Source organism: Equus quagga, chromosome 13 (genome assembly GCF_021613505.1).
Source record: "Equus quagga isolate Etosha38 chromosome 13, UCLA_HA_Equagga_1.0, whole genome shotgun sequence".
Classification (NCBI taxonomy): Eukaryota; Metazoa; Chordata; class Mammalia; order Perissodactyla; family Equidae; genus Equus; species Equus quagga.
Window position 1 is genome coordinate 28,155,357 of NC_060279.1, and position 72,089 is coordinate 28,227,445.

Here is a 72,089-nt window from a genome sequence, read left to right on the forward strand (position 1 = left end):
TGAACATATTCCCCTATGTGTGTTATTTATTTTTTTTGTCTTTCACATATAGGTCTATAATCCACTTTGGATTTCTTTTGGGTAGATGTAAATTAAGGGTCAAGATATAATTTTTCCATGTAGCTCTATGATTGACCTGGGGCATATATATATCGCAAAAAATATCCTTTCTTTACATTGAAGAGTCAAATTTGTCACAATTAAGATAAATATATTAAGCTAAATATAAATTATATATATTCTGGATTCTATATTCAGCTGCATAGTCAGCTTCATACTAATTATACCAATACCACACTGTCTTAATTAATATAGATTTGTAATCAGTCTTGAAACCTAGGAGGATTAGTCCTCCAGCTTTGTTCTGTTTCAAGATTATCTTGGCTATTCCTAGCCTTTCTCATGGCCCTGGGATCTCCATTAAATGCAGAAAAGGAACAGATCACTTGTTTTTGGTTTGTGGCATCATAGAAGGAATTACATTCAGCAGAGAGTTTTAAAAATTGATCTTTCGTACAAAGTTTTAGCTCATGGAACATCAAATTCCTTTTATGAATGATTATTGAACACATTGTGAACCAAGCCCACAAATGAAATGGTAAGCGTAGTATACAGCAAAGGTTAGTTCTTCCTTCAGTGGGTAGTGGTCAAAGATACTGAATAGAATCAAAGTACTATAAATGATGTAATATAAAAATAATAGTATGTAGATAGAGGTTGACAGCTGGAAAGGGCAGTGAAGTAGAACATAAACTTAGAAGCACTCATTTATTCATTTTACATAGTCCATATAAGTAGTAGAAACTCAAGATAAATACTAAGGTTGATAGATCAATAGGGAGGGGATTCCAGAAATCTTCTCAGGAGGCATCGAGCACCCTCAGAGAAAAGACTTGGAGATATATGTCCCATTTAAAAATAAAACAAACATAAAAACAGTTAACTGTGTTGATCCCCATCATTCCACAAAGAAGTTCACCATTAGAGAAACCTTGCTCATACGTATAGATATGTCAATCAATATTTTAGGGTCCCATTCCTTCATATGAGCAGAGACCAAGGAATGTTTCCCAAACCCCACCCTATAATTAATATTTTCAGAGACAGAAAAAATGATATTGCATCAATGAAGAAAGAACAGGATACTACTTAAAAGGAACATATAGAGAACAAGAACAAGCTATTGGAAATTAAAATATGATGAATGCATTTTAAACTTCGATAAAAATCTTAAAATACAAAGTCAAGAAAATCTCCTAAAAAGCAAAACACAAAGAACAAGATATGGTAAGTAGGACAGAAAAGAGAGGTTAAAACAATATCTTACTAAAGAGAGTTCCTAGGGAAAACAAAACAAATATGACAAAACAAAACAAAAACAGAAAGTAACAAAAAAAAAATTCTAAAAATTTTCCCTGATCTGAAACACATGCATTTCCAGATAAAAAGTCCCAGCAAGTACCCAGGTCAATGCATGAAAAACATCCTACAGCAAGGCGGCAAGGATAAAGACAAGATACTAAAATCTCCCAGAGAGAAAGAGAGAAAAAAACAGATCAATAATTTTGTATCGATGATTGGAATATTGTGCATTATTCCATAGCAGCACTGGAAAGCACATGGCAATGAAGGAATGGCTTCAAAATTTTGAGAGTCCAGACTTCTACATATGAGCAGTCTATCAATTAACTGTAAGGGTAGCCAAAAAATATATTTTGAGACATGTAAAGGCTCAAAAATTTACTTCCCAGGCACCCTGTCTTAGGCACCTTCTGAAGGATCTGCTCCAGCAGAAATGAGGAAATAAACCAAAACTCATGAAGATTTGGAATCAAAGTAATAAAAAGAACAGCGAAGGGAAGACCTAAGATTTAAAAGTAAACAGTTCATTTCAGAACCAGTGAACAGAGGGCCTGGGAAAGAAGTCTGTTGGAGTGGTGGTGGGGAAGTGTGTGGAGTTGAAACAGGATGTGACGTGTCTGAGCATTAGGAAATATATTGCTAGTTTATGATAGATCTTTGGAGCATGTAGCAAGAATCAGCAAGAGGAACATAGAAAACTAAACCAAAAAACAAGAGAAGTTATTAATGCCATAAAAGTTAAAGAGTTGTCTTATAAGGAAACGTGTTCATAGATACTGCTTGGCTTACCTTGGCTTAGCAAAGATCAAGATTTGCATATCATAATAATGTGAATGTTGAATACTAATTTAACAAGGAGCAGGATATAACAACACTGTGAGGAAACATGATGCTGCAAAGGACCTAAACTCTTATTCTCTCTTAAAGCAGGTCAGTATATAATTAAAAATAGTAAATAAACATAAATGGCATGAAAATATTATTTGGAAATATATAGATAAAACTGATAAGAAAGAGCTAAAGGAGTTGAAAGTGGTTATTTTGGGGGAATAAGACCAAAGGGTGGGATTGAGTGGGTCAGAATACCAGAATTTTCACTATAAATCTTTTGGGATTGTATGACTTTTTAATTATCTACTTGTATTACTTTAATAAAATAGTAAGTTATTAAAAATAAAGTTGTGTAAGTAAAAGAAGTTAAGTACATTATTTAAAGCCATAAAGATAGGTAATTAATAAAAGAATATAAAACTGACTGAGGGAGAGTGGAGGGGGAAAGTAGGAGTTAGACTGATTATTTGTAGCAAGAAATCAAAACATATGGTTTAGAAATAAAATGTCAAATGATATATTGTGTGCATCCTCTTTAGAGTGATTAAGGTCATTAGCAGAAAAACTCAAGTTAGAGTAGGACTGAGGCAGAGACGATAATTTTATTTTTAGTTTTTATAAATCCCTTTGTAAGGTTTGAATTCTTGTTTTCATATGCATACATTACTTCCATAATTATAATTATGTGTAATTAATTTAGAATTAACAAATAAAAAGATCATGACATGATTCACTTAAGTGCGAAAATGTCTGCACACTGTGCCCCATAGAGACCACAGGGAAGGAAATACGGAAAGACTCATATTTCAGAGATTCTCCTGAATCTTCTCTATAGCTTGGTGCCCACACCTGGAATGGATGGCCCTTTATTTATCTAAGTACATTCATGAATTTTTGGACATAAAAGCCCCGAGACTAGAGAAAGACAGGGAGCTAAAGTGCTTTCCCTAATAAAGTGAAGGGAAATGGTTGAGGGGCAGTAGGGGCAAGAATGGGTGAAGTGTGACAAGGGGAGATTTGAGAAGGGAAAGTGTCAGACCAGAAAAGCCTAGAGGCTGGTAGTGTCTTGCAGAGAAAGTCAGCTAGAAGATGTTCCTGGTGGCAGGGAAAGGCAATGGTCTTTTAAGATCACAGTTACATAACATTCAATGTGAAAGTCCAGTCTTGCGTCAGATAAGCCCTGAGGAGCTCTGGCCAGCCCCCTCAGATCCTTTTGCCGTTTCTGTGCAGCCCTCTGCAGGCTTATGTGTGCTTTGTTTTCTCATGGTCATATCTTCTAATCTCTTGGGAGGACTCCCCTCCAGCTTCTAGACAGCTTTGCCCTCACACACAGATAACTGGATGCCCTGAGGGCTCGTGTGCCCCCAGAGTGGCCCCTCACCAATAATTGTTGGTACAGCAGAAGGAAAGACCGGTTCCTTTACCTGGAATTGGGGCGAAATTTAAACAAATTCATAATCCAGACTTCCCTCTTAGGACAAAGCTATGCCACCCTCCGTAGGACTTTGCTTGATGGCCCCGCTAGGTTCCTTCCCTGTCCTGTCATGCTCACCCTACTCCTTTTCCCATTTCTCCTTGGAACACTTCCTTAATAAATACTTGCATGTGGATCTTTTTCTCAGGGTCTGCTTCTGAGGAATCTGATCTAAGAGAGACACTAAAGCCGTTTCAATTGAAATATTAAAGAAAAGAGTGATCAGATTGAATTGGAAGACTTTGCATGTTCGGGAGGAATACCCGGGTTATACACAGATCAGGCTTTCAAAGACTTTCAGGCTGGTTATTATTGGGTGGAAGAGATGTCAAGCAAAGTCAAATGTACCTTAAAGAGAAAGAGGAAGTGAGAAGTTGTTCTAGAGAAACACTGGTGATCAAATAGAGAGAGAAAGGAGAAGACTTGGAGGAAGATGTGATGTTTGACCCGGGCACTGAAGGAGGTGAAAATAAAGGGCAAAGACACTGCAGACAAGGCACAACTATGCATTTTCCAGGACCACATATACCTTCCGATACAGTAAAACAGAAAGTTAATCAGAGAAACATTAGGAAGTGATTTATATAGGGCTCTAAGTTTTCATTACACAGGAATCAAAGTGGAAACAAAGACACTGGATTTTTGACTGGTGGTTATTTATATTTGTCATTCCACCAAACCCTGGAAAGCAGAAGCTTAAGCTGAGCTAAGATGTAACTCATCAATAATTCCACATTATCAGTAGCACTATGAATATCAACAGATTCACCTAAAACATAATTTTTTTCAGTAAATAATAGTATTTAAGGAACAGTAAAGTTGCTAATAAGAGAAATGTACCTAATTCGCTATTTTGGGGGAAAAGAAGGAAGAGAAAAATAGATGTATTGATTTCTAACTGGGGTTCCTCTTCAAGTCTCTTGCTCCATCTGTTGAATCTCCAGAGATAGCTTATAGAACTCCAGGGCCATTTTCACATCCTCTGGCCTTGAGAGGCACTGCATGAGTTTACTGCCTGTTAGCACTTGCTGACAGCCCCGAGGGACTTCCTAAAAGAGATAAAAAGATGGATTTTGAGAGGCTTCTCTCCAAACTGTGAAGGCATGAGATTCCTTCAGGATGCCTCCCTGACAGCAAAATTGGAGTATCAAGACCCTCCTCAGGACCGATGGAAGAAATCAAAACATATTTCGTGTTTCAGCAAGGTGTTCACCCTGGGGCCCAGACCCATGCTGCTCTCAGGCAGCAATGAATAACTGTCAAAGCAGGGAGAGAACAGTGCTGCAGAGACCCCAGGGGGCCTCTTCAGAGACAATTGGAGGGATCATTCTGATGGCTATGCAAAAGCATAGCATTAATTGTAGAAAATACAGAGCTGGGGGCCAGGTCACCTGGATCTATGGAACTCTCCTACCCAGTGGCTTGGTCCTTCTTGCTATAAAGTGAGAGAATAAGAACTTGCCTTAACAAGCTCACAAAGTGCTGTGAGGGGAAAGTTGCTGATTCCAAAAGTGATTGAAACAACTCAGAAATGAGTCCTGACAAAAGTCAGGTCTCGTCAATGTTGGCTGACAGTGCTCTAGAGCAGGCTACCACTTTTAGAATGTGATAGAACACCCTGAAATGCATGCCACTTACCCACTCACACTTGGGCACCTCTGGGTACCAGGTGCCCTTCGCTGAGCAGGTGATACTTTGAGAACCAACCACAACATAACCAGAGTCACACTGGACAGCGACATTTTCAGGCTCCACATACTGATCCTTGTCCACAGACAGATTTCCATTTTCTATCTCTGGTTTCCGGCACCGAGCTGTAATGGAAACACAATTTTGATCATCCTGTGATTCTCAGAATAAGATCTTACAATAGTGAAGAATACTGAAGGGGTAAGAAACACTGATAATAAACTATACCTGCATGCTGAGTGTTGTTCTTTATGTCCATTGATTGTATGATTATACCAATAAAATTAATAATAATAATGTTATTGTATATACTACAATAAAACACTATTATGCTGTCCATTTTTCTAGAGAGAAAAATTAGGTATGGATAATTTGTATGACTTTTCTAAGGTTGCATAGCCTTCAGGTGGCATGATTATGATATGAACCTAGGTATTCAGGTCCTAGAATCTGAGTTTTCGAAACTACTATATCTCAAAACCTCATTATTTTCACGATCCTAAGTATGTAATTTTTACTCTCATACCCTTACTACCTTCCTGTGTTAAATGGACTTAATGGTGGGAAATTAGCCCCTTGAGTTGCTATTATCAGTGTGATAAAAAGGCACACCTAATCTTGGTGGTCAACTAGAAATCTACCAGGTCAACTTCATTATAAGAAGGTGGTGGCATGTCTGAGGCTCCAACAGAGGTATCAGTTGCTTCAAGGAGTTTGGAATCTATCCATAAGAGTCTTCATTCAAACTTAAGCAGATATTCACTAAAATTTTCTAAATCCTCACTGATTCTCTCAAATTAAAAATTTTTATCTGTAAGTGCAGAAACAGAACCATACGTACACGAACACTTGAATTATGATGAGGGTAGCACTGCACAGCAGTGTGGAAACTATGGTCCGTTTAATAAGTGGTACATGGTTCATTGAATATCCGTTGGGGAAAAACAAAGTTTGACCCCTACTATCCACCATAAACATATAAGAATTCCAAGTAGATTGGAGATATCAATGTGAAAGGGAAAATAATAAAGCTCTTAGAGATAACATAGGAGAATATTTTTGTGAAATGTAGGCAAATATTTCTTCAATAGGACACAAAAGCCTCCAAAATGAAGGAAAAGGTTGATAAATTGAACTAAATTGAAATTTAGAACTTCTGTTTATCAAGACTAGAACATTCATACATTACTGGTGCAAATCTAAATTGTTACCATCACTTTTGAACAAAAGTTGGCATCATCTACTAAAGATGAGCATGTGTATGCTCTATGGAACAGCAACTCTACTCCTAAGCTTATTCCTTACAGAAATGTTTACATATTTGTACCAAGAGACATGCAAAAGAATGTTCATAAGAACGTTATTCATAGTAGCCTAAAACATGAAAAGCTCAAACTTCTATAAGATATGTAAACTATGGTATATTCATCCAAAGGAATATTATAAAGCAATGAAAATAAATAAGCTATCTCTACATAAAAGAAGACAAATGATTTTCCAAAACATAATGTTGAGGAAAGAAGCCAGGTGCAAAAGAGTACATGCATGATTTCCTTTACACAAAGTTAAAAAGTTGGCAAAACTAAATCCATGGAGTTAGACTAGTGACCTCCTTCGAGGAGGAGAGTCAGGAGTGACTGGCAGAGGATACGTGGAACACTTGTGGAGTTCTGGCAGTGGTAATACTTCTTGACCTGAGTGATAATTTCATGGATGGTTTCACTTTGTGATCGTTGTTGACTTGTACACCTAAGATTTGTACACAGTTCTGTAGTATATTATATTTAAATTAAAACAAAGCAAAAAATGGCCCTCTAGATTACCTCCCAAAACACACACATTTGTAAAAGTGGTTACTTCAAGAGTGCTAAACTGGGTGATGGTTCAGACTTTTAAAATATTGTACCATATGTATGTATTAACTACATGAAATGAATAAATAAACAAAGCACACATTTCTAAGTGCTGCCTTTGGCTGGGAGGGAGGAGACCCAGCTGTCAGCACTTTCATGGAGGTTCTACTTTCTTAGCAAGGGGCATCAGTAAAACTGCAGTTACCTTTACACTGAGGGGCTGGAGACGACCAGCGTGAATTTTTGCAGGTGATTTTAGCTTCTCCAACCAGAACATATCCTTCATCACATTCATACTGCACCACAGTAGTAGAGGAAAAAAATAGACTCACATCTTTACGGGATCCATGGGCTATGATGGGAGGCATTCTGCAATCTTGAATGGTGAAAGAGAAGGATGGAAGAGAATGAGTTGGCTTTTAATGTAATGCACAATTCAGAGTGTGGGACTGTTTCCATTTTAGAGAAATAAGTCGTTTAATTATTCTGCTGAGGTATATTTCATTTCCTTACAAAATAACTAGGAATGATTTATTGAGTTCTTGACCATTTGCTAGACACTGTGTTAATCATTTTATATATGTTACGCCATTTAATCCTCACACTAACTCTCTGGCAGTATGAACATCATACTCATTCTAGAGAGAAGAAAACACAAACTTAGAGGGGTCAAATATTCTACATAAGGTCACAGCTAGCAAGTGCCAGTAACATGAATCAAAGGGATTAAACTCAGGTTTGTATCAGTTCAAAGTTTGCTGCTACTTTCTGGAATATTGCTATTTTCTGCTTTCTGTAACAATCATTGAATACTTACTTTATGTGGCACCAGTGGATATTTAAAGGCCATAAAATCGAAGATTTGGCTGAAGAACAATACTCTTCTTGTTACTTGCAAAGTCCAGTAACACCCCATAACTGATGAAGTATGTAGCTCAGAACCAATTAGAAAACTCTTAACACTCTCATCCAAATCAAAGACATTAAAAGGTCAGGAACTAAAACATTTTTAAGAATAATATTTGGAGAAGTATTTTTTTTAAAGATTGGCCCTGAGGTAACATCTGTTGCCAATCTTCTTTTCTTTCTTACTTCTTCTCCCCAAAGCCCCCAGGTACATAGTTGTATATTCTAGCTGTAGGTCCTTCTGGTTGTGCTATGTGGGTCACTGCCTCAGCATGGCCTGATGAGCAGTGCTAGGTCTGTGCCCAGGATCTGAACTGGAGAAACCCTTGGCCACCAAAGTGGAGCATGCAAACTTAACCACTCAGCCACAGGTGGCACCCTAGAGAAGTAGATTTTTATAGAGCTTTTGATATCCTGTGGACACTATCCTCACTCCTAGATGAGGCACATGTGTTGGTGTCTTTCTCCTTCACACTGAGAGTAGGGCTCTAAGGAGACCACTGAGAAAGCTTAATATGTTTCCCTTCAGTTTGGAGGGACATTAGACACAGTGGACTAGTGTCGAACTCCTGCCTGAGAAATCTAAAATGCAAAAGATGGGCTGTCTAGTGTCTCTGATGGTGAGAGTGGACAGATTTGTGCTGCCTTGAGATTGGCCTGTACTACACACATCACTCAGAACACAGGGTGAGCAAGTACTTCCAGGGGATTAGAAATGGGTTGCAGAAGAAAGACAGCCTTGGTAGAATTGTCTTGGGCCAGTCCAAAAGGACCACCTGAGGAGAGAGGAAGGCCTCAGTAAAAAAAAAAAAAATCCTCTAGGAGTCACTAGGTATCTAGAAGATAGGAAAGAGTAAGTGATCAACCAGAATTGGAGATGGATCCCGGGATCAACCGGATTCCAGGAACTGCAGTTAGCAGATCCCTCAGTGATGATGAAAGACTCATCAGAAGAAACCCAAACAAACAAACAAACAAACAAACAACAACTCACAAAAGGGAGAGCAAGATCTGAACACCCGTGAGGCCAAGAATGAGCTCAGGTGGAGCACTGTTTCCCTTACCTCTGCTCCTCCCAAAGTTTCAACTTTGGGGAGCCGGCAGTGGGGGGGGGGGGGGGGGCGGGGGGAAGTTCAGAAAGCAGAGTAACAGTAATTCCAAAGTAAATTGTTTTAGTAGTGAGGAAAAGAAATTCAACTGTGTATAAGTCATCTCATTTAAGGCTTCCATATAGCCTTTCTTAAACTTTAGATTAAGCACCTCCATAGAAATGTAAAAAATAGCTCTTAATTTTTATGAATAAACATATTGATGGAGTTCTGTAGTAGGCTTTTTTGGTAATATTAAGGGGGCATGATTGCAATGTACTTAAAAAGATAAGACGTAGCCATATAAATAGTTATACCACACCAGTCACTCCAGTGCCAGCAGATTAGGACAGGAAATGAGTTCTATAGGAGAAGGTGTTGACAGAACTGAGGACTGGAGTATTGAGGGAAGGTGTCCAGGAATAAGTAGGAGATACACCTTGAAGGATGAGTAGAAGTTGAGTAGTTGATAAGATAGGAGAAGCAGATCAATACTGAGGCGATGAGCAAAGTCTCTGGCATCACAAGGTTGTTTCTGTCAGAGAAAGGGGAGGCAGAATCAGAAAGGGAGATTTAGGTCAGAGTTGACAGACATTAAGTGCCATTTCAGGGGGTTGGGGCCATCGGTAATGGGAAGATTTGAAGGAAAAGAAGAGAAGGGGAGAGGGAAACAGAAACATAATAAATAATAGAAAGACTTGTTGACAAATCTGATAAGATCTTTCTCTACTACCTCAGACTCTAAGAGAGGGGAACTCAGAGATGAACCTGGAAGACCGAAAATTCTCTGAGCTTAAAGTTCTTTATCCTGTACTGACGCCATAGGCTAAATTAATACTCTCCCCCAATAATTTTCTTGCATCTGATGTAAAAAATCATCTTCAAAATACAGATGCTTCCTTAATAAATCCACGCTTTCCCCCGGCCACTCTCAGTGATGAAGAAAGTATGGCTTCCACACTTTTAAATCAATCTGCTAGCTCACATAAGAATATTCAGCTATTATTTTAGGGTCAGGATTTTCCCTCTAAGCTATCCCAAATCCTCCATTTGTATGCCTTGACAGCTGTTTCAGGGAATATGTTTATAAATATCTTTATTTTATTATGAAAATTAATTCTTTCAGATAAAAAATGTTAGCTAATAAAAGAGAAAAATATCAATTTGTTTAAAGGATGTTTCCATTTAAATAATATAACAACAAATTTATTTCCATACAAAGAGATCTCCAACTAGATCTGGTAAGTTCTCTCCAGCACTTTCATTTCTCATTCATTTGTGAAAATGTCCCTATACTTCAACAATAATGCTTTGCATTTATATAACAGCTTAAGTTTTCAAAGTGCCCTATATTTTACTCTGAAAATTTACTTAGTATTTGTCATAAAAGACAATATTTTTGTTTTATTGTTGGAAATTTTTTTCTAATCAATCAGTAACTAAGATCCTAGACAGCATAATTAGCTCATATGGAAAGTAAATGTGTTTTAAGTGTTTTGGAGTGTTTAAATATAAGAAATTAATTTGAAAATTAAAGATTATTCCTTGCTAAAGGAGGCTCACAAAGATTTTTGCACATCAACACTTTGTTATTCTAGACATAATAATAACCCCTATCTAGAACAATTTCTTTTCTATTTTAAAATTCTTCATTTTTATTAATAACATAGTTCAGTGTACTCTCTCAAAAAGGTTATGAATTTCTCCTATTTGACTTTATTTGATTAATTTTTAATTGGGTATTTTTCTCCATATCTTAGAGAAACTTCTCCCTTTTCTCCATAACTACTGTATTCACCACACAGGCCAGAAGGGCACAGTGGTAGGGTCAAGACCCCAAAGAAGTACAATGCTTGGAAAATGCTCTGCAATGTGGGGGGCATGGTGCAGAGTCTCAGAGGTGCTGCCCTGGGGTTCAGCATTCTCAGACACCTTGAATCAAGAGGAAGAACAGTTCTCTAAGTAACAGTTAAAATGGTCCCTAAGCCAAGGAACTGTGCCTTGGCAAAGTCCCAGTTATGTGTCACTAAAGCGGAGGGGTAGGGGCAGTGGCTAGAAGACTAGGTGCTGAGCATAGCTCTGATAGGGGCAAGCTGATAAGGCCCCCTTCTTGAGGAGAGTCTGGGGCTTCATGTGAGAGCTCTCTGGGATATTATGTATTTGCCATTGTAACCCCAAGACTTCCTTGCTGTTCAGATAGCGCATATAATGAGTTCCTTTCTGGATGCATACACGCTTCCTCTGTGAGTAAACAAGAGCAAAAGGCAGAAGGGACTGCAGCTCATGAAGCACAGTGTATGTGGTACACTCTGCAGGAATTAGAAGTCATAGCACGAAAAAAATAAAATGTCTGAGAAGCAGTGTCTGTCCAGGGAAGTGGTTTCTTTAATCAGGGGTATAAATTGCCCATAGAAGAGTGGGTTTGTAAAAATATAGAAAATTAAACTTCTTTCTAGGTAGCTTATGGTCTAGCCAGAACAGAGAAATACAAGTCTCTAAGTGTGAAAATACTCAAGAATCCAGTCCAAACGATAATTATTCTTATGATGCTTCAGTGGGAACTTTTCCCTAATTCCTGGGTTTTCTGATGTACATAAAACACTAAATGATTCACTCTGTGAAACTAGTCTAGTGTGGAACTATTTCACGCTGTGTTTTGAGACCAAAAAAAGCAGGCACTGAAAGTTAAATGATTGAGGATGATGAATTAAGAAGAAAGGAAGATTTATTATGACTTTCAGAATATCTGAACGATGCTGGATCTGAGTGAAAACCAGCATTTTGTCCTTAAGCACTAAAAGACAAGTGGATGGAAGGCACATTTGTTATTCTTCATAGATTGTTAACCCCAAGATTAAGTTTTCTTTAACCATCTGGGACTGCCTGGATATTCACCCAGATCATTTCCTAAATTTAGTCTCCTTAAGTGGGACACAAGAAATTACCAACCAGGATTCTATATTTTGCCCACCAACTGTGGATATCTGTTCCTGGAAGAGACAAAGATAGCTGTCCAAACAAAAGAGTAAGCTCTGGAAACTGTCTAATGCCATCTTCACTACTCAGCAGAGCTGGAATGACAGCTATAGACCAACAATAGCCAAAATGCTTATCTGTCAAATATAAATGAGAAGAATTACCAAATATAACTGAGGAAAGTTCTTTGGAATGTTGAGGAAAGCATAATTAAATAACTTCCTAGAGAGAAAGGAAAACAAATAAATCCACTGAACTGCTGCTTCCTTTAGAAAGAGGAACCACAATAGAGTTGTTTAAATGATTAACTAGAAAGTTTTGTTAACCTTCTAATCTTTAAGCATGTAGTGTACCAGAACTTTACATAGATTATCATAAGTAACCCTCTAAAAAACCTTGTGACATGGCTTTTACCTTCCTCATTGCGTCAATGAGGAAACAGGTTCAGATAGATTAAGTAAACTGCCCGCAAAGTTCTCAGATAATTAGTAGCTAAGCCAAATTCTGAACCGAAGACTGATTCTAAAATCCAAGATTTTCCTTTATACTGAAATAATTTTCACTTTTTGACCAATAATGGTTTCCTGTCAGGACCTGAACCAGCCATTTTGGAGTAAAATCAACACTGTTGACCTTTACCCAATGGTGTGCCCGTCTTATAGATGCTGCTCGTGCTGCAGTTAATGGCTTAGACCTGCAACCTTCTCCACAGAATGTGCTGAGATGACAAGAGCCACCTCATCCTGATGTACCTAGGAAATTATACCCTGCCTCCCAGGAGCAACCAATGCCCAATTGATACTCGGATGCAAAAGCCCTGATTCCTTCTCTCAAGTCTGGACAACTCTGTGGTGCAATTTACACTTTAAAACCCGCCATCAATCAGGTGAAAGCTACACTTAACCTGAGAACACATTCTTGCTCAACTCCTTTCCCTCCCTATCCTGCTGCTTCATTCCCTTATGGATTTTTTCTTTTTTTTTTTTTCCTGGATAGCACCCTCAAAAATTCACATGCATCTGAATCCCTTCTGGACAAACTAACCGAAGACAGTTTGTACCACTAGTGGGCCCAGAAAGCAAACTCTAAGAATAGAATTATTGAATTGGATCATCCACCAGCCAACTGGCCATTGAGACTCCGCCACTGGAGAGAGGTGGAGTATTGATAGTCCTGGCTTGCTGTAGCATTGCATCTATGAACATTTTCACTTGATAAATTGTCATGGGACATAGATGAAAGGAAATGTATTGGCTTGTACAATATCTCTGACTCTTGAGAGGCACAGTGGAAATAGCAATAACAAGCATTGTGAAATTAGGTGGCTGAGTACTGTTGATGCAGGCTCAGCACCCCTTACTGGAAATAAAAGCTTAAGGCAGTCAATCACAATTCAAATCCAAGTGTCAAAGCCAGAAGACCTCCTTCTTAGTTTTTAAAGAAACTCTTATCTCAGGTAGGTGGGAAGCTAATCATGCTAAGGATCAGGCTCAAGATATAGTCATAAACGAATAGTAGAACTTCAGTAAAGTATGAATTCTTAGCCCCGGCAAGTCTCCTACTAAGTAAGGGCCCTTATGGAAGAAGTAGTACCTTTAGACTTGGTGTGAGGATATCTGGGTAGATGTACTACAGAACCTTGAACCCCAGATTTCCCTAAACCCAAAAAGCCTTTATAATTGGCTCGCTTCGCCTTGTTATAAGACAGTGCTCCTATTGCTTGAAGGCCATGCAAAGGAATCAAATGCAGCAGGTATCCTATAAGACCATAATCTCCCCTCTCAAGATCTGCCCCTACCTCCACTTCAGACATCAGACCAACAGCCAGAGTCAAATCTCAGCATGAACTGACTAAGGACATGCTGGGCCTGCTAAGAGAAGAGAGAGGAGAGGAATCATGTGCAGGATCTGTGACCTGGCTGGCATGTGTTAGGACTTGGGAGAGTATGCCCAGAAGGGGATCCTAAAGCTGATGAGGGAGAGTTTGTCAAGATGGGGACACTCTCCTAAGGGTTTAATCCTGGCAAGTGCCCTGGGTGTCAGTTCTTATATGCTTCTGGAAGCTTAAGAAAAATGATGGTCAATATTAAAGGGTATAGAGATGCTAGAACTGCCCTTTGCTGACTAAATAAGAAGTAATCAAAGGCTCAGAGAAATACGCGTGTTAGAATGATCTATTTTATAAAACCAGAAAACTCACCAGCTATTTTCTTTATTAGAGGCCTGAAGATATACCATGTATCAGGGCAAGAAGAAATAAGGACAGGGACCAATATTACAGAGAAACTCAATCGTGGCTGACCCTCTGTAGGCTGCATCTGATGATAAGAGATGCTCTTGTCAAACATGGCTGCCTCGTAGCAGTGGTGATTATAGAATACCAGGATAGCAAAGCTAAGTGGCAGCATTTAACCTTTAGAAGCAAGCTGGGTAAAAAATATTGGAGGGCCAGGACTAGGGTGATGCAAGAGATGAGCCTAGAATGCAAAATTAAAGAAGGCACTTATTTTTAGGGTTGTGGAAATGCTGACCCTATGAGTGAGTGCTTCCTTAAGAGTGAGGCATGTAGGGCAGCAAGGTTGGGATGCAGCCAGGGGAGAGGACATCCTGACCTGCAGGAATCTATGAAGAGAGTTAATCGTTCCTTAGCGTAAGGGTCAGCCGACATAGGTATTGCTCGATATGTAATCAAAGAGATTAAGGATGAATGATCCAAAGACTGAGGTAAGCCACTTTAATAGAAAGTCATGGTCTCTTGCCCAGTGACCTTTTTTTTCCCCTTTGGCAATTTTCTCGTCAATTCTCAGACAGTGAGGACAGATCCCTTTGAGGAAGGACCATACAACGTCACAGCAAGTATCTATAGTAGTACTTCTGTGGTCCTTCCCCAAAGGAGCCTTCAGTAATTTATTTATGTAATTGTGCACTAGAATCTTTAGAGACCTGTTGGATCTGAGCCATCTCTGATACCTGGAAACAGAAAATCTCACCGTGACCCCTTTTAAAATAGGAGCTACAGGGGCCAGGCAATAAAAGGATTCCTAGTTCATGTTTATCTCACAGTGATACACTGGGTTTATAGATCCACCTGGTGGTCATTCCTATGGTTTTCAAGTATATAGCAGTTTGTATAATCCTCACATTAGTTATCTGACTTTTGGAATGAGAGCTATCAAAGTAAGGAAACCAATGTAAAAACTCCTAGAAATAATATCATTTAATGTGGCAATACTGAATGCTTTTCCCTTAAGATTAGAAATCAAAGCAGGGATATCTATTTTCATCATTCCTGTTTAGCAATATATTGAAGGTACAAGTGCAATAAGGCAAGAAGAGCAAATAAAAGGCATATGGTTTGGAAAAGTAGAAATAAAACTATGTTTACTTGCAGAAAACATGATTGTTTACTTAGTAAATTCCAAAGAATTTATAGAAAACTTGCTAGTACTAATGAGAAAATTTAATAAGATCACAATATACGTGGTCAATATATAAAAATCAATTGTATTTCTATATACTAACATTGAAAAATTGTAAATTTAAATGTAAAAAGTACCTACATCTCAAGGGCAATATACTGAGTGACAAAAGCCATTTTAAAAAGATTACACACTGTATGATTCCATTTGTAAAACATTATCAAAGTGACAAAGTGATAGAGATGGAGAACAGATTAGTAGTTACCAGTGTTAGAGATGGTGAGCTAGGGAAGAGAGCTGAGTGTGACTCTAAAAGGAATAGTTCAGGGGGAGTCTTTGTGGTGATGAAATAACTGTATCTTGATTGCTGGGACAGTTTCGGAAGTCCACACTGTGATAAAATAGCATATAACTATGCACGCACACTGAACCAATGTCAATTCCCTGATATTATTGATAGTATTACAGTTCTCTAAGATATCACCATTGGGAGAAACTGGGTGATGGCTACATGGGACCTCTCTGTAATATGTTTGCAACTTTCTGGAAATCTATAATTATTTCAAAATAAAAAGTTTTTAAAAAGACGCAAGCTCTATATGGTGCCTGGCAACAGAAAACTCCAAAACATTTATCAAAAGAAACAAAAAACCCTAATTAAATGGAGTGATATACGATGATCATGGATTGGAAGACTCAACATTACTAAGACATCAGTTCTCCTCAAATTGTTCTAAAGATTCAAAACATTCTAATCCGAATCCAAGCAGAGGTTTTGTAGAAATTGAAGAGCTATTTCTAGAATGCACGTGGATAAGTGAAGGACCTAAAATAGCCAAAACAATTAAAAGAATGAAAAGTTGAAAGACTCATACTTCTTGATTTCGAGACTTACTATAAAGCTACAATGACCAACGTATTGTGGTATTAGTATAAGAATGGACTTGTAGATCAATAGAAAAAAATAGAGTCAAGAAATACACTAACATATATATGGTTAATTTATTGTGGACACAGATGCCAAGGTAATTCAATGGAGAATGGGTAGTCTTTTCAACAAATGGTCCCAGAACAATTGGACATCCATATGCAAAAAAAAAAAAAAAAGAATCTTGACTCTTTCACCAGATGAAAAACTTGACTCAAAATGGATTACAGACAAATGTAAAATTAGCTAATTTTGGAACTACTAGTTTAAAAGACACTATTCATTCATTCCTCTATGTATTCCAGGGTCTAATCATCGTTATAAGCTTAGATTTCTAGCACCTATGTGCCTGGACCTCAGTAGCTTAACTCCTTGCTAAAGTGTCAATGCTGACTCATGTTTTCCTGTATCATTTCAATTTCATAAAGAGATGATATATTTGGCTTTTTGAAAAACTCATGAACTGAGATTGAAGGCCTTATCTATTATGTTATTCACTGTTCCTTGTGAAGTAACTCCTGCAATAAATTTATTTTCTATTTTCATAACAGACAAAAAAAGCTTATCCTTTAGAAATAATGTTTCTTTTTACTAGACAATGTAAACCTTTGATCCATTATATTTCCCATTTTAGTTTGACTGAAAATAAACTCAATCAAAATTACTATATAAATTGAATTTTAGTAAATTTACTTCTACTTCTTATGTGATTTTGATTTTTCATATTTATTTTAGTAAGTTTAGATTATGCATATTTACTATAAATATGCTAAAAATTTCTTTGAAATTATTAGGTTTGTACTGGGTACTGAGATAGAAAAGAAAGAAAAACTTAAGAAAATTCTTTAGCAAGAAAAATTTTCAGTTATATAAATACGCATCACTTGTTATGTATAATATTCATAATGAATGATAATTCATCTTATCTTTAAATGTAAAAATATGTATCAGAAAGTTGGTGATTTGCTAAAAATAATGGGAACACAGGATTAGGAGCTATTCACTGGCCTGTTTGTAGAGAAGAAGAATTTTTGGAAAACCATGTTCCTTTTCTGACTCTGCTTCCCACATTACAAAACGGCACCTCAATCCATACTGTCCACTCACAGATAATTTTTCTTCTGAAAGTCTCTGATTCACCAACTTCCTTCTCCCCAGGCTCTCTCATTCAACCAGGAGAGAGAATAAAGTACATGCTTAAAGTTTGTTTCCTTGTAGTCAGAGAACGATATTTAGCAGCAGAAAATTTTAATTGATCTTTTGTTGGGTTATATTAGTACCAAATTAGCATCTCATGTAGCTTTACATACTCTTTATTTGTGATATAATTATTCAGCACATACTATGGGCAAATCTCTGAGGAAAATACAAAGATGAACTTATAGAGGAAGGAAAAATATTCCACATAAAACAAGGAGATGAATGCAACTGTTCTACTTTCTGGGGATGGGAGCAATCATTTCAAGAAAGAAAGTAAATGCTATCAATGCCGACAGTGAAAAAATAACGTTTCAGTGAAAATAGCCTGAGGTCTTAGGAAGAAGGAGAGAAGCAGTAATTTCTTCATCTTGAATAGTAGAAATTCAAGTTAATAAGGAAGCAGGCAGGAGACTGGAGGATCCTTCTTGGAAGAAACTGGACAGCAACAGAGAAGACACCAATAAACACTGATATTTGGGGATTCCTCTGAATTTGTTAGGGTATAAATTAAGCTACTGAAACTGAGGTAGAAGTTTGTATCTCTCTCATGCAACAGTCCAGAGGCAGAAGTTTTGTACATTGGGTCCCTTCCTCTTTGTTTCTCCACCATCCCCTAGGGTGTTGTCCTCAACAGCATGGTGGAAGCTGGCTCACCAGCACCCTGTCAGCATTTCAGCCCTCTTAGGGCAAAAGAGGAAGTCGGAGGTAAGCAGCTTCCTTTTTAAGAAAGCAACTGGACAGTTGCACCCGTCCGGAGGTCGCTCCAAGGGAGATTCTAGCTGAGGAGCCATGTGCCCTGCTGATATTTAAAGGGGTAAGAGTAGTTTTCTCTTACTTAAAAGAGGTAGGAGAAAATGGATACTGGGAAACGATTAGCAGCCTCTGCTATAGCTGCCAATAAGAAAAAAATAGCTCACTGTCTGCTCTCTCCACATACATACAACTTAAATCAGCTCATGTGGGTCTCACCCTGAAAAATGAACGTATAATATAGAATCATCATCAATAGAAGTTTGCAGAGACTAGAACTTCCAAATAAACGATTAGTAACATCCTCTGAGATACAGAAGTAGTCATTATATCCACAAAGAACAGGACAACTTTTTTAATAAAGGGAACATTTTATAAAATTAATAAAACAGAATACAAAGTCAATGAAATATCCCCAAAGAATGTGGGGGAGAGGTGAGACAAAGATGATAGCATAGGAAACAGAAGGAAAAATATAAGAAAATTATAGGATTGACAAACAGGTCCAACATCTGACCAGTAAGATATCCATTAAGAAGAAAGAAAAAATAAAGGAGAGAAAATTACTGAAGATACTATGACAAGAAAATTTCCCAGAATAAGGGAATATGAGTTTCCTTCTAGAAGAACAGTGATAAAGAAAAAGTTCTATGTCATCAGTAATAAAAATGGCTGCTGACTTCTCAATTGCAGTAGCAGAAACCATCAAACAAAGACGATATTCTTTAAAAGTTCTGAAAGAAAATTATTTGTAACCCAGTTTTTTACACTCAGCCGAATTATCAATCAAGTAAGTATTCAGATAAAGACGGTTTCAAACAGACAAGAGCTCAATATTTTACTTTCTGTGTATCATTTTGTAGGCAGCTCCTTGAGAATGTATTCCAGTAAAATGAGGAAATAAATCAAGAAAGGGGAGAACATAAGCCCAAGAAGCAAAGACAGAGCAGGAAAGTGAGTATAAAGATATGAGAACATCCGCTCATGTTGAAGTATATGGCAGACACTGTCAAATTCCTGTCAATATCACCAGGGCTCTATCACTTTGGCACACTCTGCACAACTTCCAAAACCCAGCATCTGCTTATTTTGCTAAAGCTTTTTCCAGAGCTATTGAAGGCTACTCTGATGACTTGCACAGCAAGTCAAAAATACCAAGTAATTAACACCTCCCAGAAGCAGATCTTAAGATCCATAAGTGATGGAAGTTGTTTTATCAATACTGCAGCTCTCTTGCCCTTTGAGTGGGACAACTCTCAGGTATGTGTTTGACACCCCTTCATAGTTTCCTCATGAGTTTAGTTTCCAGTCACACACGCAGACATGTGGCTTGACAATGCGCTTCTTCAATTCAATAATGTCGGTGTATAGGTCTTCCACCTTTTTGGTTAAATTTATTTCTAGATACTTTATTCTTTTTGTTGCAGTTGTAAATAGGATTGTATTCTTGACTTCTCTTTCTGCCAGTTCGTTATTAGTGTTTAGAAATGCAAGTGATTTTTGTAAGTTAATTTTGTACCCTGAAACTTTGCTGTAGTTGATTATTTCTAATAGTTTTCTGATGAATTCTTTAGGATTTTCTATATATAGAATCACATCATCTGCAAACAGTGAGAGTTTCATTTCTTCCCTTCCTATCTGGATTCCTTTTATTTCTTTTTCTTGCCTAATTGCTCTATGTTGAATAGGAGTGGTGAGAGTGGGCACCCTGGTCTTATTCCTGTTTTCAGAGGGATGGCTTTCAATTTTTTACCATTAAGTATGATGTTGGCTATGGGTTTGTCATATATAGACTTTATTATGTTGAGATATTTTCCTTCTATACCTATTTTATTGGGAGTTTTTATCATAAGTGGATGTTGGATCTTGTCAGATGCTTTCTCTGCATCTATTGAGATGATCATGTGATTTTTATTCCTCCTTCTGTTAATGTGGTGTATCACATTGATTGATTTGTGGGTGTTGAACCATCTCTGTGTCCCTGGTATAAATCCCACTTGATCATGCTGTATGATCCTTTTCATGTATTGCTGTATTTGGTTTGCCAGTATTTTGTCGAAGATTTTTGCATCTATGTTCATTAGTGATATTGGTCTGTAATTTCCTTTCTTTGTCTCATCCTTGTCTGGTTTTGATACCAGGGTAATGTTGGCCTCATAGAATGAGTTAGGAGCATTCTATCTTCTTCAGTTTTCTGGAATGGTTTGAGAAGGCTACATGTTATATCTTCTTTGAATGTTTGGTGGAATTCTCCAGAGAAGCCCCTGGTCCAGGACTTTTGTTTTTTGGGAGGTTTTTGATTACTGTTTCAATCTCTTTACTAGTGATTGGTCTATTCAGATTGTCTATTTCTTCTTGATTCAGTTTTGGGAGGTTGTGTGAGTTTAAGAATTTATCCATTTCTTCTAGGCTATCCAATTTGTGGGCATATAGTTTTTCATAGTATTCTCTCACAATCCTTTGCATTTGTGCAGTAAGCATTGTAATTTATCCTCTTTCATTTCTAATTTTATTTATCTCAGCCTTTTATCTTTTTTTCTTGGTGAATCTGACTAAGGGTTTGTCAACTTTGTTTATCTTCTCAAAGAACCAATTCTTAGTTTCACTGATCCTTTCTACTGTTTCTCTAGTCTCTATTTCATTTATTTCTACTCTAATTTTTATTATTTCCCTCTTTCTGCTGACTTTGGGCTTTGTTTGTTCTTCTTTTTCTAATTCAGTTAGGTGTAGTTTAAAATTACTTTTTTGAAATTTTTCTTGTTTGGTGAGGTGGGCCTGTATTGCTATGAATGTCCCTCTTAGAACTGCTTTTGCTGCATCCCATAAGAGTTGGTATGTTGTATTTTCATTTTCATTTGTCTCCAGGTATTTTTTAATTTCTCCTTTGATTTCTTCTTTGATCTAGTGTTTGTTCAGTTGCATGTTGTTTATTCTCCACATATTTGTCACTTTCCAGCTTTTTTCTTGTAGTTGATTTCTAATTTCATAGCATTGTGATGGGAAAGATGTTTAATATGATTTCCATCTCCTTAAATTTATTAAAGATTGCCTTGTTTCCCAACATATGGTCACTCTTTGAGCATGTTCCATGTACACTTGAGAAGAATGTATATTCTGCTGTTTTGGGATGGAATGCTCTCTATATATCTATTGAGTCCATCCAATAAACTGTATCATTTAAATCCACTATGTCCTTGTTGACTTTCTGTCTGGATGATCCATCTGTTGATGCAAGTGGGGTGTTGCGGTCCCCTAATATTATTGTAATAGCACCTATATTGGTGCTGTTAATTTCTCCCTTTAGGTCTGTTAAGAGTTGTTTTATGTATTTTGGTGCTCCTGTTTTAGGTGCATATATATTCATAAGTGTTATGTCCTCTTGGTGGAAAGTTCCTTTTAGCATTATATACTGCCACTATTTCTCTCTCATTGTCTTTTTTGTCTTGAAGTCTGCTGTGTCTGATGTAAGTAAAGCAACACCTGCTTTGTTTTCTTTGCCATCAGCTTGGAATATCATCTTCCATCCCTTCACTCTGAGCCTATGTTTGTCTTTAGAGCTGAGATGTGTTTCCTGGAAGCAGCATATTGTTGGGTCTTGTTTCTTTTTTTTTCAAGTTTTTTTGCTGAGAGATTTGAGTAGAGAGAGACTGATAGACCAGAATAAATGTCAACAGAGAGTCCAAGAAAAGGCAACTGTAGAAGAAGCCATCTGTGCTCTGCCCGTTATCTCTACCCCTGCAAGCAGCCCCATAGTGCCACCCGCTACCAGTGTCCTTGTCCTCAGAAGTCTTCTCAGCTGACCAGAAGTGACTGTCAGATGTCCTGGGAGTCAATGCTGCTGGAGCAAGCCTCCACCAGTGAGGAAAGAGAGTTGGTGAATAAGTACCCCAGGTCCTCATCCTCAGGAAGACAAATCAGAATTGTATTACATATGCTTTCAGAAGGCAGCCAGCATAATTGAGCTCCTGTTAGCAACAACAATAATCCCCTCAATAATGCTCCCTCTTTAAGCTGTCCTTCCTTCGTCTTCTTACCACCCTCTCACTAACCATGCTTTCTGGTGCTGCCAACCAAGGAAACTAGTTACCCACAAATCTTTGTCCCAGGGAAACCCAAATAAATATCAACCAAAATCAATTCCTAGTAGCAGGAGCAGGTAATGGCTTTTAAGACCATGGATAGATACCTTCCATGTTAAATAGGTTTCTCTAACAGTTCAAGCCCCTCTGTTATGTCTTAAGTTTAGTGAAAGCCTGCAACATGCTATTGCCTCTTCTGAGTATGTTTGGGGAAATTAAATGAAAGAGGGTCATTGTTAGCATAGGGTTCTGGGTTCTAGGGAAAGATGAGAAAGCCAGCGGAGCTGAAACATGAGTGAGAAAGAGATTTCAGAGTAAGCAGAGATGGAGGAAGTGGAGAGTGGAAGGAATAAAAGCCTCCAGAATACTCCAAGGTATAAAAGTGATTGATATGGGGTTTCTTCTAATGTGTGGGATAGTTTCTCAAGCCACTTTACTTTTCTATTAAGGGAAATAAGGACCAAATCATATGGAGGGCTTGGGAATACACAGGTGGCTGCCATGTGGCTTTCACATTTATGAGTCTTTCAGAGTTTGTTTTCTAAGGGTGGAATAAAGAGGTCAGGCATGAACATAAATCCCCTTTGTGTAAGGCAGAAGTCAAGAAGTAGCATTAGTGAGGCAAAGGTCACGTGCATGGGGATTTAGAAAAGGGCATGACTCCTTTCAAATGGGGAAGAATGGACAAAGCTTTTTGGGTATGTTGACATTTAATCTGAGTTTTTAAGGACATGACTGATTTGGACATGTAGAGCTCTGGAATAAAGTTTTCAAGGGGAATATATTGGTGTATATGCAAATATGTATTTTCAAGGTCTTCACAGTAAAATAAAAGTATTAACTTAATGTAATGAGCTTGTTTAGGATCTTCATTTGGTGAGATCCTAAATGATCATGGAGACAAATAGTTTTGATATGTGAATATTTATTACAATGAATTTTGGTGCCAAAGGGACGGCAAGGTTGATAAACTGAAGTGATCAATACAGAATTGAAGGCAGCAAGTTACCTTTTTCTCCCTTTTTTGGGGAAAAATTACACTGATGTCTCCAGAGTGGATTTCCTTGCTTTGTCTGTTTCTAGTTCTGGCAGTTAAGTCTCCAGAGATTGGGTCATTTTCACATCCTCCAGGGTTGAGAGATAATGCATGAGTTTTCTGCCTGCTAACACTTGCTCACAGACTTCAGGGACCTCCTAAAAGTGATATGGGTGGTGAATGGGATTGAAAGCTCTCTCTCCAAATCACAAAGAGGGGTGCATACTGACAATGGCAGGACTACAGGATCATGTCCAAGACCAACTCCAACTGGTGGGTGAGCAGGAAAACTATAAAACACTTTGGGTCCCACCATAGTCTTCCCTAGATGGATATAGATTTGTTCTGAGACAGCTTCCCAGAAAGCCTCCATGGAGACATAGGCTATTTCTTCCCCCAAAATGGAACAACAGTATATTATATAGTCTAGAAAATTTAAAATTAGAAAGCAGTACTCTCAGGTCTATGAGACCCTCTTCTCCTTATGGGGCTCAGTTTTTTCTGCTGTCAAGTGAGAGCAGAGAAAATTGCTGCTCTTAACATATCAGAGTTCTTCAAGGAAAAAAAAGGAGAATTCCTTTGAATGATAAATGAATCCTGACAAGTCAGATCTCAACGTTGCTGGTTAAGACAGTGCTTTGGGGAAGGCACCATTTTTAGGGTTTCATAGCATAGGGACTCCTGTGGATTATGACATTCATCTACTCACACTTGGGCACCTTGGGGTACCAGGATCTGTTCTCTGAGCAAGTGATACTTTGGGGACCAACCATACCACAGCCAGAGTCACACTAGATGATGACATTTTCAGGTTCAATATATTGATCCTTATCCACAGAGAGCTTTCTATTTTCCATCTGTGATTTTAGACATAGCTACAATGGAAACACAATTTTAAGCAATCTGTAAATCTAAGAAAAAAAATGAGTCTAGGTTAATAAAAATGAACTATATTTAAGTGCTGCAGTTTTTTCTTTCATTTTGATAAAAATATTCATTAACATATTTATTGAGCACTGAGTATGTATTAGACTTTGGGCTAGAATTTTACGTGATTGCCTCATTTAAGTCTCACTCAGCTCTTTGAAATGAGCACTGTTACTATTTCCATTCTACCTAGGAGAAATCTAGGAGAAAATGAGATGAAGAGAGGTCAAGAAACTTGTCAAGGTTATAAAATTTTTAATAATATGACAAGAAATAAAAAAGGCATGTGACCCCAGATTCTCAGCTATCAAAGCAACTATCCTTCATATCTTGATTCTAGTATGAAATTTTCCCTCTTGCCTATTATCCTTCTGTGTGTAATGGAGACAATGCTGGCAGGTAATCCATGGAGTTGTTGATGGCAAAGTGATATTAAATTTGTGTGCATGTAAAAATCAGACCTCATCTTGAGTCCTTCTGTCCTCATAACAGATTGGCAAACTAAGAGTCCCCCACCACACGCCTATATCATATCATGGGCAGGTGGTGCCCTGCACAGGGATTTGATGGAAATACCTGTCACTTCATGATGTTTGGAATTAGCCCCTGAGAGCCTACATTCATGCTAGAGCAAGTTTCCATGAAAATTTTCCTATAGGCCACAGCTACCATCACATAAATTGTACCACTTATAGAATATTTCTGGAAATATATACAAGAAAGTGGGAATAGGGGACACCTTAAGAAAGCTTAATTTTGTGCCGGAGAGAAAGAAGTAGGAGAGAGATGACTGCTTCTGTATGCCATTTGTATTATTTGCATTGGGTACCATCTGACTATAGTAATTACTCTAAATAAATCTAGTCAAATCAAATGTTTTCATGTTGCCACTGGTAGCAAAGAAACTTTACACTCAGTCCCCTCATGGCAGTTCCACACACTAAGCCATGAAATGAAAAGGGAGCTGGGGTTACTTTTACATTGAGGGAGTTCAGGTGCTTAGCACAAAGAACTGTAGGAGAGTCTGGTCTGTCTAACCAGAGCGTATCCTTTCTCACATTCATATATTGCCTCCTTTCTGAATAAAGCATATGACTGTGTTTGTGTAGGATGTCCATGGGCAACAATAGGAGGGAAACAGCAACCTTGACAGTGAGACATAAAAGTGAGAGTGTGTGAGCTTGCAGAATATAAAAAATAACACATCCCAGGATCTGCGTGGTTTGTAGGAGGCTTAATTCTGTCCTTTCATCTTCTCTGCCCATAGGATCACTTAGCCAAAGCCAAGATCTGTGCTGCCCTCCTGTAAGCCTCAGGCTAAGGAACTGTAGATAGTGCAAGTGGAATTACAAGAACTCAGATTTTGCTTCATTTCATTGACAAGTTCACTAACCTTTACACTGTTTAGGGACCATTTGGCATGAAGGCTAGATCAAACCCAAAGTCACATTGTACTAATGGTACACTCCATCGATTTAAGGCTAAACGCAGAGAAGTGCATCTGTGAGAAACTGTAAAGACGCTAAATAAATCCACAATCTCTGAGTCATAGCTTCCAGTCAAAACTGTCCATCCATCTTCACCAAGAATATACTTACTTTATCATAAAATATTTTAGAAAAGAGCTAATAGAAAGAATAAATATGATGACTTCCATGTTGAAATAATAGACATGATATGGTGCAGAGCACCTCTCTGAAAGGGAACGCTGTCAAGTTCCACAAACATGGCATGAGAAATTTAAATAAAACAGATCATCAAGAATGTCAGGTAAAATACTATACTGATGGACTACAGCAGTTATAAGTACTATCCTAAGATGCCTCCTACAGGCATGGAAAACATGCTGGCTTACTGTGGTAAGCAAGACTGAAATGTTGGAATTGCCATGGGAGATGGTAAAAGGAAGGATTAAATGACTCAGGAAAGTGAGCATACTGGAGTGGATATTCTATATATGCTGGAAAATCATATAACATAATCATAAATTATAATAACTTATAATCATAATTTGTGATTATGTTATATGAGAGGGCCTGAAGGATACACTTACCAAGGGCATAAGGGATTTTCAACAAGAGGAGTACCAATATCAAAGGCCAAAGCTGATGATAGGAAGACCATAAAAGAACAAGTTCTACTCTTAGTAATAGAGGTGCTCCATATGCTTTAGAAGCTAAGTAAGTGTAATCATCATGAGTGGCAAGGTAGACAACCAGAAGTGTCTAACAGTTATGAAGATGGTTAATAGAACATGGCGTTCATAGGGATGAAAATAGATGAGAAGCAGACAAAGATATTGCTCAAGTTATACCATAAAATAAAAACTCACAATCTCTTACTCAGTTTCTGAACCTGTGCCAGTTGTCAGATCTGGAGATCATTGAAGAAAAAGGCAGTTCCCAGGAGAAAGACACTACAACACCTTGGAAAGTATGTGCAGTAATGAGTCTTCCAGTCTTCCAAGAGAACCTATGTTATTTACATAGTTAACTGTGCATTGGTGAAAGGTGCAAACTAATCCAAGGATTAATGGACGTAGAGCCTGAGTTGACACTGATGGCTCCCCCATTAGACCACTTGGTGGTTACTTCCATTATCTTTGAAAGTATAATCAGAATAGACAAAACTGGTAGTTGGCACAACCCCCATATTGGGTCTTTGGCCTATGGGAAGGGAACTATCATATCCAAGAAGGCAAGTAGAAACCATTGATACTTCCGCTTTCCCCTTGAGGCAAAGAAGGTAAATTAAAAAAAGATATCAGGTGCTGAAGGGTAGGAGAAAAGGAGAAATTAGTGTTACTCTTAAAGAACTAAAGATGCATCCCCAGCATAACCCTATCTACTTCACCACTCTGTCTACTACAAAAATTAGGATTCTGGAGAATTATGGTAGACTATAGAAAACTCAACATTTTAGCCCCTATTGCAGCCACTGTACCGGATGTGGTATTGTTGCTAGAAAAGATTAATGTGTCTTTGGGTAAATGAGGCAACTGATTTATCAGAGGCCTTCTTTTCCGTCCCTATCAGAAAAGAAGGTCAGAAACAGTTTGCACACACATGAAAGGGTCAGAATCATACATTTGCCATTTTAGCCCTGGGTGATGGTAACTCACCTGCGCCTATATACTAGAGTCTGAAGATATCATGACCATTGGGACAGCCACAGAATATCACATTGACCCTGGATATCAATGGCATCATATTAATTCTACCGAATAAGCAAAAAGTAGCTAGCATGATGATGCTCCAGAGTACAGGAAGTAGAGAAGGAAGATAGGAAGTAAGTTCAGAAATGCAGATTCAAATAGATTTGGGTGTGTCTGTACTGCAGACTAAGGCATATGAACAAAAGGAAGGGAGAAAGAATAAATACCAAGAAACACAGGGTAATAACTCAAAAGTCTAGTTGATCTATTAGACGTGGCCTATTTTCACTGATTCAGAAAATGAAAGGAAACCAGGAATGTCAAGAGAATGAGAACAAACAATGGGGAAAAAAGAGAAGGTTGGAACTGAGGCAGTGCTTTTTAACAAGTTTGTCCACTCCAAGAATCATGCAAGGTATACAGATTCTTTTACCTAATTTGAAACCTTCCCTTAATACTCTCCATCACTTTGATATGAAAAAAATTCTAAAATAACGTAATTCCATAAGCTCTTACTCTGATCAGATGTTGGGGTTTTGGGGACTCCACATGCCATTTCCTTAGGGCAGCTGGCTTCAAACTTACATTTCTCATAACATGTATATGAAGCCATGTCTCTGTAGGAAGAGACACAGCTATTGCCAGAACCACTTTTTCTCTCTTGAGTGATTTTGCCATTCTTCGGCTCTGCTATTGAGTAACATATCTCTGAAAAATAAAAAGTGAGGCTAATGGCTAGCAGAATCACCCTGAGGAGGCTCCTATGGCTGACAATCTCATTTCCATCTTTGGAAGATGTGACCACCAAAGAGAAACTGGGAAAACAGTGTCCCAAGACACTTGGAGTCTGCTCTCCCTGTCCCTGATTTGCTAAAGTACTCCAACCAGGTCATCTTCCTCCAACTAAAGAATTTCATAGGAGCCTCCAAAATGAGAGGTAGAATTAAACCTATACGAAAAGGTAAATTTTCAAAATTATTTAAAAGCAGTGACAAATAGCATCCATCTTCTTTCGGCTTCATTAAGACTGAAACCAAGTAATGAAGTTTCAGAATTGTATACTTTTTAGAAATAAAAGTTTAAAAACATTTATAACCCATAGATATTTAGAAGACTTTTTCCTGGCCTTTCTTATGGATATTTCAACCTTGACTATCACTATTTTCTTATATGAACCCTCTTCTGTAAGATAATTAATCCATCTAGCCAAATATGCCACTCACATCTCTATGTCTGCACCTGTACCAGTATCCTTTCTCCTACCTAGAATGTTACCCTTTTTCTCTATTTGCTACTAAAGACCCACTTGGTCTGTGAAGGCTTCTCTTACTGCCCAGCAAATAGTTATCATTTATTTCTCTGAGCTTCTACAGCAGTTATTATGAAGAGATTATATATCCTATCCAACTATTTATTGAGATCTTACTATAATCTAGACATTGTGTATACATTATTTATGTATACTATGACACAATGTACACCATACATAGTATATGTATACTATGTATCCTGTAGATAGTATGTATACACAATCTAGACTTTTCATATATCATCTCAACACCAATCATCACAACACCCCTGAAAGACACACATTATCATCTTCCTCACTTTTTCTATCAGGAGATAGACCCTTGGAGAGGTTAAGTATCTTGTTCCAAGTCAGGCAGCTACTGAGTGGCACAGACAACTGAGATCTCTCTTGCTCAAAAGTCCATATTCTCTGTAGCTTCAATCTACATTCTCTAGCAATTATTTAACAGCTAATTTATACTATTTATATTTATGTTTTTTTCCCTTTCGAGAGCAGGGAACATGTCTCAAGTATCTTTGTGTCTTCACTGTTGACATTACAGGTCCAAAATAAATGTCCCCTGTCTAGGGTTGGAAAATGAAATTTTCTAAGCTCCAGATCAAAACACATCATTAGAAAATGCCCTTTTATGAATTAACGTAACAAACATTTATGTAAATTGATACCTGTAAGGCTATTCAGCATTATTTAGAATATGAGGCTATTCAGGCTATTCAGAATATGAGGAATATTCTTTCAATACTGTAAGGAAAATGTCACAACCACATGAACAGCAAAACCACAATATCAATCAGTTTATAATTAAGTATTCAAAGACAAGGAATGCCAACAAGACAGGTATAAAAAAGAAGGAAAGAGAAAACCAAGACAGAAAGGATAAGATACATCCTAGAGGGGACTGGAAGCATATTTTAAGGTTTGGATAAACATTTCTTTGACGGGTGAGATACTGGCAGGCATTTTGTCTTGGAGTGATGATTTGAACAAAGGCTTAGAGGCAGCAGAAAATTGTTACTGAAGGATGAAAAAAAGGCAAGCTCAGAAACCGGAGTGAGACATATTTGGGCATATCTTATGCTGAACAAGGACCACAGGTAAGGTGGGAATGGAAGAAGAAGGGATAAATACAAAGAAGCCTGAAGGAACCATGACAAGTTTCTGTGACTGGTTGGATATAATCTACCTTCACTGCCTCATAAAGGAAGAGGAGATCTGGAAGGCCACAGAAGGCAATGAGAGTGTTGGGAGGGCGTAGAGCTTTGGAAGAATAACAGATTTAGCCATTTCAATTCTTAAGAGAGGAGATTGACCCAGGATATATGAATTCTCTCACCTAATCTTAAAATTTCCCCTAAAATATCCATCATTATGATGCAAAAACTTCCAAAGTAAAATATTTTTGTACCTCTCTTAGTAAAACAAAACTGAAGTCACTCTGTGATTTTAAGAAAATTCATAAAGCCTGAATAGCATGAAGTCATTCTGGGGACTTAGAAATTAATCTTGACACAGGAGGACAGGGTAGCATTTTGGGACTCCACATTCCGTCTGCTTGGCATGTAATCCTTATATTGTCAGAATTGGGAAAATACCCGATATCACATGAATAAGAAACAGTCTCCATTAGGGGCTGGCCCCGTGGCCGAGTGGTTAAGTTCGCGCGCTCCGCTGCTGGTGGCCCAGTGTTTCGTTAGTTCGAATCCTGGGCGCGGACATGGCACTGCTCATCAGACCACGCTGAGGCAGCGTCCCACATGCCACAACTAGAAGAACCCACAACGAAGAATACACAACTATGTACCGGGGGGCTTTGGGGAGAAAAAGGAAAAAATAAAACAAATCTTTAAAAAAAAAAAAAAAAGAAAAAAGAAACAGTCTCCATTGAAATAGACATAGCTGTTGGTGAAATCTCTTCTCTGTTGCATGATTTTGTCATTCTGTGCAAAATTCTCTATGTTAAATGCTCTGACAGTGGTATAAGGGATATGTACGTATACATTTAAAAAATAGTCTTAGAAATTCCTTCCTTTAAGGAAGAAATCATACCAGCAAATCAATAAGAAATGTCACTTTTATTGCCATATTTCCATTTATCAACTAAAACAATTACTCTTATCTGCATTTATAAACAGCTCTACTCTAGAGTGGGCTGCAAGTTCTTGCAAACCCTCTCAGTGCTCATTGGTTAGCGACAAGTATAACCTAATTTGAAATACAATACCTTACACTTATATAATATTTTCAGTTTATACAGAGCTTTGTAATTTTACTCTAACAAATTCACTCATTATTTGTAATAACATAAAATTTTACTTTCTGGATGGCAAAGTTTTCTACTCAATCATTAATGCAATAGGAAAGTAAGTAAACCTATAGAAGAATTAATTCTTTAAGAATTTAGGAGTATCCATTTAAATATAATACATTAATATAAAAATTAGAAGGATTTTTTTTGTGGCTAGATCAGCTCCTCATATTTTGGTTTCCAAGTAATTATAATCTACATCAGAAGGAGTAAAACTATTCAAATATCTTTCTTGATAAAATACTTCATTGCACTTCCCCAAAGTTGTACTGAATTATTGCCATTTGTTTATATATCAGGAATTCTTCTGCATACCTTGGCTTAAACTCTCCCCTCTTTTCTATCACCTCTGTACTCACCACACAGGACAGGTGGGCATTGCAGTAGAGACAAGACCCCAAGGAGGCACAATGCAGGGTAAGTTCTCTGCATCTTGAGGGACATGGTGAATAGTCTCAGAGATGTAGCACTGTGGCTCAGCGCTTAGCTCTCAAAAATAAAGAGGAACACTTCCCAGAAAGTAGTGGCTGGATTCCTCTGTAATACTGATGACAACACAATTAAATTTCAACTTTCCTGAAGAGGAAGGAAAGCAAATAAACACACCATGTGGTTGCTTAATTTTATAAAGAGGAACTAAAATAAAATCTGAGTAGGTCAGATAAAAGAGATAATTTAAGTGATTTAACAGAACATTATTTTTTTTAAAAATTTCTGCTTATTAACGATATTCCAAACTTTTATATAAATCATTGCATTTAATTTCTTAAAGCAAACCCAAACATAGGTATTACAGCCACACTTTACAGATGAAGAAAGTGATTCAGAAAGACTGAGTATATGTCCCAAAACGTTTCTCAGCAGTAGCCACATCAGATTCTGAACCCAAGTCTGATCCAAATCTCAAGCTCTTTCCACTATAACAAACTAATTTCCATTTAATGAACTCAGACTACAAAGGTTTCTTGTGCAGGATCCTGAACCTATCATTTAGGAGACCATGCCTGAGAACATTCTGCTTTTTACTATTATTGAAAAGACCCCAGATGACCTGCTCTATAGGGAGACCAAATCTCTATATGATCTACTGAGAATTAGCCCCGTGGCTTAGCCACAGTTCTCAATAACTCAGGCCTCAGTCTCCACATATGTTTAAATAAGGGTTTGAGACTAGAATGAGTTCTGATATTTTCAGTTCAGAAATTCTAAGTTTGTGCAATAATTGCGAAAAAGTGAAAAAATAGGTATTTATTGTCTTAAATATACAGGAAGGGCAGGAATAAGGTTAAAATCTTAAGTGATGAAACTCTATTCCTATGGCCCAATTCACCATGAAAAGATCACATCAACATCTATTGAATGAACCAAATACCTGAGTGAATAAGAACTCGCTATTTGCCTTAGCCTGCCAAGAAGCAGTCCTTAAGATAAAGATTTGAGTGCAAGAAATCTATCTGAGAGATACTCCTAGAATGCGTCATTAAAGGAATAGGGACATTAAGATTGAAGGGAAGAAAATGAATACAGCTTGCATTAGTGAGCAGGTTACCTCTGTGGGCAACTGAGGCTGGATCTCTTAGGGAACCTGAGGTGGTGAGTGTAGAACACGCCTCAGACATATCCTACCTGGAACAAGAAAGCTGGCATTTTTATCTACCAATGTGCATATGTCAGGGAGGCCAGCAGAACATTTGACTTCCCATAATGGAGGACACAGTGATTTGCCTATCAGCAGTAGATTCTTGGCTGGATTCAGAGTTATCATCCTGCGGCCAGGCTTCTACCAGCCAAATCACCTGTGGACTTATTGACTGCCTTATTTTCTGTCACGGTAGGACATGCAACACTGCTTCTGATCAAGAAATGTATTTGATAGTGAAAAGTAAGTCAATGGACTGATGCTCCTGAAATTCACTGGTCCTACCTTGTATCCCATCCCACAGAAACAGCTGACCTTATAAAAAAGTAGAGTGTTCTATTGAATGCTCCATCAGAGGAGAAAGAATACCTTATGAATTTGGGATATTGATCTATAGAATATAGTATGTCTTCTAAAGTAGTGGCTGATAATTGGAGCTACCCTCAGTGGCCAGACTAGTGAGACCAAGGACAGACATCATGCAAAGACAGACACACCAGAGGAGCCCCAGCCATTCTAACCTCCAGCTGATTGACTCTTCCCAGGTCAGGTACTAGACATGTGAGTAAGCAAACCTTCAGATGACTCCATCTCACAGTCTTTGAGTCACCCTAGCTGATACTGAGTAGAGCAAAGTTGTCCTCAGAGAGTCTTTCCCAGATTGCAGCTTTATGAACAAATCAATTCTGTCATTTTAAGCCACTAAATTTTGGGGTGGTTTTTTATGCAGTTACAAATAACAGTAGAGCATTCTCTACATTAATGGGAAAAAATGTTTTTCGTAGCCTCAGTAGATGCAGAAAAAGCACTTGGTAGAATTCCACTTCCATTTGCCATTGAACTGCAGGTCCTATCCACGGAAATAAGGTATCAATAATTTGATAACTAGATACATAGACAGATAAATAGATAGATAAGTGGGAGGCATGGAAAGGAAGGCAAACTGTTACTATTCACAGGTGGCATAATTAAGAAATTAGAATTAGCAAGTTGCCAAATACAAGGTCAATAATAAAATCCAATTTTGATATAAACAGTCAACAAAGTTATTTAAAAAGACATTTTTGTAGAGATATAATTTAAAATTCTAGGTGCCTAGGAATAAATCTAATGAAAGATGCATAAGAGCTCTTCACTGAAAGCTAAGGAGATAAATAGATCTAAATAAATATAGAGAAATACCATATTTATAGATTGGAAGGCACAGTGTCATATAGATGTCAGTCCCTCTCAAACTGACCTATGGATAAGATGCATCCTAATAAAAATTTCAGTAAAACTTTGATGGAAATTGACAAGTTGATTCTAAAATTCATATGGAATATGAAGGATCCAAAGATCTAAAAACAATCTCTAAGAAGATGAAGGAAGAGATGGAGGAGGAATAAGGAGGAGAGGAACAAAATTGGAGAAACTACACTGCCAGATAACAAGATTTATTTATAAAGCTATAGTAAATAAGAGATTGTGGTATTGGTGTAACATAGTCAAATAGATGAAAGGTTAACAATTGAGAGTCAAGCAACAAACCCCAAATATGCATGGTTAATTGATTTATGACAAAGTGATGCTACAGAGCAATGAGGGAAAGGGAGGTCTTTTCAGTAAAAGCTGCCAGGTCCATTGGATATCTATATGGTAAAAAAATGAATCTTAGTTCTTTACTTCACACCATAAAAGTTTCTAGTGAATCATAGATCTAATGTGAAAGTAAAGTTACAAATCTCCTAAAAGAAAACATAGTCCAAAAAAATTGAAAACAACCCAAATTCCATTATCAGAGAACACGATAAGTAAATTGTGGTATATTGATACAATGACGGACTACTTAACAGAAATGAAAATGAATGAACCTCAACTACACACAACATGCATAAATATCACAAATATAATGTTTAGGGAAACAAAGACATGAAAGAAAGAACGCGTAAACCATGATTCCATTTCTATAAATTTAGACAACTTAAAACCAATCTGTGCTATTAAAAGTGGGGATAGTGGAATTCTTTCCAGGGTTAGAGTGTTGAGTCAGCAACTAAGTGAAGGGGACACCACAGGGCTTCTGAACTTTAGGTAGTGTTCTTTTTTCTCACTCTAGTTTCTAGTTACAGAAGTGTGCTTACTTTGAGAATCCAAGGAGTTTTGTGCCCTTTTCTGTAGATAAACAGTGGGTAGGTTTTGGATATGCTGAGCTGTAGACTAAAAGCATTCAGGCAAAGACAGCAGTGTAAACATATTTTGAATCTCCTGGCTTATATTCTTTCTGAGATACAAAAAGAGGGGGAATTTAACTGCAGACCTGTAGATTTGTGTCTTAGATATGTCACATTCTGCGTGACATATTGACCAAGATGACAAGAGACAATCTAATATTTGATAGATGATTATTTAATTAACCAGCACCTTGAGTCCAGGGAAGCAAACTCTTGAACCACAAAACTCTAGATGGTTTGGGTACAAACCACTCATTTTCTGTAGCAATAACCATAATCCAGCTCTTCTACCCAGACGTTCATTACATTGAGTGATGCTGCTTAAGGAACAATAGGATCTCTGTAAACAGTCTTTTGGGTGACCTACTCAGGAAGAACTGCAGTGGCAAAGAGGGATCAGTGTAGTGGCTACTGCACACCATGACCCCCTCGAAGACGTGGACTTCCTGCCTCCCCTCTGTCTCGACCACAACATCTCATTGGTCAGTGGAAGATGAGTCCTAATGCTTTTTCCCACTGCACACCTTTGAGGGAAACAAAAAAATTCTTAATCTTAATGAAGCGACCATTTTTAAACTTCCACCATTTTCCACAACTTAAAGAACAGATGACTCATACCTCCTACCTGGGGTAGGACCTAGCACCTAATTCTCTATTGGAAATCTTCAGAAATTTTCTCATGGGCCTTTTATAGTTGCCTATTTGAGAATATTGAGAATAAGGCTGTGGATGCATAGGACAACAAATGCACCTAATTTATTAAATTACTACACATGCCCCCAAATGTGACTAAAGAAGTAGAATTGGAACACATGTCCATGGTGTTCTAGGTGTGTGACTCTGCCTTTTCTCCTAAGAGTCACACGGAAGAGCTAAAACGATGTCAGCCTCATATGGAAATTGTGTTGATCACCCAAATGAGAACAGACACTGCTTTGATAGTCACGGACTCCATAGTGAATAGTGTGGTTATGATAGACCCAATCTATTGGGTTATGAATCCCCTCAGTCCTCAGTGGTGGTGAGCTCTGTCCTGGGACTGCTGGCTCTCCCAGGTCAATCACATCACACTGTGAACAGCCTCATATGTTCATGATAGTTGATGTATGCCATGAACTAAAAATGTTTGGGAAGCACTAGTATACGACATTTGTGTACACTCAAACCAGATTTAGCATATATTGTCATTTTGCTATGTTTGTTTTGGAATTCCTTTTTGAAGGAATAAAACATCACAGCGACAGCTAAAGCTACACCTCCCCCATCCCACCCCTTTCCCACCCTCCCCAAAGGTAACCACTATCCTGGAAGTGGTGTGTATGCTTCCTATGCATGCAGAAGCAGAACGCTATAGTTACACATGTATGTCCACTCAGCAATCCACACTATCATGTGCATGTAATTTTTACCTAAGTAATCTCACACTGTAAGTGTTCTTTCACAGTTTTTTTTTTAATTAGGCATATTCTTGAGGTTTTTATGGTTGGATTCACTCACATTTATTAGGGTTACTGATATATTATGATCTATTGCTACTCTAGTAGACTGTGTTTCCTATTAACCTTGTCTTTTCTTAGTTCTCTCTTCCTCCTTTACCTTTCCAATAGACTTAATGCATTTTTTTTTACTGTCTTCTTTCCTTCAACTGATTTGTTGTTAGTGCTGTGGAGTCAATTCTGACTCCCAGTGACCCAGTGTACAGCAGAGCAGAACCCTGCCCAGTCTTTTTGCGACACCCTCTCATCTTCCAGTGCTATATCAGACTATGCCTCGCTGCTATTCATATCGTTTTCATGACCAATTTTTTGGAAGTGGGTGGCCAGGTCCTTCTTTCTAGTCTATCTTAGTCTGGAAGCTCTGCTGAAACCTGTCCACCATGAGTGACAATGTTGGTATTTGAAATACCACTGGCATAGTTTTCAGCATCACAGTAACACACAGCAGCTACAGTATGACAACCAACAGACAGGTGGCGTGGTTCCCTGATGGGGAAAGGAACCCAAGCCTCAGCAGCTGCATCTTAACCACTAGACCACCATTCAACTGATTAGGAAGTTGTATATTTTATGTCTATTCTGTTACTGATCCCTCTTAAATTTTAACTTGCGTACCTGATTAACCATGATGGTTAATGAATAACATAAGAACCTCAGAATACTTTAATTCCAATCACTACTCATCCTCTTACATTTCACTTATTCTCAGTTACTGTTGTCTGGTATTTCATTCCTATCATCTTAAACTATCCCCAACTAATCATAATTGTTATTATTAATTTTTGTACGGTTGATGATTCTTTAAAATTACCCATTTTTTAAATCAATGTTGTGTGCCCTGTTGCTTCTTATACTGTTGCTTCCAGTTCAGTTTCCTTAAATAGTTTGTTAACACTTTAACAGTGTCTACAGAAAGGATCAGTGAGTGGTAACCTCTGTGACTGGTAAGTTCTCAATCTTTGTAAAAAAAAAAACAAAACGAAAAACCAAATAGGCTTTATTTTGTCCTCTTGAGTTATAGTCCAGTTGGATACAGAATTTTTAAGCTTAGAGTTGTTTTCCCTTAGCCCTCTGAAGATTATTTTTCTGGTTTCTTTTGTTGCTGATAAGAAATCTGTCCGGATAATTATTTATTTGAAAATTAATTAATTAATTTTTATTTATTATGAAAAAGTGTTTCCAACCCCCTGAGTGTTTTAAAATATTTTCTGTTTCTCTTTGATGTTATGCAGTTTCATGGTAATATATGTAAGTGGAATTTATTTAAAAACTTACTTTGCTCAGAACTCTTCAATAAGAACTCTTATCAGCCTTCAAATCTGTAAAATTCTCAGCCATTCTCTCTTTGAACATTGCCTCTCTGCCATTTTTTTTATTCCTCCTTTCTGTAACTTCTATTAGACATATGTTGGATTTCATTGTACTAATCCTTTGTGTCCTAACTTCTTTTTAAAAGTATTTTCCAGCACCTCATCTCTCTATATTGCATTCTGAATAATCTCCTCTGATGTATATTTCAGTCCCCTAATACCCTTTTGCAAGCTTTATTTAGTCTAATTTCTGTGACTATATTTATCGTATCTAGAAATTCTTTTCATTTGTTCTTTTCATGGTCTTTTTCTTATGATTATAGTCCTTCTTTTATCTCTTTAATTATTTAAAACTTACTTTATATTACTTTGATATTGTTCTTTTTATTAAAGTATTTTTCTTGCATTAGAAATGGTTGTTATCTCAAATGTGTGGGGAGCTAGTCATCCTATTTTTTGTGTCTGTTGACATTGTCTCATCTTGCATCATTTCCATGTGTATGGTTTATAATTTTTTATTGTGGTCTCATCTTCAGTGGTGATTTTTTTCTTCCGTGGGAGTCTCATGCAACCTGAAGTGTAGAAGAGAAGCTTTACATCTGCTTCTTCCAGGTACTCTAGCAATTTTATGGTCTTTAAATCTCTTGCTTTGGGAATTTACACAACGTGCATGTAGTGTAAATTTGAACTCCACACCCATGTGTATCAAATGCCTAGTGTTCCTATTTCTCATGGAAGCCTATTTTTTATCACTCAAAATCCCAGGAAAAGATAAGCCTCCTCTGATGTTTGCCTACGGCATAGGTCAAAATTATTTAGTTACTGCTTTACTGAGAGGATAGCTCTTTTAAGGTCCTGGCTCTATGCAGGGGTCTTACTTTGAGATCCCCATGCCTTGTGGTCCTTGCACTCAGTTTGGTTTTAAAATTCCAGCCCATGGCCTGTAAGATCTGTTCAACCTAATGTCTCCTCTGGCCATCTTGACATCAGATTGTGACCTTACTACTCGGGCTTTAAGTTCCCTCTTCATTTCTGAATCCAGGAACTTCCCAACTTTATTTGAATTTACTTTATATTGTTATTGTTATATATTTTTGAAGGGGGTGAATGGTTGTGCATATTAACTCAGTCTACTAAATTGTTGGAAATAGAAATCTCTCAAGCCTAGTAATTTTTAGAACCCAGAGACTTTTGATAATCTCTACAGATCCTCTTTTATTTATGTATTAGTAATTAAGGTATCCTTAATCATACATGTATATATACACACAATATAAATATATATATACATATGTATATAAATATATGTGTGTGCATATATATATAACTGGATGACTCTACGTGTGTGTTTATGTCTGTGTGTACAGAATGACATTGGTTTCCCTCCATAAATAAGAAAGGAAAAATCAAGGAGGAGGAATATGATGCTTGGAGGATCCTTTCATGAGGCTCTCTATGAAGACATAGAAGGGCACACTAATGAGGACAGCTCCTGAACTAATCCAAGACAACTCCACCTGCACCAGCCAGCTGGATCCCAGAAACATGTAGTAGCCATGACCTTGAGACCATGAAAGCCAGGACCCCTGGGAGCCCTTGAGGTATGAAAAGATGTCCATCAGATAGATGATATTCAGAGAACTCAATGGCTGGGAGGCAGATAGACACACAGCAAGGTCTAATGTCTGCTGGCTGCTCTAACACCTTACCATGGGCACTTACCTTACGCTAGCAAGGACTCATTTGGAGAGTTTGGTTTTAAAGCTCTCTTTTCTTTGTCCTCTTCCTTTGATAGTAATTCCTCGTAGTGTGCCAAGTGTTTACATATTTCATTATCCCATAAAATTCCATACTCAAGGGGCCAGTCCCGTGGCCGAGTGGTTAAATTTACGTGCTCTGCTCCAGTGGCCCAGGGTTTTGCCAGTTTGGATCCTGGACATGGACATGGCACTGCTCATCAGGCCATGCTGAGGCAGCTTCCCACATAGCACAACCAGAGGCACTCACAGCTAGAATATACAACTATGTATATCGTTGCTTTGTATGTATATAGGGGCTTTGAGGAGAAGAAGGAAAAAAAAAAAAGAAGATTGGCAACAGATGTTAGCTCAGGTGCCAACCTTAAAAATAATTCCATGCTCAAGAAAGGATCTGATACCTCTTTATGCTAATATGTATCTATCACTTTGATTTCTCTATTACCTCTTGCAGAGATCTTTGTTTTCAAACATAGGGGTTATAGAGAAAGGAAAGTAATATTTATTGAGCTTCCAAATAGGCCAGACATGATGCTAAGTGCTAGGCTTTTCCTTCATTTCTGAAAATATAACAAAGGTAGCTATTTTTCATAATGGTTTTGGATCTCTTAGGTCTAAATATGTGAAGGAGTTATAGCTATGATTTGCTTATAACTATGACTATGATTAGTAGTCTAGTCTAGTTATAGATTAGGATTTGGATAAATCCTAATATGTCCTAATGACCAACAAGAAAAACTATTATTAAATGTAAAATTTAAATTTAATTCAACTCAATAATGGATGGTGTAATTATATGCCAGGAGATAATAAATTTGCTTCTTGCTCTAAGAAAGCTTCCTTAAAGAGAGAGAGAAACATTGTTTTATGATATTCCCTTGGAATTTGGCATTTACTAGCCGTAAGAATCCCTAGAAATTCTCAGAAGGGACAAGAAAGGCAGGAGAAGGGTGTCAGGAGAAGTCAATGCTGTGACATAAGAACCTGAAGTACCCTAGCACTGTCTCCAAAACGAACTACAATGTTTGGTGGATAAAAAGTTGGGGCAAACCTGGGGATGATTCAGGTCTCCATTCATATTCTAAGGGTTCTTTCCAAAGAGTAGGACATGGCAGCTAGTGGTTGTAGGACGTCAAGACTCAAATTCAGATGAGCATGTGAGAAAATAGCTCTGCGTTCATACAACCATCTGTTGGGACCAGGCATTGATCTAATTTGGAGACCTGAGGAATAGACATCAGCTTCTGGGGATATGCTCCAGGCAGAATGTCAGAGGTTCAGTTAATGGAATTTAGGCAAGTCTCTACTTCTTGTGGGTTATTCAAATGCTGAGAAAGAAATCGAAGCATATTCCTTCTGTATAGTTCAGTAGTCACTTTTTGAGCCCCACCATGTGATAGACATTGGAGGCAGGCATTGAGGTAGAAATACGAATAAGATGCAGTCCTTAGCCACAAGGAGTTTGCTTTTAGTGGCAAAGAAAGACATACAAATAAATATTATACCATGATAAAAGTCTAGCAAGGTGCTCTTCTGGGAGGGAGGGATAATGGAGGGTGGCAGTTTTGGCGACTGGGGAAGTACATTTTATATGTTTTTAGTCACTATTATTGTTGGAAGTAGCAAGCATCTCTGAGTTTCAGAACTTAGTACAACCAACTGGCTCAGAGCTTTTTCAGAACAATTCCTTGACTGATATCTTTTCCATCTTAACTTTTGGTTATTGGTCTAGTCACATTTTTTACTCTTTCTTGTTAAAATTTTGGAAATTTATATTTTCTAGGAAAATCACCACCCTTAATTAAGATTTTAAGTATATTAATGATAAGAATAGTCATATAACTTTTTTATTTTCTCAGTATCTGTTTTTATGTCCTTTTCCTCTCAATTTTGTGTTTCTCTCATTTTGTACAGAAGAACTTTATTTTTAGAATATCCAATACTTTATTTAACGTCTCTTCCAGAGTCTACATTGTTTTTCATCCATAGGGATGCTTGTGTTTGGCATCTTTTACTGAAAAGATTCCTGTATTTTGTTTATCTTTCTCCCTCCAGCTTGTGAATTTGTGGAAGCTGGGGCCACTCTGCCTTGCTCCCTGTGGTACCCGGGTGCCTAGGACAGCACTCAGCATAGAACTCCCAGCACAGGACAAGGACTCATCTCATAGGCCCCTCTTTACACACATGCTTTGATCTTGAAAATTTAAAATAAGAGACCAAAACAGTACAAATAAACCAATTAAAGCAAGAAAAATTTTAAAATAGACATTACAGAAGCAAAGGCAAAATAAAGTTTAAACTAGAGTTAATTGGTGAGTTGTTGCTCACCAACAAAGCCTTAAGTTTAAAAAGAAGCAACGTAGTAATCAAGAAAATAGTGAATCAGGAGATAGAAAAACAGTAGAATTAATTTATAATGCTAAAATATTATTCTTTAAAAACAATGACAACTACAACAACAAAAAGCAAATCTCTTCAAGAGTGATGGATGTAATAGTGCTAACTAGTCTTTCCTGATTGTGTTTTCTTCCTGACCTGCCCACACTCACAGGCCCTTGGAATAAGGCTTGGGCTGCTCAGGGATGTGGTAGGAGGGCCCTAGAATTCAGAAAAGATTGTTCAGTGCTCTGCTGTATGAAGGGATTTCTTATGACTTTGTCAGTTATAGGTAAAAATTTGAGCCAGACTTGAAATGCTGTCTTGCTAGCGGATCTCACGTGGCTATGCAAGGACATTTCCTAAATGTCTATAGACTAGAGCAGATTTTTGCCCTTTAAAAATGCTATTTCAGGACTGCAAAGGCCATGACTCCTATAAAGGATCACCTTTATATAATCTTTATCACAGCATTCAGTGAGCGAATCGAGAGCATAATAAATGCTCATTAAATTAAAATATAATAACGATAGATACTGTGATCACACCCTCTTTCTCATTCAGTATCTGAATTCTTTTGGCTAAAACCCAAGATAGGCTTTCTTACACTTAATTCTTGAACAAATAAACACTTGCAGTTAAAGATATTTGCATTTTATGTGGTTCCTCCTAACTACGTGTCTTTATTTTATACTTGGATTAAAGTTTTTGAGCGTGTTTTTTACCACCCTATTAGATCAGAAAAAGCCAAGAGCTGTGGTCTTAGATGTTGTCTATTTTTAAATATCCTTGCAGAGAATTAGAGCAGTAAACTTACCTGTATGCATAGCATTCATTTAACAAATATATCATTATTGGTTGATTCTAAAATTAAAGTTTGCTATGACCCAAACCTCAGAAAAAGCTGCTGAGGACTTTAAAAATACTCCTTTATCTGTGTCCTATATTGGAGCCTGTTGAATATGGACAACCACATCTTAGCTCCCAATACATTTGTGAAGTAGAGGTGTTTTCAGAGGAGAGTTTTTCTGAGGTAACCAGGCTTAAATTCTCTGACCACATACAATATACACCACAGGTTATTTTTTAATTTTATTTTTTATTCTGCAATCACATAAACCTTCTCATTATTATTTGTTTCCTCAAATGCAGCCCTGCTTATCTTTGCTTTAGAGGGATGGATGGAATATGAAATGTCATTGGCATTTGAATTGAAGCTACTCTTAGACTTCTGATTCTGATATCTGGATACTGATGGCTATGCTTTTTAGGCTTTCATTTGATTTTCTTATGCCTGGTATCTTTACACAAGTATACATTATGTTTGGTAAGCAAGTGGAGGTTTCAGGTCCTATTGAGTAACTGAGAGACCTAGGAAAATGACCTTCTAACTCTTTGATAATCTTATTCCTGAAACAGAAACGTCTCATCTTAAAAGTCTTTGGGAACGCTATGAATCATCTTTGGTAAGAGTGGCATGACACAATGACTTGATAATCAAATTAAGTAGAGCTGTACAATGCTTGAATAATAACTTAGGCCATGCATTTAATTGTGGCTGACCTTGTTTTTATACTATGTTCTTGTCAGTCAAAATGCACACTGCACAGCAAAAAATTGATGTGTAAGTTTCACTCAATGTCAAAGATGAGCTAGAATCCTGAACAGCTTCCCTCAACTTTGAAATGTGTTTATTTCCATATTTTATAAGTGGAAATGTCTTTTCTATCTATAACCCATAAGCTCATTGAAAAACTAAAGCAATACAGAAATATATAAAGTAGAAAATCAAGATAAAATTTTTGGTTAAACTCATATATGCAGTTATGTGCCACATGACAACGTTCTTTGGTCAATGACCGACTGCATATGCAATGGTGGCCTCAAGATTAGTACCAGATACCAGTAGGTAGTAGGCTATACCATTCAGGTTTGTGTAAGTACACTCTATGCTGTTTGCACAACAGTGAAATCACCTAACGATGCGTTTCTCAGAACATATCCCTATTGTTAAGTGACACATGAATGTATATGATTTATAAAAATGGGGTTATTTATAATATTGTTTCCCATTTAACAATATATTATGGATCCTTTTTTTATCCCATTATTTTTTTGACTAGGTAATGGATATTCATGGTAGAAAATTCAGAAGGTACAGAAGGATATAACTTCAAAAGTAAGCCACCTGGTTCTCCTCTCTAGTACCAGGCAACCTCTGGTACTAGTTGCTTCAGTAATGAGAAATCATATATAACTTTATTTACATATTCTTTTTGTTTTTTCACAAGTTTTAGCATACTCTACACACTGCACATTACTTTTTTTTGAACCTATTTGTATCTTTCGGTGATGACAGAAGTGAGGGAGTGGTACTCCCCTAGGACTAATGTGGCAGACTTCAAAAAGAAGCTCAACTTGGAGCACTTAAAATTGGATGACTGATGAAAGCATCAATATTGAATTGGTCTGGAAGTTTGTAACATCTGATGAATTAATCTACTTGTTAATGGCTAAGAGTGACCAGAAAAGCTTTGAGATTTGTCTGAGATTTCATACAAGTTTTAGTTGACACGATGGATTTAAAGGGTCACCTACTCAAGGAGGCCACTTTTATCAGACTCCTTTGGTGTCTGATGAAATTCATATCCTCTCTGCTTCATCTCTAGCTCTAGCTACAGCTGTAGTGGACAGTATGTATGGGCTTCATCTAATCTCAGGCTGATAGTATGTGCCTGAAGCTCATCCATCAAGTCATTCACCTTGTGTCTAGGGATTTCTTCAATGCTTAGCACTCTGGTGTGACCTCACTTAGCCTACATACATGCAGCTTGGAAGTGCTGAGGAGTAACACTCCCGTGGACAACCCTTAGTCAATGATGGATGGGAGCCAATGGATAAATTCTCTTGCTTCCTGTCCTTCATGCAGAAAATGCTGAGTGGAATCAAACCCCTGTTGCCCTTGGCAACAATGATACACACTTTCATTGGCTTCTTTCTCCTTCCTTGTCTTCTTTCTCTGTTCCATCCCTCCTGTTCTCTGGAATCACCTCCTAGATAAGCCACCTGGACACAAACTTTCATCTCAGGCTCTGTTTTTTCAGTGAACTCAGTAAGACATCTTCCCTAACCACCTCATCTAAAACTACATCCTGTTCTGCCTGTCCTTACATTACTTTGTTTATATCCTTATCATGTATTACTATCTGACATCATACCATATATTTACATGTTTATATATTTAAAGACTCTCTCAATTGCACATTTTGTTTTATTTTTTCATTGTAGGACCTCAGTGCCTAGAAAATCATGGACATACATCCTTTTGATGGAATGTTTAGACACATGTTTTGTAATTTTTGATTGTCAGATTATCTTATGTGAAACTTATTTATAGCTTTTTTTTAAGAGTCCTGTGTGTCCTGGATTGCTGGTGCTTTCATCCACACTGGTTTTATATTTGGCTTTGTCAGACTTTCTAGGGATATTATTAATTATAGACCATGACATAGTGAAAGGCAGCCACTGGTAATGGGTGTTAGTTAGGTTTCTCTTGATTTCTAACTTATTTTACCTTATATATTGACATGAAATTTTTGAGCATAAAGGTTCATAGCTATTACTAACCCATGTGAATTGTACTGTTTGATCAACAGAAATTGTTTAATTTTTTTCCTTAAGTTCTTTTTGATATGATTTTAATACAGTAAACTCTGCTTTTTTCACATTTGCTTGATATATCATGGATAATTATTTTAATCTTAATCTTTCAGGTAATTTTGTTTTAGATGTTTCTTTTAAACAACCTGGAGTTGGATTTTGCATTTTAACCCAATATGAGAGGTTTTTTGTGAATGTGGAAGTTTAATTTACTTACCTTAATTTATATAATTTGTGTTTCTTGTGTCATCTTGTTAAGTTTTCTTTCTCTTGTGCTTTAAAATTTTTTCTTATTTTGCATTATATGCTATGATTTTTTTTTTTGAAAGAAGTCATAAGTCTTCCATTAGCGGCCACATTGAAATGTTTCAGAAGTATTTTTTAAACTACATTTTTCTAAGTTTCTTCGAAGCAAGTGAAATTGCACTTTAAAGTCTTTCTCTCACTTTGTAACCCTTAAACTGTCACTTACTTCACTATCAGTTACCTCTCGTAGAGAAAGTCAGGACTTGGGAAGAAGGAAGAGGCCAGAGCAAAAATGGAAATACTGATTGTGCAGCGTCATCTTGGTTTGCCTATAGCTGTCAAAGCAGCAGAGCTGCTGGGTCTCCTGGTGTATTGAGAGGAACGCTTGAAATATGTAGCGTTCACTACATCAAAGTTCTAACACTAGCACGACTGTGGCTTTGTGCTGCTATCAAAACTCCCTTTTCATCTTGTCTTTTTTTGGAGAGTATTTTTGCTTTGAGAGTAAGGACAAAACAGCAGTGGCCTGGAAATCAACTCTAATCCATTAAAATTATCTGGAGACTTTCACTGGGCAGTGGGAACATTGCAGTTAGCAAAGAAAGTATGAACTAGGCATTTTACGTAGACACGGATACCTAAATACGACTACAGATGTAAAAAATTCTGCTAAGGAAAATGCATCTTATATGTTAAATCATCCTACAGTGATGGAATATGGCTAGACTTCAATGATTCCTACAGATTTTTTAAGCTCTCTGAGAAAATTTTAAAGGAAATTTGTAATTTGGCTACTAATACATCAACTTTTAATTATTTGATATCAGACTAGTGAATTTTGACCATGTTTACACTGACCATCTATTAGATTTTGCTTTTCTTTTTGATGGTTTTTATTGATTATTAAAGGTACATATTATTAATAGTAGTAAAAAAGACCTTTACTTTGTCTTTCAAAGCTCTTCCCAAGAGAAATAAACATGTAGAGACATCTGAAATGGTTTAGATGAGACCTGCTAGGGGCTAGGGAATAAATTTCCAGAGCTTTATCATATTCCATGGTTTCTCAATTTTGAATAATTATTATAAAAATAGAATCACAAGGTTATTTGCCCTAGATTGTAAGCTTGTTGAGAGCAGAGGTCATGTCTTATTCATCTTTATACCACAGGACCAAGGACAGTGTCTGGAATATTGTGGGCCCACAATTATAAATATTGAAAGAATTTAATGCTTTAAAGTTAAACATACTCTAGTATTTTCTGATCATCTTTTAGTGCCAACTTTTAAAAAATTACAAAGCCCTAGAAATAAAGTTTAACTGAGATTTAACTGACATAAATTCCATTCAGTAGGTTTAAGCTCAAATTTATTTTTAGCTTACTTTTGAAAGAGCCAAGAAGCTAATTATCTGTAATATTTATGCCTTGATTTAAGTCCTACCTTCATAGTTAGCAAACTGTGCTATACGAAGAATTTCTATCTGCTTGTGAAATCTGTTTTGTCTTCATTACTTCTTTGTCAGCTACACCTTGAGTTATTAAATATTACGTTACTCAGTCAAAGCTGTCAGGCTGTCTCTGTGAGGCTCCTGGGATTATGGTTGTAGACTTTTATAGACAGAGGATTTACTTCTGCAGGAAAGCGAGAGTGACAAATTGCAAGATTAGGTTAACCTCACAGTAGGAAAATGTAAACAGTCATCAGCAGTGAAAAGAAATATTCTTGTCACATTATAAAACCACCAAAATCACCACATTATTTTGAAGCAGTTACACAGCCCTTCCTACCTGTCAGAGAGTACTCAACATTGACAAATTATACCTGGCTGATAGAGCATTTTAGAAAATATGTCCCCAATATGACTTTACTCAGCGGGGTTCATTTTACTTTCATCCGTTTAGCGATTCTAATCCTGCTTCTTATAACTCCCCTTTGTGGCTGGAATTATTTTCCTTCACCAAGGTAATGTTTATAGAGTACCCACTATGTGCTGCTTACTTTTCTAGGTGGTGTGGACAAAAAGAGGGAAAGACATGGTCTCTGCCTTGGAGTGGATAGCAGAAAACAGCCTGACAAGATACTGTGAGATTTTATTCTAGAGCAGTGCAGAAAGGAGGGGCACCTGTTCTAAGTGGGAGAGTTAGCCCATCTATTATAAAATGGCTACTATATCTGTCTTTTATAAAGTCAGTCACAGGGCCAGCCCCATGGCTGAGTGGTTGAAGTTCTGTGTGCTCTGGCTTCAGAAGCCTGGGTTCGCGAGTTCGGATCCTGAGTGTGGACCTACTCCACTCATCAGCCATGCTGTGGAGGCATCCCATTTATGAAGTACAGGAAGATTGGTGCAGATGTTAGTTCAGAGTTAATCTTCCTCAAGTGAAAAAAAGAGGAGGATTGGTAACGGATGTCAGCTCAGGGCGAATCTTCCTCACCAAAACCCAAAAGTAAATAAATAAATAAATAAATAATATAAAGTTGATCACTGCCACTTGGGCATAACCAATCACTCTTATTGCAATTCAAGTTGGAAAATTTAGTAAAATATTCTGAAACTATCGTCTGTATAAAACATTACACTACCCCTTTTTCTAGTTTTTAAGTTTCTTTAATCTGTGGCATAGAAATAGTCAAATTCAAAAAACCATAAGCTGAAAGAATATGCTTCCAACATCATATTCTCTGTGGGGCTTGCTCTTAACCCAATATGAAAGAGACTGAGCAGATGTGAAGGTGAGGTCATTACCTCCTATAATAGCAGCATATGCAGGACAGAAAGTTGTTGAGTAAAGAGTGGATTAACCACATGATGTGTGGGTGTTACAGAGGAAGTGTAATGGCCTCTCTTTCGGGTTGAGTTCAGTCAAAAAGCTACCCTGGTTTCTGGGAGCAGAAGAGAGAACACAGTGGTTTATAGAGAACATCAGGGTAGCTGGGACAGTGCCCAGAGGAGATAGAGGCAGCTTCAGAATTGTGCTGGTGAAGACAGAAGCCATTCCTAAGGAACTTTGAGGCAGAGATATAGCAGAAGACTTTAGACAAAGAAAGTTAGAAATATAGTTGAACAGCACTTACACTTAACCTGTGAGCAAATGAAAATAGACTAAGAATTTATTGCAATCCTCTTATAAGGAAGTAGTGTTTCCAAGATTTTCCAAAGACAAATCTTCATTTTTGTCTCCGCGTACTGGATACAAATCAGAACCTCCAAGTATTATTTACTGTGAACATTTGGAGAGATCGGTCCAGCTTTCAGTGACTTTCTTAGCTGCCCCCTCTCGATTCATGAGGTGGGCTCCCAGCAGCCATGCAAGTAAAAAATAACTCTACGCTTTCCATAAAGCCATAGTTACTTCATTTAGGGATGAGAATTTGACCCAAGTTGAGGTAGTCCATTCTCTGGAGATTTAGAGCAGGAACTGAGAGACACTTATTCCCCTCATGTTGCTGGACCTGTTAAGCTGGGAAGCAATGGGCAGTCATATTCCACCTTGCAGGCTGGGAGCAGAGGAGGCTGCTCCATGGAGAGAAGGGGGAAGGAGGCAGCTGTCAGAGCAGAGACCTGGGAGGGAGAGGGTCCTGTATGGGTTTTTAGCAGGTTTCCAGTTTCTGGAGCTAATCCTTCTTGAGGCCAGTGTGGCCTATGTTAGAGAGTCCTGCACGTCTATCAAAAAGTCCTCTCTTTAAATTAATTCTGTATTACAGAGGACCTGAAAAATATGGCATTCATGACTGATTTAACTGTACAATAAATCATCTACTAGTTCTTATTCCAAAATGAGCACTCCATGATTCACAGCTAACTCCTCTATTGTCTTCAAAAAGAACTCATGCGTCATTGTTACAGTCAAATATCTGGGCCAATGGTGCCCAATGATGACCACAGTCATGATTTGGTGCCCAGAGTGGGTAAGGAACACTCTTTATAGAACACTGTTTCTTTTTCACTTTCAGTCTGGGTGTGCTGGGGTTTACATACATATGTGTGTGTGTGTGTGTGTGTGTGTATACACACATATATATATGTATGTATATATATATATATATATTAAACAATCTGTTCTTAATTTCCACTAGGCTCTGCTGCCACTGTGGAGTCTCCCCGGCTTTCCGTAGCTGGGGTGGGAAGTATTCCACAGGAGATCTCTTTAAGTTTCCAGCTGAAAATTCACTCTGTGGTCCAAGCCACTCCTAAGGCTGTCTTTTCTTCCTGTTCTATTGCCAGTTTAATTTGCACCATTGTTGGCTATTGTTCCTGCTTTTCTTCTCCTCAGTTGTATGGTATCCCTTACTGCAGAGATGCAAGGGCACCCCTGTGGATATCTGGAGAAAGATGAAAGAAATTGCCTTTTGAATCTTCCATACTCCTAAAATCCAAAACCAAAGACCTCAAGACACAATAAAGGAAATACTTTGATGCAGTCTATGTAATCCCCTGAAACAGTCTCAGGCAATATCGTCACAATATTTAGCTTTAACTCAGCTGACCTGGTGGCTGATCCTCCTTGGGCACCTTGACAGGCAACACGCTATTCACTGCAGTCAACCCAAGATTTAAACCTCATTCAGGCTCACATTCATTGATGGGAGAGCCCAGGATCCTCAACAGAGTTTGGTAGCTTTATATAATATATATTATTATATATATAAATACATATTTATGTTTTTCTTTTTTTCTTGAATTTCTGAAACACGTTAACCTACACACTTACTCCGGTAACTTACTGAAGTGTTTCTTAATCTTGGCTAATGCACTCCTTTTATTTTTGTTTGTAAATTTAGTTTGAAATTTTTAATACATGGAACTTTCATATGGTTCAAAACTCAAAACAATATAACAAGGCACACAATGAGAAGTCTTACTTTTATCCCTGCCCCTGTCCACTCTGTCCTTCCATCTGCTCCCAGATGTACCCACTTTTATTAGTTTCTTAAGTATCCTTCCAGTGTTACTTTAAAACGTAAATGCAAACAAATGTAAAGGTAGATTCTTATTCTTACCCAGTCTTATTCATAAGGTAGTATATTATTTACACTGTTGTGTACTTTTTTCTGCTTAATGAATAACCTAGATTCCTCCATTTCAGTACATAGAGGTTACCTTATGCTTTTTTTCAGTTGTATTGTATTCCATTGTGTGGCTGCATCATACTTATGTAACCAGTGTCCTATAGATAGATGTTTGACATTTGAGCTGCTTCCAATCTTCCAAACTACAAACAATGCTTTAGTAAACAACCTTGGTAGACTTCAAGTGAAAAATAGTTCTTGAGGATCTACAGTGTTGACTTAAATTATTTTAACTATATGGTTACTTTAAATGTACACACATTAAAATCAGATATAAAATTCTTTCTTTTTTCTTTTTTTTTTTTAGGAAGATTAGCCCTGAGCTAACTGCTGCCAATCCTCCTCTTTTCGCTGAGGAAGCCTGGCCCTGAGCTAACATCTGTGCCCATCTTCCTCTACTTTATATGTGGGATGCCTACCACAGCATGGATTGACAAGCAGTGCCATGCCACACCTGGGATCCGAACCAGCGAACCCTGGGCCACCAAAGCGGAACGTGTGAACTTAACTGCCTGCACCACCAGGCCAGCCCCTAAAACTCTTATATTTATAGATCTTACATAACTCCAAAAGGAAAACCAATTAAAAATTAAATAAAAACAAAACTGTAACATTAATTTAACTTAGTGTTATTTCGATGAAACCTGAAACTAATATAATGTTATCTGTCAATTATATCTCAATTGAAAAACAAGACAACGGGCCATAGCAATACCTTAGTTTATACCACACAACTTCCCCTCACTGCTTTAAGGACATAATAAAAGATAATACTTCTTGCCCATAGTTAAAAAGTATTTAAATGTAATTTTGGCAAAAAATTTGTTGTGCATTTTATTTGTCATTAGTATCCTTTTTTTCATAATTTCTTTCTTTTTGACTTCTTTATTCATCTAAAGAAGTAATATTTTAATATTTAAGTGTTATAGCAAAAATCTATATAGTATATGACATATCCTAAGTAGCTCTAAGCTGCCCCCCACCTCAGGCCTTCAGTGAATAAAGTTTTATTGGCATTATTCTTGATTCTTTCACATTCAAGTTCCCAAAATGTAAGCAGTGGGAGGGGTCTAGACACACACACTGTTGCTGAAAGACTTAGGCTGACTCAGGTTCAATCCCAGTGCTACCTCTTATTGTTATGTGATACTGAGTCTTGTGTCCTCCTCCATGACATGCTTCAACGAGGACATGGTAAAAACTATTACAGTTCTTTTGGCATTGGCATGACTACATCACTATGTGCTGTGTGACAAGTCGATTCTTTCTCTCTCTCTCTCTTTTTTTGCTTTTCTCTCTTTTTGAACCGCTATAGACATTTTGTTTAGCTTTCACTTGGTTGCTTACTGCTTACACATTAAATTCTCTTCAGTTTTTCTGAGACAATTAAAAACCTGTTCCAATGCAGTCATGAGCACAAAAAAATTTGGTTTTGATCATCCAAATCATCACAAATATGCTTACATTAACCTTTAAAGAATAGTGCATAAATTCTTTTGGAGAAATATTATAGATTCTTTTATAGAAGGACCGACTATTGGATTGCATGGTGAGAAGAATGTCAGTGCCCATGTAAGCCCTTTACTATGCCTCCAGGAAAGGACTTCCTCAGCATTACTTTTTGGTCACAGTAACACCAGGTTATGACAATTAGCAAGAGTGGAGGCACCACTGTTCTTTGTCCCCAGACCCTCATGGCTTCAAGCCTGACTTCTGCACCTCTAACTTTTTCTTCTCAGATCTTCTGTTTGCACAAGGGCCTGTTGCTCTCCGCAGTTCTCCTATATGCTACCTTCCAACTCGACGTGGGGAAGCCCAGTATTGGATATTACACCACTGTTTTGACCTGGCAGGACCTCCAGAAGGCACCAGTGCTGAGCCAGTCGAATCCTGGATGGGGAGTCTGGCCCAAGTCCCATTTCAACAGTCTCTAGCTCCTGACTTCAGTTTGTTCATACAAAAAAAACAAGACCAAGAATAGCTGGTGAAAATTAATCAGCTTTCCTTGGACATTGTGTAACTTATTTATTTATATAAAGTCCATGTAATCGCCTGTCTCTAGTGAAGATTTTATTGGAAATATTCGATATTTGCTTTGCCTCAGTGTATCGCTTTAGTCCTGCTATGGCATCTGGTTGTTCACTGAAGCGTCTTTAGGGGTCTGTCTTTGACCTGAGTACAGTGGAAAAGGCAGAAGTTCTGGGGAATGAGTTTACAACATTCTGTCACCTCAGAAAGTTCTAAGGCTCTCTCTTGTCCTAGTTTTTGTCCACATGTTTGTGGTTACCCAACTGCCCTGGATTATACTGGAAAGATCAAACTCAATGTCATTAAGAGGGTGTGTTTCGTAATCTTAATTTTGCAAATGCAGCTACAAAAGGGACTTCATTACTTTGTAAAACTGACTCTGTGAGTCAGAATTCTGCCACCAGGTGGAAGTAGTGTACTCTTCTCAGCAATGAAAACAAGTTTCCAGAGAGATTCCGACAACAATGCCTTTTCTACCCACCTGCTGCCTCCCTGGTTTTCTCTTTCCAATTTGGAACAAATTCTGCAGTTTCAAAATTCACAGGCCTCCCCGTTCTGGGAAAAGAAGGAAAAAGCTTTTACCCAAATTACTAGAATATGACAATTTATATTCAGCATGCCTACAGAGCTAGTTTCTCAGATATGTTTTTTTTTGTTTAGTTATATATATATATATTTATTAAGATTATGATAGATTACAACCTTGCGAGATTTCAGTTGTACATTATTGTTAGTAATGTTGTGGGTACACCACTTCACCCTTTGTGCCCTCCCCCCACCCCCCCTTTTCCCTGGTAACCACCAATCGGTTCTCCATGTCTATATGTTAATTTCCACCTATAAGTGGGGTCATATAGAGTTCATCTTTCTCTGTCTGGCTTATTTCGCTTAACATAATACCCTCAAGGTCCATCCATGTTGATGCGAATGGAAGAATTTGGTCCTTTTTTATGGCTGAGTAGTATTCCATTGTGTATATATACCATATTTTCTTTATCCAGTCGTCAGTTTCTGGGCATTTAGGTTGGTTCCACGTCTTGGCTATTGTAAATAATGCTGCGATGAACATAGGGGTGTGTGGGATTCTTGGGATTGCTGATTTCAGATTCTTAGGATAGATACCCAGTAGTGGGATAGCTGGGTCATAGTGTATTTCTATTTTTAACTTTTTGAGAAATCTCCATACTGTTTTCCATAGTGGCTGCACTAGTTTGCATTCCCACCAACAGTGTATGAGGGTTCCTTTTTCTCCACAACCTCTCCAACATTTGTCGCTCTTGGTTTTGGATGTTTTTGCCAATCTAAAGGGTGCAAGGTGATATCTTAGTGTAGTTTTGATTTGCATTTCCCTGATGATTAGCGATGATGAATATCTTTTCATGTGTCTCTTGGCCATACTTATATCTTCTTTGGAGAAATGTCTGTTCATGTCCTCTGCCCATTTTTTGATCAGGTTGCTTGTTTTCTTGTTGTTAAGCTGTGTGAGTTCTTTGTATATTATGGCTATTAATCCTTTGTCGGATAAGTAGCTTGTAAATATTTTTTCCCAATTAGTGGGCTGTTTTTTTGTTTCAATCCTGTTTTCCCTTGCTTTGAAGAAACTCTTTAGTCTGATGAAGTCAGACTAAATAAATAAATGATAAAGCTAAGTTCCAAAATAACCAGGAAGGGAATTTTGAAGGTTACCCAAACAAGAAGGCACATAAGGCAACCACAGAGATGGGGCTAGGGTCTATAAATAAAGGCCAATAAATAAATATAGTAGTAAGAACTCCTAAGTGGGGAACAAAATGGGGGGTGGAGAGATTGGGGTGACAGCCAGTGAGTTGGCTCCTTAAAGAGATGAGCAGGAAGTACCCCTCTTCCTTTAGACTTTCTATCATAGGTGTAGCTGAATCCTGGCTTCCTTAAGAGCCTGAGTTCATTAAGGGAGGATGCAGTGGCCAGGCTCCCAGGCCTCTTCTTTCAGCTCATACCTTCACCATCTGTACCAAGTAATAGAATGCATTGTGTTCCAGTGGGAACTCGGTACTTCTTGTGCTATGTATCTAGTTCACCTTCTCCAGTTTTCAAAGCTGGGGTGCAGATGAGCAGTAAAGGGTATGTCAGAGAGTGGATGGAACGTGGGATAGATCCACATGAAGGCAGAGGTTAGGCAGAGTTAGGTTGCCATGGGGTCAGGAAGGTTCTAAGTGTATTTTGTTATCAGTAAGGGATTTGTCTGTTTAAGGAGAGGAGTCAGATGACGTTTCCTGCTCAGATGTTCTTTTCTGGTTCCTAATGCTGAGAAGAGTAGACCTTGAATTATTTTTTGTGTGTTAGACTGTCTCATAGACTCTCCGTTGATTGTGGAGGTGATGGTGGTGCTTACAGCTTTGGGGAAATAGTAGGGGAGCCCACTGTAAAGGGGTGTTCTTAATGAAGTGCAGTAATTGACCATGAGCAAACTGCTCAACAGGACAATGATATTTTGGATGTACGATCAACATGTTTCCCAGCCTTTAAGTTTTTTAGTTATTTAAAATCTTCCTTGTCTACTATTCCATATATAAATAATTTTTGGACAACTATTTTTATAAATTCTGATATGTCTGAACAAACTAAAGTCCACCAGTTGATGGGTCACTGATACAAATTATGGAAGTTTATAACAAAGTAGGTACAGTATGTTCCAATTTTCCCACAAAAACTGTTTGGGTATTTATATGCACCAAGAAGAATGGGGGACAGTCCTGGTGGCCTAGTGGTTAAATTTGGTGTGCTCCACTTTGGTGGCCCTTGTTCGGTTCCCAGGCGCAGATGTGCACCACTCATCTGTTCACAGCCTTGCTGTGGCAGTGGCTCACATAAAAAAGAACAAAAGAGGAAGACTGGCAATGGATGTTAGCTCAGGGCTAACCTTCTTCAGCAAAAAAAGGAAAAAGAAGAATGAGAAAGACACAATTAGTAGTTGTTTCCTTCACTTCATTCAGGTCTCTACTGAAATGTTCTTCCTCTGAGAGTCCTCCCCTGACCATTCTATTTAAAAAGCAGCCCTTCCCGCTCCCCCTACCCTACCCCAAGGTCACCTTCTGTTCCCTTCCCTTGCTTTAATTTTCTTCCTGGTCTTTGCCCTCCTTGGCATCGTGTTTATCTATCTGCTTAGTATTTGTCTCCCCCTAGACTATGTAGTTACACAAGGGCAGGGACTTCAGCTTTCTTGTTTCCTGTTGTATCCCTAGTGCCTAGGACACTCCTAGTGCCTAGGAGCTCAGAAAATGCATGTTGTACTGATGAATGAATACGTGAACTAACAAAATTGTATAAATGGAAAATACTGCTAGCACAGTGTTAAACGAGCAGTGCTTCTTTGGGGTTCAGAGTAGGTTCATGCTTCAACAGGTTTTGTCTGCCAATTAAACAGAATGCCTAAGATGGTAAGGGACGGATTTTCTGAGACTGTAAGGACCTATTCACGCTTTGAATTGTATCCAGCTGGGTGGGGTACTAAGCTATGAGCCACCCACTGTAATACCCACTTGAATTCCAATAAACTGAGAAAACTGGGGACCTATGATTCCCTGTCATCAAGGTATTGATGCATGAGTGTGAAACTCCCTTATGGTGGACACTGCAAGGCAGCTGGTTCTCCCAGCTCCTGCGGCACTGGAGTTACTGATTGACTAGGATTTCCTTCAAGGCTTTGGAAGCAGTAACACTGTGGCTGTGTGATTTAAACCGCAAGATCTACTCTGAGTGTTCCTGGCTCTTAATCCCTACTCACTGTGATGCCTTAGGCCAGCTGACTACACATATCTGTTTCATCACTTCAAACATAAGAGGATATTAATGCTTCCTGGCATCCAAAGGAAATTATATAGAGTAATAAGCTCATGTTTCAAATTGTTTCACATTTATAAGTATCGTTATTTTAAAATAGACTCCTTCATAGATTCAAGGAAAACTACATGTCCAAAATACTAAGCTTATAACATGTCTTCATACTCACTTACTCCCCTCAGGCATGGGCCTGCCTAATGCAAACTGTTTAGTCAAAAGTGTTTGTTGAGTTTGGGTACAATTTCCTGCTGTACGTTGTCTGAGAAGAAAGAGGGGGTTTAGGCTGTTCATACCACACAACAAGACCCTTTGTTACGAAGGGGTCTCTCTGGAGTGGACGGAGCCATTCTCAGCAGTGCATGCTTCTGATTATGTGTACTTGTTTGAGGCCTCCTAACAGAGGCTGATAGATTATTAATCCTGACAGAACAGAATTCTATATAATATCTCAACTGCCCTTAACGATTCCTAGGTGAAGAAAGAGTGAGATTCTGTTCATTCTTCCTAAACACTCCATAAATTGAGGTCGGGCATCCACGAAAGTATGATTTTCTATTTGCTGGAATGTTTCCTTTAGAAATCTGTGAGTCTGTGACAAGACCACAAGATCCATATCACTAATATGTATCTAGCAGGCAGTGTGATATATGCATCTGAAGCTGTGCTGTAGAATGATTGGAGTTACGGAAGTAGATTTGGGATTCACAAGCATATGCTCTTGTGATAGTTAAAACCACAGGGCAAATAAAATTGTTTAAAGAGAGATCATCTACAGAAAAGAGGAGTGGGTCAACGTTTAAGGGACAGAAGGAGCCCATAAAGGAAACTAAAAAGGAATGGTCCAGGGAGCCAGCCTCATGGTCTGTGGTTAAGTTCAGTGCACTCCACTTCAGCAGCCTGGGTTCACAAGTTCAGATCCCAGGCATGAACCTACACCACTCATCAGCCATGCTGTGGTGGCAACCCACACATAAAATAGAAGAAGATTGGCACAGATGTTCGCTCAGGGCTAATCTTTCTCAGCAAAAAAAAAAAAAAAAAAAAAAAGGGAATAGTCCAAAAGGTAGGAGAAATAGGGGAGTGATGATGATGATGATATCCAATTTCTTGGGGACAAGGCTGATGACGATGATAATAGCAATGCTGACCATGCATTAGACTCTGTTCTAAGTGTTTTTCATTAATTAAATTTACTCTTCCAATAAGTAAATTATCATCCAAGTTTAATAACTGTGGAAACTGGGGCACAGGGAGGCTAAATAATAGGACCAATATTTCACAGCTAGTAGGTGGCACAGTGAGCATTCAATCATAAGTGCTCGGGCTCTTGAGGTTGTGCTCTTAACCACATACTTTCCTGCCTCTGGGAGTCATAAAAGATACAAACATAGGAGGAGTGGTGGTCCAGTGAGGTAAGATCTGACCAGAATCAGCTTTAAGGCCATGTGACCTTGTGTTGTCACACTGGACCCTGCTCTCAGAAAGTTCCTGCACTTGGTTTAGTGCTTTGCTCTTGCTGCCTTGAAATTCTTAATAATTGTGGACAACAGGCTCTGCATATTCATTTTGCACTGGGACCCAGGGGTTATGTAGCAAGTCTAGAGTCTGAGTTACGTATAATGGCTTTTTATTTTTACTTTTAGCACAAGCAATTCCAATGAAGAAATGGGCATGGAAGCCAAGTTTTGGTGGTGGCAAGTGTGAAAGGAAAGTGAAACAGGGTCTGAGAATGAAGAAGTTTATTTGAAAAGAGTAAAAGTGAAGTACAATAGGTAGGTTTGCAGGGCAAAGAGAGAGTGGCTTTAGAATGGAAGAACTTGATTGTGTTCACAGCCTGAGGGGGATTCCCTAAGGGAGCAAGTCATATTGAAGATCTTAGGGAGGAGGAAGAAGTGATGGAGGAGCTCAGAGGAGGAGGAGACGATGGGCTCAGGGCTCCTATGGAGATGCTGATCTTGACCCTGAGAAGGGTTCCCTCCCAGACTAGAGGAAAAGATGGTACAAGGGTAGATGGCCAGGAGTTTAAGGCAGCTTATATTTGATTCTTCAATTGTATTAATGATGTAGGAGGCAAGGCCTGTCCTGAGGGAGTTGGGGATGAAGGCTGAGCCTGGGGTCTGAGGAAAAAGATAGAAGAATGGAGGAGGTGCAGAGGAATATGAGATGGAGCTGACACGGAACAGGCACAGTCTTTGGAGGCTGATCCTGAGTGCTCTATCTAAGATTGCAGCCTCCCTGCCCACCTTGCCTGGCCTCGTCACTTATGATCTCTTTTAACTCGCTCTATTTTGCCAATATTATCTATCATCTTCACAAATATTCCATAATATAATATTTTATTCAGTTCAGTGTTTGTCTCCAACCACTAGGAGGTAAGCTCCATGATGTTCTCTTTTGTTTACTGATTTATTCCCAGTACATAGGAATGGCATAGAGTAGGCCTGGTACATATTTATTGAATGAATGCATGAATTGCTAAGCAGCATCAAGGGTGGAAACTGGAACTTTGCAGTGGCATCAGTATCCAAGAGGTGTGTTTTCACTACAGCAATATGTAAGAATGGAAGGTGAAACACTCACATTTACCAGTACATCAAAAGATATGATATTGTTTATACAGACAAACAGCCAGATGGAAGAGATGCATAGAACAAGGTACATGAGAAGGGGCATGGAGCTTCCATGCTCTCTCCAAGTGTGACACTCTCCCAACACCTCCAACTGTTTACCAATCTGGAAGCTCTCCAGACTCCATACTTTAAGGATTTTATGGAGGCTTCAACATGTAGGCATGATGGATCATTAACTCCATTTTCAGTTCTTCTCCCTTCTTAAGAGAATGGAGGTTGGGGCTGAAACTTTCAAGCTTCTAATCATGGCTTGGTCTTTCTGGTGACCAGCACTCATCCAGGAGCCATCCAGGAGCCCACCCAAAGTCTCCTCCTTAGAACAAAAGACACTCCTATCACCCAAGAAATTACAAGATTTTTAGGAGCTCTGTGTCAGAAACCGGGGTTAAAAACCAAATCTGATAATAAAAGCTGTTCCTAGTGCTCTTGTCACTTAGGAAATTACAAGAGTTTCAAGAGCTTTGTGCCAGAAACCAAACACAGAGATTGATACATATTTTTTTTTTAAAGATTGGCATCTGTGCTAACGTCTGTTGCAAACCTTTGTTTCTTCTTCTTATCTCCAAAGACCCCTGGTACATAGTTGTATATTCTAGTTGTAAGTGCCTCTCATTGTGCTATATGGGATGCCGCCTCAACATGGCCTGATGAGCCATGCCATGTCCACACCCAGGATCTGAACCAGTGAAACCCTGGGCTGCCAAAGCGGAGTGTGTGAACTTAACTACTCAGCCACGGGGATGACCCCAATATTTTTTTTTTATTATCTCACAATTCTGTAAAATAAAAACATCAATATAAGTTTTTTAAAATTTTCGTTGCAGGATTATTACATGAAACTTATTACATGAGTAATGGGCAGACATCATTTTAGTCATCTGGAGTATATTAATGAAGAAAACAAAGTTTCCTGCCCTTGTGGAGCTTACATTCCAGCAAGCAGACACTGTCAATAATAAATCAATATAATAAATAAGTAAACTATGTATCATATTGGAAGATAATACATGCTTTGGAAAAAAAGAAAAAGTAGAGGCGATTGGGAGTACACTTGGTGGCAGAGAGGGTGGGTATGCCTTATTCTTTTTCAATTGTTTCCTTAACCTTAGTAATTTATTATCATTTTTCTCTCCAAATATCTGTTGTAAATGCAGGGTCAATCACCTACTTTAAGTTTTTTCTGAAACCAAAAGAAAGAAGGAGTAGCAATACTTACATCAGACAAAATATACTTTAAGACAAAAGCTGTAATAAGAGACAAAGAAGGTCACTATACAATGATAAAGAGGTCAATCCAACAAGAGGATATAACAATTGTAAATATTAATGCACCTGACATAGGAGCACCTAAATATATAAAGCAAATATTAATAGACCTGAAGGGAGAAATAGACAGCAATACAATAATAGTAGGGGACTTCATTGCCTCACTTTCAACAATGGATATATCATCCAGATAGAAAATTATTAAGGAAACATTGGACTTAAACTACGTGTTAGATCAGATGGATTTAACAGACACTTATAGAAATTACATTCACCAGTAGCAGTATATATATTCTTCTCATGTGTACATGGAACATTCTCCAGAACAGATTATATGTTAAGCCACAAAACAAGTCTTAATAAATGTAATAAGATTGAAATCCTATCAAGCACCTTTTCTCACCATAATGGTATGAAACTAGAAATCAATTACAAGAAGAAAACTGGAAAATTCACACCTATGTGGAGATTAAATAGCATGCTCCCAAACAACTACTAGGTCAAAGAAGAAATCAAAAGAGAATCGAAAAATATCTTGAGACAAATGAAAATGGAAATACAACTACCAAAACTTATGGGATACAGCAAAAGCAACTCTAAGAGGAAAGTTCATAGCAATAAATGCCTACATTAAGAAAGAACAAAAGATCTCAAATAAACAGCCTAAATTTATACGTCAAGAAACTGGAAAAAGAACACAAGTTAAGCCCAATGTTAGCAGAAGGAAGCCAATAACACAGATCAGAGCAGGAATAAATAGAGATTAAAATGACAACAGAAAAGATCAATGAAACTAGGAGTGGTTTTTTGAAAAGATAAACAAAATAGACAAACCCATAGCTAGATTACTAAGAAAAAAAGAGAGAGGGTCAAGAAATACAGTTATAAATGATAAAAGAGACATTACAACTGATTCAACAAAAATACAAAGGATAAGAGACTACTATGAACAATTATATGCCAAGAAATTGGACAACTAAGAAGAAATAGATAAATTCCTAGAAACATACAACACACCAAGACTGAATCATGCAGAAATAGAAATTCTTTTTTTTCCTAAAGATTGGCACCTGAGCTAACAACTGTTGCCAATCTTCTTCTTTTCTTTTTATTCTTCTCCCCAAAGCCCCCCAGTACACAGCTGTATATTGTAGTTGTGGGTTCTTCTAGTTGTGGCATGTGGGATACTGCCTCAGCATGGCTTGATGAGTGGTGCCATGTCCACGCCCAGGATCTGAACCTGCAAAACCCTTAGCCACCAAAGCGGAGTGTGTGAACTTAACCACTTGGCCTCAGGGCCAGCCTTGTGAAATAGAAATTCTGAATGGACCAATTACTAGTAAAGAGAGTGAATCAATAATCAAAACCTCACTACCTCCCCAATGTGGAAAAGTCCAGAACCAGATGGCTTCATTGCTGCATTATACCAAACATTTAAAGAAGAATTAATACCAATCCTTCTCAAATTCTAGCAAATACAGAAGAGGAGGAAACACTTCCAAACTCATTTTATGAGGCCAGTATTATGCTGATACCAAAACCAGACAATGACATTGAAAGTAAAGAAAAATTACAGGCCATGATACCTGATGAACATAAATGCAAAATTCTCAACATAACTGCAAACCAAATTCAACAATACACTAAAAGGGTCATATCCCATGATAAAGTGGGATTTATTCCAGGAATGCAAGTATGGTTCAACATCCACAAATCAATCAATATGATACACCACATTAACAAAATGAAGAATGAAAACCATAAGATCATCTCAATAGATGCAGAAAAAACATTCGACAAAATTCAACATCTTTTCATGATAAAAATTCTCAGCAAATTGGGTATAGAGGGAATGTAGCTCAACAGAATAAAGGCCATATATGACAAGTCCACAGCTAACATCATACTCAATGATAAAAGCTGAAACCTTTCCCCTAAAATCGGGACCAAGACAAGGATGCCCCTCTCACCACTTCTATTCAGCATAATACTGGAAGTCCTAATTAGAGCAATTACACAAGAAAAAGAAATAAAAAACATCCAAATCAGAACAGAAGAAGAAGTAAAACTGTCTCTAATTGCAGATGATGCACTATTATATATAGAAAACCCTAAAGACTCTGTCAAAAAAACTGTTAGAATTAATCAACAAATTCAATAAAGTTGCAAGATACAAAATCAACATACAAAAATCAATTTCATTTTTATATACTAACAACAAACTATCAGAAAAAGAAATCAAGAAAATAATTCCATTTACAATTGCATAAAAAATACATAGGAATAAATTTAATCAAAGAGATGAAAGACCAAAATATAAGACATTGATGAAAGAAACTGAAGACACAAATAAATGGGAAGATATTCCATGCTCATGGGTTGGAAGAACTCATATTGTTAAAATGTCCATACTATCCAAAGCAATCTATAGTTTCAATGCAATTCCTATCAAAATTCCAATGCCACTTTTCAGAGAAATAGAAAAAATTCTAAAATTTTTAGAAACCACAAAAGACACTAAATAGCCAACACAATCTTGAGAAAGAAAAACAAAACTGGAGACAACACACTTCCTGATTTCAAACTATATTACAAAGCTAGAGTAATCAAAACAGTATGGCATCAGCGTAAATACAGACATATATATCAATGGAACAAAATAGATGGCCCAGAAATAAACTCACACATATATGGTCAGTTAATTTGTGACAAAGGAGTCAAGAACATACAAGGGGGAGAGGATAGTCTCTTCAATAAAAGATGGTAGTAAAACTGGACAGTCACAGGCAGAAAAATGAAACTGGATCCCTATCTTACAGCATACAAAAAAATCAAACCAAAATGAATTAAAGACTTGAATGTATGACCTGAAACCATAAAACTCCTAGATGAAAACATAGGGAGTAAGCTCCTTGACATTGGTGTTGATAAAGGTTTTTTGGATTTGACACAAAAAGCAAAGACAACAAAAGCAAAAATGAACAAGTGCGACTACATCAAACTAAAAAGCTTCTGCACAATAAAGGAAACCATCAACAAAATGAAATGGCAACCTACCAAATGGGAGAAAATATCTTCAAATCATATACCTGATAAGGGGTTAACATCCAAAATATGTAAAGAACCCATACAACTCAGTATCAAAAAAACAAACAATCTGATTAAAACATGGGCAGAGGAACTGACCATTTTTCCAAATAGACTTACAAATGACCAACCAGTGTGTGAAAAGTTTCTCAACATCACTAATTATCAAGGAAATGCAAATCAAAACCACAATAAGATATCACCACACATCTGTTAGAATGATTGTTGTAAAAAAAGACGAGAAGCAAGGGTCAGCTAGGATGTGGAGAAAAGGGAACCCTTGTACACTGTTGGTGGGAATGTAAATTGGTGCAGTCACTATGTAAAAAAATACAGAGGTTTCTCAAAAAATTAAAAATAGAACTACCATACAATCCAGCAATTCTACTTCAAGGGTTATATTCTAAAGAAATTATAACACTAACTCAAAAAGATATATTCACCCTATATTTATTGCAGCACTATTTACAATAGCCAAGTTATGAAAGCAAAGTGTCCGTGGATGCATGGATAAAGAAAATGTGGTATATATATACTCTGGAATATTATTCGGCTATACAGAAAAAGGAAATCTTGCCATTTGTGACAACATGGATGAACTTTGAGGGCATTACGCTAAGTGAAATAAGTCAGACAGAGAAAGACAAATACCATATGATTTCACGAATATGTAGAATCTGGAAAAAAAACCCTCATAGATACAGACAACAGATTGGTGGTTTCCACAGGCAGGGAGTGGGGGTGAGCAAAATAGGTAAAGGGGGTCAAAAGCTGTAAAATAAATAAGTCGTGGGGATGTAATGTACAGCATGGTGACTATAGTTAATAATATTTATTGCATATTTTAAAGTTGCTAAAAGAGTAATCTTCTCTTCAGAAGAAAAAGAATTCGTGCATATCTATGTATAGTGATGGATGTTAACTAGATTTATTGTGATGATCTTTTTTGCAATATATACAAATATCAAATCACTATGTTGTACATCCAAAACTAATGTTATATGTCAACTATATCTCAATAAAAGAAAGCCACAATGAGATATGATCTCATACCCAGTAAAGGAATGGCTATCATCAAAAAGACAAGAGAGAATAAGTGTTAGTAAGGATGTGGAGAAAAGGGAACTCCTTGTGAACTGTTGGTGGGAATGTAAGTTGGTGTGGCTACTATGGAAAATAGTGTGGCGGTTCCTCAAACAATTAAAACTAGGACTACTGTCTGATCCATCAATCCCACTTCTGGGTATATATCCAAAGGAAATGAAAATAGGATCTTGAAGAGATATCTGCACTGGCATGTTTGTTGCAGCATTATTCACAAAAGACAAGATATGTAGAGAACTTAATTGTCCAGCAACAGGTGAGTGGATAAAGGAAATGTGGAATATTGTTTGGCCATGAGAAAGGAGGAAATCCTGCCATTTGCATCAACATGGATGAAGCTTGAGGGCATTATTCTAAGAAATAGGCCAGACAGAGAAAGACAAGTACCATATGGTATCACTCATATATGGAATCTAAAAAACAAACAAACTCATTGAAACAAAGAGTAGAAGGTAGTTGCCAGGGCCCTGGGTATTGCCAGGGGCTGGATAGTAAGGGAAATAGAAAGAGGTTGATAAAAGTGCACAAACTGTCAACCAGAAGATGAATGAAGTCTGAGGATCTAAAGTAAAACATGGTGACTATAGTTGATAACAATGTATTATATAATTGAAATTGCCAAGAGAGTCTAACTTATGCGCTCTCATACACACACAAAAAGATAACTATGTGAGGTGATAGATGTGTTAATTAACTAGATGGATGGAATCTTTTCACAATGTATATGTACATCAATTTACCATGATGTACACTTTAAATATCCTACACTTTTATATGTCAATTATATCTCAATAAAGTGAAATTTTAAAAAATTTCTGAATCAAGATAAGTTTTAGAATACAAAATGAATTAATGGACTATAAAACTTACTGTTACTCTGAGTATCTAGAAGAAAGAGAAAATACAGATAAAATGTTCTCATCCTTGGCACATCTACCTCCAGAAACAGAAACCCACGTATAAAGATGCCTGAGGAAACTCCTTGGCAGGTAATTCACATAATCCTCTGAGTTGGATCCTGGGCACAAGTGAATAGTTTTCCAATAAGATTAAACAGAAATAGGCAATGCCTTTCACAACAGTCAACTGTATTGTCATGTCAATAACAATAGCTGATCTAACAGCTAATCTACTCCTCTGGCTCTCATTCACTAGCAATTCTACTTGCTTCATTTTAATTATATATACAGTGTGTTCAAGAACATTCTTTAAGGGTCATTCTGATCTCATTGGCAAACATGGAAACCCGTGATGAAGACATCACCATGGTCGTCTGTGTCCAATCCAGGGCTGGGCTGGAAAGGTTTGCTCCACCCAGCTCTTTCTTCTCGGAGTTGCCCTCTCTCCTCACTTCTGTAACTGATTCATTCAAAGCTTACTGAGTGCCTTCTGATGCATGGCAATAATACTAAGTACCGACAAGAATACAATAACAAAGAACAAAATAAAAGTGAAAGAAAGAAAAAAAAGCTGATGATATAATCCCAATGTTTGAAGCATTTGCATTGTGGAAGAAATACTTATAAAATTCCTTGCTGTCAGCATTTCTGGTCCAGCAATCTTTCTTTAAATTTGTATCCCCTTAAAAGTATAAATAAGTGCTATGTATCTTGCCAAGGAAAAATATACTAGAACTATTCACGAACAAGATCCTTCACTAGCATGATCCTTGGATAGAGCTAGCACTTATAACTTCAGTTTTTTTAGATTTAACTCCTAGTAACGTTTTATTTATCGTTTTAAAAGTACTTCTGTATATTGAGTACTGCATCAGGTGAGAGCCCTTTACCACACTCACCTGTAATGTGTGATGAGGATCTCTTCAGGGACTCAGACAATTTCACTCCCTGCTGACTTTTCTCCTGACTGCATTATTACTTGGATGATGATATGCAATGCCCAAATTTACAAAGGTGCTAAGGCATCATGCGAATTAAATATTTTTAAGATAATGGCAATATGAGGAGGAAAAAAGTTTTAAGAGTTAAGCACATAAAATAATTTCATGTTTTAAATAGAGTTTACCTAATGCAATAATGAGCATATTGTATGGGATAGAATCAGGTAAATTGTTTAAAAATCAATGCAAAATATATCTGTTACTTCTCTTTTTGTACAGTGTTTTGTCCTTAAAAGATATTTGTCAAGAGCAAGAGCTTGAGTTCTTTTGTGTTGATTTACTGTGTTTGAGTTGGATACAGATCCTGGTGAACAAAAATGTTGAAACAAAGGAAGCCATTAAAAATGAGAAGAAAGCTACCAGGTTGAAAGACTAGAAACTGGAACTGAAGAGCAGTAGGCAAAGTCATTACGAAATAAGGACGAGAACCCAGGAGCCAAACGTTAGCAGAAATATAAGGTAACAAGGAACAACAAAAGAAAGCAAGCAAATCCCCAGATTAGAGTGCCTGGGGTTTAAAATAGCTGACCACACCTGGTGGAGTCACCTCCTCCCATTTGCAGAACTTGCAGGGTCCTGACAGGATCAGATAATTCTGACAAACCATTTTCTCTCTCAAAACTCACCATAGCACGTTACGCTTGATTCTTGAGTAATTCTTTAATTGTTGCTCAACTGTTGGTTAAAATAGCACTTTTCTCTCTCTCTTTCACAAATGTATTATGATATATCCAGAAAGTCTTGCAGAGATTATGTAATTACCAAGATCACTTTTGGGTGCTAGAAGACTAACATGCTTTGCAAAAGGGGCTGGAGGTCGTGCAAAGTCACACATCTGATTCCAATGAAGAAAAATCGACACTATGTAACTCACGGCTGTGATTGGAATTCCCTGGGCCTGTCACGAGAAGAAATGTTGGCCAAGTCTAGGTAGCTAAGTTGAACGACACTTCCACAAAGGTGTGCATTTTGGTATATTTTCTCAGTGAGTCCTGCAAAAAGATGGAAGTGGAAGAAAGGTGGAGACGTAGTCAGGAGAGGCAGAAAGAATGCAACAGCTACTCTGCTGAGCATTTTCCCTATATGTACTCATAGGTCCACCTGTACGCTGCATGGGAGAATCAACTGTAGGTAATCCAAGTGACAAGTGCATGCAATAAAGATGGCCCAAGAGGAACGTTGCAGGGGCTGACAGTGATGGACTTGCTGGAGAAGACGTAATAGCTGAATCTCAGGACAGCACCTCTGTCCCACATCAGTGACCATGAGGCCAAGTTTGCCTTACTGCATTCTTCAAGTCCTTCCACTCTCTTCACATTAAAGGTATGCATATATATTTTTTCTATATATTTTGCATTGATTCATTTTGCTCTATCAACCTGTATTTGTGTGCTACTTAAGATCATGGGTCTTCAGCGTTGTCCAGCTCTGTATCTTTAGTGCCTGGCACACACTGAGTCTCTGTATCAGAGTCCCTCACTACCCATGTTACATTGTCATCCGGCCCCTTTCATTTCTGTGCTGTCCTCTGGGCCAAGGGATGGGAGAAGGTGACACCTTTGCTATCTTGGTTTTGCAGTCTATGTGAGTAATAAACTGTCTAATCTAAAAAAGGCTTGTTGTTTCTTTACCAGTCCACTTGTCAGCCTGCTTGACAAAACCACTACCTGTGCAGATGTCTCCTGGCCCTCTTCACGTCACCGTGTTGGAAATGGGGCTCAGGGAACCAGCACAAGAAAATGCTGATACTCTGGCTACTGCTATTGCTGTGAATAATAAAGGTCTTTGTCTCAGCTTCTGGAGTCTCATGTTTCCTGCCAGCACCCATGAAACTGGCAGGCTAACATTAGCTCACAACTAGAGGAAAATCTTAGACTCATCACGGCTCTTGCCACCACCCCATGTGTTGCCAGGAACACTGCCTTCTCCCTGTGCTCAGAAGATCATGCCTGCTGTGACTGGGTGGGACACAAAGCCTCCAAATTCCCACTGGAAAGCTGCTTGGGTGGGAGCTGGAGCCAGAACAGACAGTAGCGGTGGGTACATTCCTCCTGATTTCCATGCCTGGGCTCTGTTTAGCTAAAAAGTGTCTTCAAGGAGAGAAGGCTGGGTTGGTTTATTACTCACCACCTGCTCTATTGCAACTTTCTTTGAGTTCCTTGCAGCTTCTAGGCAGGAAAGAAAGGGAGGAGGCACAGGTTTTGCCCACCTGGAACATCTCAGGAGCCTGGAGCACTGCTGGAGGATGTGAGAATAATTCTCATTTACAGTCTGTTGCCTGATACCATCCTTCCTGGCATCAGCTCCCAGCCCCTGCCCACTTCGCCAGTTCGTCACTATGCTGTGAGCACCCAGGATTCCATCTGCTAAGACTATCTGACCATGATCTCGTACAGGCTTAACACTGAATTCTTCTTCTCAACTAACCAAAACTGAAAACTATCATTACGCCTGTTGTGAGGAATGGAATTGGGAGGATGGGGACTAGAGGGGGATGTTCCGGGACACAGCATGACCACCTAGCTCCCTTTGGAGAGGCAGAGGCCAAGGCTACAGGAGCAGGAGTAGCCGGGAGGGGACACAGTCCCTACCATCCCCTTCCTGAGCCCCCTCACAGCCACACACAGGCACAGAGTGGGGCCCCAGGACATGACTTAGCTAACACTGTGACTACTTCAGATCAGACGCCTGGAGAGGCCAGCAATCAGCACCCAGGCCACATCTCAAGTCAGCTGCCACGTGTGGCTTCTGTGCATCTCCACGACTCTCCTTCGGGCCCAGGATGTCAGCATCCAGCCCAACTCTACCCCCAACTCTCCTGCACAGGAGAGGTGAGCTGAAGAAACTGCTGCGCCTGAGTCACTTACCTGCACTCCACCCTCTGGTGGCCACAGAGACGAACAGCAGGAAGCAGAATCTGGCCATTGTCCCCTAAGGGGAAAGGAGATGCACAAGTCACTGGCTGCACCATCCTTTCCCTTCCTCTCATCCTTGCTCTCTGTCCTTTCTGAGTCAAGAAAATGCAAATGGAAAGTGATGGGCTTCTGGGCATTCTGGAACCTCCCCGAATAGCCTCCATCCCTTCCCAATCCTAGAAGTTCTTAAGGGGCCATGGGCTGCTTTCTTGGAAACTCTCAATCCCTGAGGCCAAGACCAGACCTGAGCTCGCATCTTTGCTCCCCACACCCACAGGTCTTGTCGCCCACTCAGAAATCCTCACTGGGACAGAGAGCTCCCTCCTTCCTTCCTCACAGATGCCACAGCTGAGAGTTCCCTGCCAGGTGCAGACTCAGAGCTCCCTGCCTCTGCAGAGGGTCCTGACTCAAGTGAAGTGCTGAGCCCTTTTGGGGAGAGCCAAACGCTGCAAGCCCTGCCCAGCCCTGCCCAGGCTGCTGGCCCCTCCCTCTGACGTGCTTCCCTTTGAAGGTCCCTGGGCTGGGCCTCTGGGAGTAAGAGGGGCGTGTGGTTGGCCAGAGGAACATTGGTCACACAGGTGACACTCACCATCTGGGGAGTAAGAGGGGCGTGTGGTTGGCCAGAGGAGCATGGGTCACACAGTTGACACTCACCATCTGAGGCGGGGGACTCTGCTTCATCCGAGCGGCTGCAGTGTTTATTAGGTAATCAGACACTCAGGACAGGTCTGACCCTACACTTCTTGCCTCCCGCCTACCCCCCTCCCACCTCAGTCAGCTGCTCCAGAGCCTCACATGCATCCCTGTCAGGACATCATCCTTCATCTCTGCTTAAGCCTCTCGGGGAAGACCCCCCTGACACCCCCACCCCCAGGCAAAGCTGATGGCTTTCTCCTTGACCTACTGCTCTGCTTTGTCCTACACTAATGAGGACAGGCATCACACTGTAATTTCATTGTTTTATGAACTTTTTGTTTAGGAATAATTTAAAATTTACAGAACATTGCAAAAATAAAAATTGTACAAAAACACACATATGCCTTCTAACTAGGTTCGCCTATTGTTAATATTTTACCCCGTTTGCTTTATCATCTATGCACTCTCTCTGTACACACACACTCGTGCACACACACATTTTTTTCCTGAATGATTTGAGGGTAAGTTACATACATCATGGCCCTTTACTCCTAGATAAGTGCGAGTTTTCTAAGAAAAGGGATTTTTCTCATACATAACCACAGTACAATTATCAACTTCATATCATTGACTCTTTTTAATGTGCCTGGTACTTTCCTAGGGTACACCAGCGGGGGGTCATGCTGCGTTGGCATTCATGGCACTGAAATTTCTTGGCTTTCATCTCCTCCTATTGTCGGGAACTTCCCCTCCTCTTCTAAGTCCTTATTCCCTGGGCCGTGTCTTACATGTGCTAACAAAGAGGATTTCTCCGTTCTGAACGCACTCCCAGCCTGCCGGCACCTTTCAGCACTGTCCACTGCCAAGGCTCCGGCTCTCCATGGGGCCTAGATTCGCCAGCCCTGCCGCCTCTGGTGCTGGGCCTGCTCTCCGGGACCAGTTGCTGATGTTCGGGGCACTGCTTCCTCTCGCTCCCAGGCCTCCAGCACCTCGTCTCCTTGCGGTCCAAGGGGCAGGAGCCATCCATCCTGCTTGGTGCTGAAGAAAGGAAACGCCTGTCCTGTCCTATGATGCGGCCAAAGCAGGACTGGTTTCCCAGTGCCCCAGTGACCTCAGTGAAACTGCCCTTTCAGGGTTTCCTCCAGAATCCCCCCTCTTAGACCCAGACAAAAGGCTAAAAAGGTGAGGATAGGGGATACATCTGAAGGGCACTATGCTACGCTCTGATTGACTTTTGGCATAGAAGCCTGAGCTACCATCATTGGGACACCTGTGTGAGTTCCTCCTCAGGAAGCTTCTGAATCCTATTTGAGTATTTCTATAGGTATTTGCTTAATACCTTTCTCCTTTTCCATGAGGACAGGGACTGTGTGTGGGTCATCACCATATCCCCAGGACTACACAAAGTGCCTGGCACGTAGTAGGTCCTCAGTCTGCATTAGTCGAGTGAAAGAAATTGACTCCACGAGGTACTAAATGACCAGCTGGAATGTTCCACTCATCCAAGCATTCACTGAAGCGTCAAGATCTTCATATGCTTTCTGACAAATGGATTCTCCAGACTCCTGCCCCTTTCCTTAGCAGCTAAACATCCTTTGGATGTACCATAGAGCAGCACTGTCCAATAGAAGCATGATGCTAAAAAAAT

The 72,089-nt window shown here is 38.4% G+C and overlaps 1 protein-coding gene across 1 annotated transcript; it reads right to left on the reverse strand.

Annotated features, from left to right (window-relative positions):
- Nucleotides 1–251: 251 nt before the first annotated feature.
- Nucleotides 252–31,811, reverse strand: LOC124249888 (apolipoprotein R-like). The gene is made up of 4 exons (XM_046681406.1): nucleotides 31,649–31,811; nucleotides 7,415–7,585; nucleotides 5,306–5,481; nucleotides 252–4,716 (listed from the first exon to the last, which is right to left on the reverse strand). Exons 1-4 carry the CDS (start codon nucleotides 31,731–31,733, stop codon nucleotides 4,579–4,581), a joined length of 570 nt encoding a protein of 189 aa, XP_046537362.1. The 5' UTR covers nucleotides 31,734–31,811; the 3' UTR covers nucleotides 252–4,578.
- Nucleotides 31,812–72,089: the final 40,278 nt, after the last annotated feature.

Excerpts from the sequence above, each read along its gene's own strand:
- LOC124249888 (XM_046681406.1), bottom strand. The coding sequence starts at position 31,733 with ATGTCCCTCAAGATGCAGAGAACTTACCCTGCATTGTGCCTCCTTGGG. Across the intron at positions 7,586-31,648 it reads ATGCCCACCTGTCCTGTGTG|ATTGCAGAATGCCTCCCATC; the intron begins GTGAGTACAGAG and ends TCACCATTCAAG. Across the intron at positions 4,717-5,305 it reads AGGTGCCCAAGTGTGAGTGG|GAAGTCCCTCGGGGCTGTCA; the intron begins GTAAGTGGCATG and ends TATCTCTTTTAG.